Source organism: Abramis brama (assembly GCF_963993115.1).
Source record: "Abramis brama genome assembly, chromosome: 1".
In the NCBI taxonomy this organism is placed as follows: domain Eukaryota; kingdom Metazoa; phylum Chordata; class Actinopteri; order Cypriniformes; family Leuciscidae; genus Abramis; species Abramis brama.
This window is the reverse complement of record NC_139963.1, coordinates 43,962,637-44,034,725: the sequence shown is the minus strand read 5'-3', so window position 1 is coordinate 44,034,725 and position 72,089 is coordinate 43,962,637. Positions and strand designations below refer to the sequence as shown.

Sequence of the window (72,089 nt, the reverse complement as noted above, 5' to 3'; positions counted from 1 at the left end):
ATATAAAGGCTGTGCTGCACAGTCCTACTTGCTGTTATTCCAAACTCATTTCCCTTGCTGTGAAGATGATGATTTAGCATATACGTGTATATTGGGACTCGACTGAAGTACGAAGCCTTCTTTACATTACTAGTTAGCATCCAAATGTTACATTGCAAATATGGAAACCTTGGACCGAATGAGAGATGCGCGAAACCAATGTCCGTACAGTTTCAGTTTCAATAAAGGACATAATAGGCTATTATTATAAGTTATTAGGTTAGGCTATATTTTTATTATACGGGCTACTTATTTTTCATTCTTGTTGTTTTCTGAATACCATTCATTTAAGGATTTGACAGGCTACAGAAAGGGGAAGTACACTGTTAACCCTTGCTGTAAAAAAAGGCCAAATTCTGACAATATTATACCATTTTCCATTAAAACAGTAATATACCGTAGAAAATAAAAGTAGCCTACAGGAATATACTGTGAATTAACAGTGCTCAAAGTCGACACTCAGAGGCTGTTTTCCCAATCACACCCTATACCCTCATTCACTATTCCCTACATTAGTTCACTAATATAGTCCACTTGAATGAAAAGAAGAGAGTGAATTGAGACACTGATGAACACCGGATAAGCAGAATCACTGAAGGACAGAGAAACAAGAACAGAAAAAAGAGAAACACAAAAACTACAACTGACTTCCAGCCACACTGAGTGTGAAACCAGTTTACAAACCAGTTTACGATTATTTCTTTCATACATGTACAAAAGTTCTTGTTGAGAATTAACAGAGATTTAGTTATTAATAAAATTTGTTGTCACCATGATGGAGATCAGTATTTGCTTTAGTTGGTCTCTTGTCCCTTGACTTCTTACCATTCATCTCTCTCTTTGGTTGCTGTAACAGTGAGTTTATAAAACACTTTTGTTATGGCAAGAAAGAGCCAAGAGAAAGATGATCAGGTGTTTTTGGCTTTTGTGATGATGTCACAATCATCCTGGACATGTCTGATTCTCTGATCTTTTCTGTATTTATTCTTTGAATTTATGGGTATTTCATATTTAGCATATATCTGTGAATCTACAAAATGAAATCAATATTTCTGTAATCAGGTCTTCTAAAGAATATTGTAATCATATAGTGCATTCAATTTTATTTTACTCCTGCTTGACTGAGACCCACACAGATATCAACAATCAGCACATGAATCTCAACAATGGTGAAAAGTTTCATGTCGCAATGCATGCTGGGTTCCAGGATAATATAAAACTCCCAGCATGCACTGCGGCATGAATAATAATAATAATAATAATAATAAAGAAATATTGCCACCATTGTTGAGATTCATGTGCTAAATTGTGATATCTCGTGTTTCTAAAACACAGTGTAGCTCTGTTTCTCTGGTTATGCATCATGTGTTAAAAAAAAAGAGTCATTGTATCTTATTGCTGCGTTTTCACAGTGGTGCTAATGTAACACTTTTGATTGAGGATTAAACTCTGAATAAGTGAGAATGAATTTCTTAGTGAATGAACAGGCAATATGATGATTTTGTCATCATAATCATTATAACTGCAGTCATTCATAAACTGTGTGTGCACAAGTGACTTGCAAAAACACAGCTCAAGCAGCAAAAGAAAAACTAATGTTTTAGCATCAGCATCCCAACTAAAGCAAGCACTGATCTCTATAATGGTAACTTCAAACCAAACATTTTCAATTAAACATCTCAATAACAACTTCTGTATGACAGAAATGAAGTCATACTGGTTAATAATAAGTGTAATAAAGTGTAATGGCTGGAAGTCAGTCATAGTTATTGTGTTTCTCTATTTTCTGTTCTTGTGTTTCTCTTTTCTTCAGTGATTCTGCTTACAGTCACTTACATATTCCCTTAATTATCTCACTGCATTGTTACTTTTTACTCGTAGTGTGGATTTCCCTGAGGGGTTGAAAGGGTTAACTGTGTAAGATAAAAAAGACACACCCACAAAATGTATTTTAACAGTAATAAACTGTAAGTTATAAAACAGGTTTATACTGGCAACACTGTTGCCAGTAGTTTACTGTAAAATTAATTTTTTGGGTCACCATTGTGCTGAAGAGTAGAGCCTGTGCTTCAGTCCAGGAGAAGATCTACAAACATTGATGATACGCTGCATGTTGCTTTATTTAACAGACGGTGACTGTGTAGTTGCTGATCCAGTGAAAATCTTTTTATGTTCAATAGTTTTTTAGTGGTCTCAAATGAAAGAAGTTCACAGTAATACTTTGCTCACATTATTAATGCATTATAAATTTTAGTTAATACATTTAAATGACAGTTGGTCAATTTAAGGCAGTCGGTTTCTGCAAGTGTAATTAGTTAACTATAATTTAGTGCATTTTTACAGAAACAAACTAGATTACAGTAAAGAACTGTACAATTAACAGTATTTTACTGGCAACAGTGTTGCCAGTATTTTACTGTAAAAAAACCCGGTAAGGTCTAACAGTGTATAATACGCATAGACCTATGTTATTAATAGTGTTTATAATGTTAATGTTGTATTTTATTTACGGTCTTTTACACTATTTCTGAATAGGCTAATAATACAATGCGTTTGTTTCCCTCTCAACATGACCGGTCGCTGCGACGGGGCTTATTCAGATACAGCACTAGCCTAGAGTACCTTATTGCTTTTTATAAAACTCAAAGCACATCTTTGAGATATAAATTAATACATTTCAGAAGAGTATGTATTTTAATATCTCTGTTGTTCTCTGTTCTCCGGATGTTAGATAGTCAGTCTGAATGACAGTTCATGCGTTTACGTTAAAATAGGCCTATTATATAGTCAATGCATTATTCTTTTCTTTGTGTATTAGTGTTAAAAATATTTAATTTACAACTAATTATATTGATTTATATCTTCATTTATTATTAAAAAAATAAAATAATTACTGGGTGAGGCGACCATGGTAGCCGTCACAGCCGTCATTTACCCTGCATACCCAGCTGATGCAAAGCGTAGGTGAATTTATATCTACACAGAAGAAAGCCCTGTCTAGTCTATTCCCCAGTACGGGTTGTGTCGAACCATTCGTTAGTCTGGTTGTTTGATGAAAAAAAGATTAAATGTAGCCTAGTTGCAATAAACGCGTTAAGAATCTGCACAACGGAGGACTCTTATTCTGCAGTGCAGAACTGAGGAAAATCTTCGGCTGACAAATCAGAGGAAAGGGGCGTTTCATTCCCGCCCATGTGTAGAAATCGAATATTCAAGCTGTTTATTATTTTTTCTACCTCAGAACGAAAAACGAAAAATCAAGCTGAATTCTTGTTTTTCGTTTTTTGGAAAAAATGAAAAATCGAAAAAGGAACTGTTTTCTCATTTTTCTACTTTCAATATTAAATAAAAAACGACTGAACGAATGATACACGGATTCATTTCTCGTTTCTGCTTATTTCATTTCAAATAGGAAATGAAATGGACGGAAGATACCCTGATTTGCTGTATACTGTAAAAAAAATCCCGTAGTTTTTACGGAAAAAAACTGGCAGCTGGGGTTACCAGAACAATTCCGTAAAATATACAACAAAACAGTAATTGCTTTTACCGAATAACATGTACATTTTACAGTTTAAACCAGCATATAACACACTGGAGTTCTGTTATATTTACTGGTTTAAACTGTAAAATGTACGTGCTATTCTGAACAACATGTCAATTTTACAGTATAATCCAGTAAATATAACAGTAAATTTCAGTAATATGATATAAAGTTAATTTACCGTCCTATTGAAATATTAATATCTGTTTTGTACACTGATAACCACCAATCACAGCAGTGATGAGAGTCACATGATCAATCAAAGCTCAACACAAGCAGTTCTTCCACAAGAAAGTTAATACTAATATATAGAAGCTGCACAGTGTCATTCACACAAACATTAAACACCATCATGGTAACACATGAAATTTTAAAAATGCAATAAACATTAATTTAACAACATTAAATGTAACATAAACCCCTAATGTACATAACTGATTAGAAAAAACGAAGAAAACTATGAAGAAACAAACATAGTTATTTCAACAAAAATACATCAAATGTGAAGTGTCACAGGGAATTGTGGGAATGTCAATTTACGGTTTTTCACTGTAAATTATACACTGAGTTGTTTTTTCACTTTCAAAAACTGTAAATTTAACGGTATGTTACAGTAAAATTACATTAAATGTACCGTTAGATCTATCACAGTTATTTACCGTATATAGTACGGAAACTTTCTGTTAACCAATTAACAGTTTTTCACTGTAGCATTTTTACAGTCTTTTACCGTTAAAATTACGATCATTTTTTACAGTGATAGTGAGTTTATAAAGCACATCTGTTATGGCAAGAAAAAGTCAAGAGGAAGATGTTTAGTTGTTTTTGGCATTTATGATGATTTAACATTAATTCTGGACATTTCTGATTTTTAGATCTTTCCTTTATATATCCTTTTAATTTATGGGTATTTCATGTTTAGCATAATTATCTGTGAATCTACAACATGAAATCAACATTTCTGTAATCAGGTCTTCTGAAGAATATTCTAACTCTAGTGCTTTAAAACATTTTTAACTCCTGCTTGACTCAGACACACACAGACATCAACAATCATCACATGAATCTCAACAATGGTGACAATCAAAAGTTTCATGTCGCAATGCATGCTGGGTTCCAGGATAACATAAAACTCCCAGCATTCACTGCTGCATGAATAATAAAAAAATATTGCCACCATTGTTGAGATTCATATGCAAAATTTTTATATCTCTGTGTTTCTACAAGACAGTGTAGCTCTGTTATCTTTTGGTTTATGCATGATGTGTTAAAAAAATAAGTCATTGTAATTAGGGCTGAACGATATTCTGTTTTAACATCGACATCGCGATGTGCGAATGAACGATAGTCACATCGCCGGAACATGCGATGTGAAGGGTAATGTTAGTAGCACACAGTACACACGAGATTGTTGTATGGCTTTTTGCTGGGGTGACATACGCGTTCCGCATGCCTGCACAGTGATTGGTTCACTGTGCCGCGCTCACAGCCAACATTCACTGGCAATCCTATAGCTAAAAATGCGCTACGAAGAGGATCCGCCTCAAAAAAGTCAAAATCAGCTATTTGGGACTAGCCTATTTCGTCTACAAAAAGGAGGATGTTGACCAAAAAGAGGTAGGCTACTTTGCTGGAGTGTTATAAAGTTGTGGATGGTTGTCTTTTTTAAAAAAAAAGTCGTTTATTTTTCGTGTTCGCATTTATGAGGAAAAAACAATGTTATGTGACATTATGGACGAGACCGTTATGAAAGCGGCAGTAAGAGACTGCTTTAAAACTTTCACAGAGACCTCAAACAGAAAGCACAAAGCCTTTCTTTAAAACGAATTTCGTTTCGTATTAATTGTATCTTAATTTTAATCAGTATTTCATTATCCAATTTCCTGGATTTAATAAATAAATATTAAATAGCCTATAGCAGCCAGCGCCTGAACTCAACTGGAGATTAAGCTATCACCCATGAATCGAAACTCAGCATAAAAGGTAGCCTACTCGCCTCACACACCTAATAATAATAATAATAATAATAATAATAATAATAATAAAATAGAAATATAACTATTATCTACAGAAATCTCTACTTTTAAACAGACCCATTAAAAAAATAATAATAATAATAATCTGTATGAAAAGTGCATTTCTCCCGATCACTGCTGCGAAGATCGCGAGTCAGTATTGTCAACTTAATCTTTACAGAAAACACTTGTTTATTAATAAACAATTAAAATGTCACATTGCAATATTTTACATATTATTAATCATTACTTTTGCTGGTTATAGGTGCCGTTTACATGAACGCGTCACTGAATCAGCACAGAAAACATAATTTTTCGGGTCCTAGAACCTGAAGAACGTTAGGTCCTGTGTAGAACGTTCATCGAATTCTGAGAGAAATATGTTTCTGGAATAAAATATTAAGTGGCCTTTTTTTTACTTATAATGAAGCTTGCTTATTAGTGAAATTATTAATAACATGGAATGGTAATTATTGACTTTAGCCTGGATTGATGGCTCGCAATATCGCGATATATATCCTTGGGAAAAAAATATCGCAATGTAATTTTTTTCCAATAGGCCTATCGTGCAGCCCTAATTGTAATTTATTGCTGTGGTTTCACAGTGGTGCTAATGTAACTCTTTTGATATACAGGATTAAACTCTGAATGAGCGAGAATGAATTCCTTAGTGAATGAACAGGCTATATGATGATTTTATCACCATAATCAACATAACCACAATCATTCATAAACTGTGTGTGTGCACAAGTGTGATTTGCAAAAGAAACACTAATGTTTTAGCATCAGCAACCTAACTAAAGCAAGCACTGATCTCTGTAATGGTAACTTCAAACCAAACATTTTCAATTAACATCTCAACAACAACTTCTGTAGATGTATGACAGAAATAAAGTCATACTGGTTAATAATAAGTGTAATAATGTGTAATGGCTGGAAGTCAGTTGTAGTTCTTGTGTTTCTCTATTTTCTGTTCTAACAGCAGGTGTTCATCACTAATGCTCAACAATCACTTAAATATTACCTTAATTATCTCACTGCAACACTGCGTCAATGTTACTTTTTACTCTTTGTAGTGTGGATTTCCCTGTGGGGTTGAAAGGGTTAACAGAGTAAGATAAAAAGACACACCCACAAAATGTATTTTAACAGTAATAAACTGTAAGTTATAAAACAGGTATATACTGACAACACTGTTGCCAGTATTTTACTGTAAAATCTTGTTTTTTGGGTCACCATTGTGCAGAAGAGTAGAGCCTGTGCTTCAGTCCACACTGTAAAAAAGAATACATTGATTTTATTGATATCTAATTAATAAAAATGAGGCAACAGATTACAAGCAATATTATTAATTAAATTTAACAAATTAGAATTGAGTAATAATTAATCAAATGAATTCCTTAAAAGTTAACCATTTAAAATGAGTAAAATGTACAAAATATATTTTATTGCCAACATTGAAGACACCTGATGTTAACAAGCAGAATCACTGAAGGAGAAAACCATAATTAAAGTCACCATTGTGGAGATAAGTGTGTGTTTTAGTTGGGCTCTTGACCCTTAACTTATTAACTTTAAGTTTTGTTTGGCTGCTGTACATGAGCTATAACAGCCAGATGAACAAAGAGAAAAGGTGATCTGATGGTGTTGGTTGTGTTTTAACATAATCATTATTTCACAATCATTAGACCTGAATCACTGAACCTCATATAGAGTACAATTTATGAATTAAGTTAACTTTATTAATTACAGCAGTATAATATTTTTAGCCTTTTCAATGAAATCCAAATGATCAAATCAATAATAAAAAATAAATAAATATGTATTTATGGTGGTTTTTTTTTTTTTTTTTTAGGCACAAACACACATCAAGATTTTGCGTATGAATCTCAGCAATGGTGACGAACAGATCACCTCTGAACATAAGCTCATTATTTATTCATGCAGCAATGCATGATGGGAGCCATGAATGAGTTTTGATTGGTGGAACCCAGAATGCACTGCAACATGCTTTATAAATGTCACCATTGTTGAGATTCACAGGCTGATTATTGATGTCTGTGTGTCTCCTTATTATGTAAGAGAAACTTTTCAGAAATTATTTGCATTACATTGTAAAAGTTAAAAATATTATGCCGTACAAGGCCAGTGCTGCTATAATTAAGAAAGTAAACCTAACTCATAAATTGGACTCTATGAGTTCAGTGATTCAGGTCAAATGATTGTGAAATAATGATTATGTTAAAACACAACCAACACCTTCAGATCACCTTTTCTCTTTGTTCATCTGGCTGTTATAATTCATGTACAGCAGCCAAACAAAACTTAAAGTTAATAATTTAAGGTCAAGAGCCCAACTAAAACACACACTGATCTCCACAATGGTGACTTTAATTATGGTTTTCTCCTTCAGTGATTCTGCTTGTTAACACCAGGTGTCTTCAATGTTGGCAATAAAAGATATTTTGTAAATTTTACTCATTTTAAATGGTTACCTTTTAAGGAATTAATTTGATTAATTATTACTCAATTCTAATTTGTTAAATTTAATTAATAATATTGCTTGTAATCTGTTGCCTCATTTTTATTAATTAGATATCAATAAAATCAATGTATTCTTTTTTACAGTGCAGGAGAAGATCGAGAGACATTGATGATATGCTGCATGTTGCTTTATTTAAAAGGCAGTGACTGTGTAGTTGCTGGTCCAGTATAGAAATCTCTTTATTTACCAAAAATGTTTTGTGGTTTCAAATGAAATAAGTTCACAGTAATACTTTGCTCACTTTATTAATGCATTATAAATTTTAGTTAATACATTTAAAGGACAGTTGGTTAATTTAAGACAGTCGGTTTCTGCAAGTGAAATGAGTTATTTCGAGTTTTAGTGCATTTTTACAGTAACATACTGTAGATTACAGTAAATTACTGGCAACAGTGTTGCCAGTATTTTACTGTAAAAAACCCGGTAAGGTCTAACAGTGTGAGCAAAACATCCACTGTAACATAATGCAGTTGACAGCAGATTGGAAAAAGCATATATTTTTCTTGGATATGCAAACTTTAAGGAAACATTTCATTTCATCATTCTTCAAACATTAATGGAATGTTACTTTTGAATGTTCTTTGAACAATGTTCATTAAAAAAAAAAACATTCTATTAACGTTCCTGGAAGAACATTTGCTCATAACTTTGAGAGAACCTTGCCAGAACGTCAGCTAAAGTTCTGAGAATGTTTTCTGTTAGATAGGTGGGTTTAAATGTTAAAAGCTTGCATCTTTCTAACTGTAATCACGTGTATATATGATGATTATATTGGCAATGTGCTGAAAAAAAACATACAACAAACACACACATCCAAAAGCGGAGGCGTTGTACAGTAGGCCTAGTAGCCTGTAGGCCTAGTTTTGCTGCACCCACCATTAGAAATAAATCCCCATTTGTGTTCATAATTCTACTGAGAGGCTGATGGGTACTGAAATATTAATGATCTTAAATGTTTTAACTAAAAAGGCTTACAGCCGAATAACTACCATGTAACCAACAAACATAATAAAGGAAAAACAGTCATGGAGAAAGAAAACAACAAAAACAAAATCAAATGTGACTTAAAAACGTGTGATATTCTGATCTTTAATAAAAATCAGTAGTGCACACTAACCGTGCATACAGACAGCAAGTAGCATCATAATATAAATAAATAATAAATAAATTCTAATATTTATAATACTATTTTTTCCATACGTCTACAGAAATCCTATTAAGAATTAACAGAGGTTTAGATGTTGTTTTGTTTCATTTGAAGTTGCCATTATGGAGATCAGTGTTTGCTGATTACTGTCAAAATTTGGCCGCTTTTTTAATGCAATTTTTTACAGTGCATTATTAAAGACAAGTAAGCACTCAGTAATTAAAAAATACAAATAAGCAATTGCACAAATAAATACAACTGCAAATATATACGATTGAAATAAACAGTGTTATAAGATTTTCAGGTATTCAGGTACAGAAACTGTCATCCAATGCAAAATAACACTGCACATTATAAATAAAATATACATTACAAATATAATTACAAAAGTTATTCCAGCAAGTACAGCAAATTAATTTTCTCTTTGTCTTTTGTTGTTTGAGAACCGTTATTATAGAGATGGCAGCAGGAATGTTCGGCTGCTGTCACTTTAAGAGCTACACGGATCCATTATACGAGCGGTTCCCAAACTTTTTGAAAGCATGGCACCCCTTTGTAGCATTTTTTTTTTCCACGGCACCACAAACTAAACGTATATGTGTACATATGTTTAACATTATTATGAAAATAGCATATAAATGATCAAATTGACTTGTTTTTATCAAAAAACAAGAAGTAAACACAAAAAGGATGCACATTTGAAGCGGTTCTGAGCAAAGGGCTTCATTTAGGCTGATTTAGTTCTTAATCGTACAGAAGCAGAAGGTTTCGGTACCAAACCAAACCAAAACTTGTTGTCAAAACAAGAAGAGATCAGAAAAATGTCTGCTATGGCACTGTGTTCATGTGGGAAAGAAGTGACCTGAACTGTGCAGGTCATTAAAATACTTTAACATGTATGTTGAAATCTTCCAGGTGACAAAATGCACTTCTTTTTTGCCTATCATCAGCACTCATCTGTTTTCAAAGATAACAATGTTGAAATTTAAGTCTTTAGTTGCTATACGTGACTTTTGATCAAGCCTGCCACCAATGTTCCTGCTCATGTTTAATCTTGCTGAGCAAAACCTTTCTCTGTCGGGTGAACATTTCTTCCACCTGAGCAAAAACATCCACTGTAACATCATGCAGTTGACAGCAGATTGGAAAAAGCATATATTTTTCTTGGATATGCAAACTTTAAGGAAACATTTCATTTCATCATTCTTTAAACATTAAGGGAATGTTACTTTTGAATGTTCTTTGAACAATGTTCATTGACAAAAAAAAAAAAAAAAAAACATTCTATTAACGTTCCTGGAAGAACATTTGCTCATAACTTTGAGAGAACCTTGCCAGAACGTCAGCTAAAGTTCTGAGAATGTTTCCTGTTAGATAGGCAGGTTTGTATGTTAATTAAAATTACACTGTATCTTTTCAACAAAGCTTGCATCTTTCTAACTGTAATCACGTGTATATATGATGATTATATTGGCAGTGCGCTGAAAAAAACATACAACAAACACACACATCCAAAAGCGGAGGCATTGTACAGTAGGCCTAGTAGCCAGTGTCACTGCACTGAGTTTTGCAGCACCCTCTGTTAGAAATAAATCCCTGTTTGTGTTCATAATTCTACTGAGAGGTTGATGGGTACTGAAATATTAATGATCTTAAATGTTTTAACTAAAAAGGCCAACAGCCGAATAACTACCATGTAACCAACAAACATAAAGGGAAAAATAGTCATGGAGAAAGAAAACAACAACAAAAACAAATGTGACTTAAAAACAGTGTGATATTCTGATCTTTAAAAAAAATCAGTAGTGCACACTAACTGTGCTTTCAGACAGCAAGTAGCATCATAATTATAAATAAATAATAAAACTTAGTGTTGCAGGTCATCTCTTGTATGAATTGTAATTCTCGTTTATTAAATGTGTTTGTAAACATATGAGAATCCATCTATATTTACTGTGACACTAAAAATATGGTTAAATTTGATAACATGGCTGATAGGTCCATAACGAATTTTTTTAGCGATCATATTGTTATCTTCATAGCGCAGCTAATTGGTTGCTGTGGCATTCGCGGCTAATGAACTTGCTGCTCAGCATATAAACCAGGCGGGAAGGAAGTCGACCGGAAGTTGAAGCCGGCCGCATGCCACCATCTTGTAGCAGAACTTCACCTGCAGTTAGCATCCCATTGACTCCCATTCATTTTGGCTTCACTTTGACAGCGAATAACTTTACATCTGAGGCGTTTGAAGACTCCATTTGTCTATTATTTATTTCTAAAGAAACACGACAATGTATAAAATGCTCCATTACCTTGTAGCTTATGTTATGGCCCCGTAGAAGCAGTTTTTGTAAAAGTAGGCTAACGATTGCGTCATAACCACACGACTCTCTGTCGCACAGTAGAGAGATTACCGTATGGACGGGAGGAGACGCACGCTCGCGGGCAATCGGGGGGACGTGGAGGCAAAATGACAATATAATTAATCAGAATACCTAGCAAAAGTTGCTCCTGCTCCAAGCTCATGGACAATTCCTACTCACACTCTCCGTCTCTGCAAGATTCGAAAGGGAATGATTCAGATTTCTCTTGGCACAGCTACTAGAAGACAGACGGGTTGCTCACGTGGTCCGTGTAACGCTTTGCTCGGTTTGAGTCTGCGCGTCAGGAAAGGAAGTGCTAAGAAATCGCTAAAAATGGGCTTCACTTGTCTCAATTGAGTTCCAATGGGGTCGCTGTGTCCATTTCTTTTACTGTCTATGATATAAACACTTGCCATTGTTTGTTGTTGTGGTCTGCAGCGCGCTTTCAGAAACCCTCCACCTTCCCCAGCTCCGCCTGTATAGATCTGCTACAGGGATTATTTCATGTTGTTATACGTACAGCAGCAGTAGTGTTGGGTATCGGTTGAATTTTAATGATTCCGATTCTGCTTATCGATTCCGATTCTTATTGATCTAAGTCTTATTGCAAAACATTTAATTGAAGCTGAATACCATGAACAATAATCAACAGGCTAAAGAACACTTAAATAAGGAACTTTTTCCTACGGTTTAAAAAATACCATAGCAAAAACAACCACTGTAAAACATCGCGCTGTAAAGTAACGATAATCTGGCAGCTGGTTGCTAGCAATGTACAGCCAATTAGCATACAGTTTGGATTGGCGGTATGGTTCTGTTCTGGGCGAGAACTCTGCGCATCCATGCAGCCTAGCATGATGGATAAGCAGCAAGGGGGGTTCCCTTAAGGTAAACAGAACAGAACCAACATGAATATATGCAGATATTATAAATTCAAGATTTTAAAGTACAACATAATTGATTCAAGGGGAATCAGAATGCCAAATTCTGACTGACGAGAGGAGGAGATGGGGATGGAGGAGGGTAAATCGCTCTTGAGAAACGCGATAGCTGCTGATAATACTGAAGGAGCTTATATATGTATACAGTGATAGGCATTGTATTCCTATAGGTAGACGTGGATCAGCTGAGAGTCAGCTAATGCGTGTTTGACTAACGTGACCTGCCAGAACTGACACTACGCTTGATGTTAATTTACAGCTCTCCTTTTTTACAGTATGTTACCGTAAAAATACCATGGAAAGATCATTTGGGAAACCGATTGCTTCAAACAGTATTTATACTGATAGTACTGTGAACTTACTTCATTTGAGTCCACTGAAAATGAACATCTCTTAGTGTAAAACTGCAAATACCTAATGTGTAACAGTGAATTAATTAAAAACATGACTTTATCTATAAAATATTTGCAGTTCATATTTAGCGAACAATAACACACATTAATGTGCTATTGTACTTAGCAAGCAGATTGTCACTGCATCTGAGTTACTGCTTTTAAATAAAGCAACCGGCAGCATAACATCAGTATTTCTCTGACTTTCTCTGAAGCTCATCTTTGACTGGAGCACAGGCTCTACTCTCCAGCACAATGGTGACCCACAAAACGAATTAATCAAACTAACAGATGTCTCCTGCACTGTAAAAAATACACGTGTGCAGAGGTAGCTACAGATTTAAATGGTGGTAAATAATTAAACATGCAGTAACTTTAGGTGCACACGCCGTCACTCTTCAACATGCATGAGGATTTATTCGTAAAAGTACACAAATAAACATCCAACTCGGTTCACAAAGACAAAGAGGCAAATAAAAGGAAGAGAACAAAAGTTGGTAGAGCGGTTATCTCTTCTCCTGCTAACCGCATCTCATACAGACATACCCTCTACGCATATGAGCAGTTGTAATACCTCAAATTGCCGTAAATCATCCAAGTGCCCATTACAATGTGTATGCATTAAACATATCATGCAACAGTAGTTAAAATATGTCTCAAACTATTTTTAAACTGGTATTACACTAAAACAAGACAAAAAATGGTATATTTAATTTACCCCTACAGTTTTTCCCATATAGTTATTTCTTTTTTATTCTCTATTTTTACAGACCTAAAACCATGATGCTTAAAAGTATGGATTAGAAGTAGTGTTGTCACGATACCAAAATTATTGTTTCGATACCGATACCAAGTCAAGTATTGCGATTTCGATACTTTTTCGATACTTTTCCTGAAAAGGGAGAAACACTCTCAAATATCATTGCTGTGCTTTATTTTACAACATTCTAATCATATAACACACTAATAAATGAACATATGAACAGCAGATATATTAAACATTTGAACAAAATATGAAATATCAAAATATAAAAAATAAATTAGAGCAATGACATTAAAGGTAAAAATTTTTATAAATTTAGCAGCATTATCTCATTTATCATAAGAAACATAAGAGCTTTATCTTGATTCTGAACTTTGAATAAAAATATGAACAGCGATTATATTAAACAATGTTTAATATTGGTAACATATGATAAGCCTCATTGGTGATATATTTGGCATGTGGGGAGAGAGTTGTGGAAGGCCTATACTTAAACATAAATATATAGCAGCAAAGACAACGTCGGCAGTGTTGACGGCAAAATAGGCTACAGAATAATTCGTTCTGTATTGAGAGGTGCAATATTTGAAAATCGATAATATTTTTTTTAATTACATTTATATTGTATTTATGTCAAAACTTTCAAACATCAAAATGTCATTTATTAATATGTATTCGTGTCAAAATCATCTTTTCCTATTCTATTTTGCCTGGAAACGCTTCCAACACGCTTGCGTGTCGCGTGAAAAATAGGCGTCGGTTCTATTTCTAGCATGCACGCGTTTTCCGCGCGTCTCGAGCTGCGCCCAGACGCGTGTGTCACGCAGGCAGTTAACATGGGAGCCGAAATAAAAACGGACACGACACGCAGCCAGTGTGTCGCCGGCCTTACAAATCTGGAACGCGGTCATTCTTAGAAGTATCGATACTAATAAATTAAGGAATCGTGACGTTTTTAATTTCCGATTTACTTTTGAAGTATCGGTGCACCGTGCAACAGAGCAAGGGAGGCAACGTACTTCCATATGTCACTCCTCGCGTCATCTTTTTCTACGAGTCGTGGACCACTTGTGCTCACACATGCAGCCATCTCGCTGTAGTGTTTTGTCACATGACACTGACAGCGGCAGGTTCTTTGCTGCGTGCGTCAGGAAAAAAACACAGATGTCCATAGGGAGGCGTTTTTTTTATTTTTATTTTTAAGTATCGATACTGATAAATTTAGGTATCGTGACGTTTTTAATTTCCGAGTATCGCGATACTTTTGAAGTATCGGTACACCGTGCAACACTAATTAGAAGTCATCAAATGACCAAAGACAAAAACGATTTTGAACATTAATACATTTGTGTGTTGCAAAAGCAGAAGTATATCTTCCTTAAATAAAGATTCACCTTTATTTATCCTTCCATTTCTTTAAAGTCCACATGAAATCAAAATTGACCATATTTACTTTGTTTGCCTAAATTGATCGTTTAGTGGTGAACAATTCATCCATGCAAGTCAATCCACACAAAAAAAATTTTTGGCTTCGTAATCTTTAATCAAAATCTGAAAATGCCCCTCCCCTCTGCATTGGAGGACCTTCCCTGATGACATACGTTTGATGGCTTGGTTTGGGAAACGCTTAACCACTCCCCTCAAACCGTTAGTCTGTTATGAGCAGAGATGGAGAGGAGGAGCGCTAGAGTAAAACCCTGCCCTCTGTTCAATATTCCGTTTCACTGGGAAATACGTCACAACACTGGAGAAAAGTCGTTTGCAACTTCCGGTTCACGCAGACTTTAAAACAGGTCTAATGACCTGCATTATGTGATTAATTGATTAATGTTGCGAGAGGTTTCCTCACACAAGTAAAAACGCTTTAGATGTGTTTGTGACAAACACATAGTATTCACTCTTTTCAGTCTTTTGAAATGTATGACCGATCCTTTTTTCTTCTGACCAACTTACATTTTATATGAATTACCTGAGGTGTTTAACAACCACAGGAAATTAATGTTGATTACCAAGTTTCAGGCATAGTGCAAACATGCAATGTTTGAGAAAACTAATATTGGTGCAATCTTTACGAGGTCTTACCCACAAACGCAAAACTTTGTGTTGGGATGATCCAGACATAGCTTTACTAAAAGAAAATATCATGGAAATCATTTTCAAACTGTGAGTATGTTTCAACATGCAATTATACCATATTTTATATATTAATATTATGGTTCCATGTTGCTTTAAAGTTTTTGTTTGTTTGTTATTAACTAATACCTTTTTTAACTAACACTTCAACATCCTGCACAAATTAAAGAAACGTATGAGCTAAGGATGTTCTCTGACCCCAAATAAACTGAGAATGGAATGTTCACAATCTACAATATGTTAGATATTCTCCTACTTAGTATGTGTGTAAATAGTTGTGCTTAAATCTTTGGGTGTATTTTTACATGGCAAAATATTTTGTCACACCGTAGCGATGCAAAGTACCACACTCTTGTAAAACCTATGGACTAACTTTAAAACATCATCTTTATACGGGAATCACACGTGTTCCAAAACATCCATGTAAGATTCAAAAGACCAAATCAATAAGAAAAGACTTATTGACTTAAGACTTACTTTGTTTAGTGCAACTTTCACTCTATGATGTGGAATCACACAGAAAAGTACGAAAGGTAATCAACATGAAAAGTAAGTGCATGTTATTTTACACTTAAACTATTACAACAGAATCACATCTGACTAATGCACTGAGAGATGTATATACATTAAATGTTGAGACTGTTACAGTTCCACACTCCTATAAAACCTGTGGATAAAATTGCACAAAAATAAATTCTAGAGGTCAACTTGCTAAAAAGTAAATGCATCATGAGCCATTTAAAACAAATACAGAATATCCACGTGTGATCAGTTTTGAATGTTTGTAATATACTAGTCGATTATGCATGCTGTTTACATCTTGTTTCTTTTTTGTTTTTGCACAGTTTGCAAAAACTATAGTCTCCGAGCGTGGTCAAACATGTTCATATAGGAATTTATGAAAAACATGAACAAATATAGCATAAAGAGAATTAAAGGGCACCTATTATGCCCCTTTTTACAAGATGTAATATTGGTCTTGGGTGTCCCCAGAATGTATTTGTGAAGTTTCAGCACAAAATTCCCCACAGTTAATTTATTATAACCATTTGAAAATGTCATTTTGGGACCTGTTTTAAAAAGAGCTGTTTTGGTGTGTACCACTTTAAATGTAAATGAGCTGCATATCCCCGCCCTGCTGGACCCAGATGATGAAGAGAGTCCGGCACAGAATAAATACGAATGAGAACAGACTAAACGTCTCGGAATGGATACATTTATGTACTTACAAAGTTTTAATCGCGTCCCCTTTGCAATTATGGATGTGCAACACACACACACACACACACACACACACGAATTGTGATAACGTTCGCGCAATTTTTTTAAACTACACACACACAAATACTATGATAACGTTTGCTAAGTACAAATGATTTTTTTTTTCTTAAGTACAAACAAAATTATATTTATGCCAGGGGTGCTGTTGCGTCATGTTCACATTACTTGTCGTACAGGTGCTTATGTGGCAAATGTGAGAAGATGGCTACAGAACCAGAAAACATATGCTGCAGGGAGATAGACGTTTATATAGGCTACTGTCTATGGAGATAGAGCAGACCTTAATTTATTTACATTTGTAATTGCTGCAAAAAATGTTACGTGACATAAAACTGTCTGACGTTGTTTTGGTTGTTTTGTGAGACATCCTATGATGACGACAATAGCTTTAGACGCATTTGTTGTTGAACTGGCTGACATCGATTGAAATGACTATTTGCTCAAAAATCATAAAATACACTTCTTCTGGAGGTGACGTTGGATCGCGAACAGTAGGCAACGATCCACACTTGAGGATTAACTTTAACCCTCGTTCACTAAACAGTCAGTCAGAAAATGATTCGCGCAAACATAAACGTATTTAGGAAGTTTAAGTGGCGCCTTTTCTTCATAAATAAAATCCATCCGCTGCGTTTTCAGTGGCTCTGATGTCAGTGAAGACTACTATGTCCATTCTTACATCCCACAACAGAACACCTACACTTCTTAGGAGACATTACCGGCTGTCGTTGAAACAATGGAGGATGGTGTACAGATCACCGAGGGCGGGGTCTATGCCAAAACCGGATTGTCAATCAGATCACGTCGGTGGGGCTTAGCGCAATTCTACGTCACAGTGAGAGCAATCTTAGAACAGCTCATTCTGAGACAGTGCTTGTGATTTAATGAGATAGTAAAAAAACTACTGGGTGGATTTTTATCATTCTAGGGTGGTTTTGCTCACACAATGCCAACACACATTTATGTTCAAACACCATGTAAAAGTGAATTTTGCATAATAGGTGCCCTTTAAATGACAGTCCTTCTACATGAGAGTGTTTAAAACTAAACAAATCATATTTGTTTTAGAACATCTTTCTGGCATGTCTTGATACTTTTTCTTTTATAAAATGTACTTTTCTTATTTCTACAAAAGTTCAATTTTAATTCATTTAGCAAGTATAAAGTAAAAAATATGATAAATATGTCTGATACAATGTTTTTAAGAAATAGGTGCTGCAATACTCCAAAAAGTTCAACACAAAATGGCAGCATTAAGGATGGTTGACTGTCAATTGGTGAAAACTCAGCGTATTTTCCAAATTTTCCCCAAAAGCAAATACTGTATGTTTTGTATTACAATTTTCAAAGGATAATCTAGCTTTAAAGTTAGAATAAAAAGTTAAAACCAAACATATCTTCATACCTGTTGTGTTCTGACACATTTCCAGACACAATGTTCTAACAATTCTTTTTGTTTTATAAATACACTTTTCTTATTTCTACAAATATCAGTCTGATAAATATGGAAATTCAAGCATAATCCATATGCAACAATCATGCGTGTACAAAAGTGTGCTCTGTGTATAAGGAAAGAGACATTTAGTATTTGAGCACTGTGCATTTGTACTAGAAGATAGGTGGTAATTTTGCATTCATTTGTAAAGGACAAACAAAAATGGATCATTTTTAAATCCATAAAATAACTTATTTTACATTCTGGCACATATGTGCTGTTGACTTCCTCCTTGTTCACATTCTTGCATATAGGGATTCAAAAGAGATTGTTTTTCCCCTTTTAAATTTAGGTATGATATCTGTCACGGCTTCAGGGAGGATGAAGTAGGAGATGAACATGAAGAAGATTAATTCCAAGGTTTTAATTCTCAGTTTAAGCAGATACAAACAAAAAGGGAGCGTGTGCTCAAATCACAGATAAACCTAACATTAAACATGACACAAACAAACATTGACCGACAACTGAAGATGAAAGACAGGAACTTAAATACACAGATGATAACGAATGATGACAGGTGACGTTGATGAAGAACAATGACTAATAAACTAAACACAGGTGACAGTGATGATGATGATGATGATGATGATGGTGATGAGGATCAGGTGCAGGTGATGATGACTGGGGACTCTGGGAAGTGTAGTGCACACAGGACGAAGACAGACGGTGAATGTGACATTACTCCCCCCTCCCGTAAGGCGCATCCCGCGCCGAAGGCAGCATACGGGAGGTGGGGTGGGCATCCTGGAGTCCGTGACGGGAAGGTGGAACAGGTTCAGGAGCACGGACTCCAGGATGGTGGCAGGACAGACAGAGGAGGAGGTGATCAAGACAGTGCAGACAGACCAGGGGACCAAGGAGGTGCAGGCAGATCAGGTGACCATGGCGGTGCGGACCCTACGGGTGGCCATGGTGGTGCGGACCCTTCGGGTGGCCATGGCGGAGAAGCCCCTTCGGGTGGCCATGGTGGAGAAGCCCCTTCGGGTGGCCATGGCGGAGAAGCCCCTTCGGGTGGCCATGGCGGAGAAGCCCCTTCGGGTGGCCATGGCCCCTCGAGTGGCCAGGACGGAGCCCTTTGGCCCCCCCCAAAAAAATACTTGGGGAAAGTCCCGGGTACCAGAGAGGGCTCGCTGCTAGGCAGCGATGAGGGCTCGGTGCTGGGCAGCGATGAGGGCTCGGTGCTGGGCAGATCCAGCGATGAGGGCTCGGTGCTGGGCAGATCCAGCGATGAGGGCTTTGTGCTGGGCAGATCCATCGATGAGGGCTTTGAGCTGGGCAGATCCAGCGATGAAGGCTCTGGGCTGGACGGGACCAGCGGTGAAGAAGGCTCTGTGCTGGACGGGACCAGCGGTGAAGAAGGCTCTGGGCTGGACGGGACCAGCGGTGAAGAAGGCTCGGTGCTGGACGGGACCAGCGGTGAAGAAGGCTCGGTGCTGGACGGGACCAGCGGTGAAGAAGGCTCGGTGCTGAACGGGACCAGCGGTGAAGAAGGCGGCTCGGTGCTGGACGGGACCAGCGGTGAAGGCTCGGTGCTGGACGGGACCAGCGGAGAAGGCTCGGTGCTGGACGGGACCAGCGGAGAAGGCTCGGTGCTGGACGGGACCAGCGGAGAAGACTCTGGGCTGGACGGGACCAGCGGTGAAGAGGACTTTGCGGGTATGACACTGTTAGACTCCAGCTCGGCGGGCAAGACGCTCACTGTCTCAGGCGCGGCGGGCACGACGCATACTGCCTTGTCTTGGCAGCTCTGACGTGAAGTGCGGGTTACTGACGTGAAATGATATGAGTTACTTTCCATGGCATTTTTACGGTAACATACTGTAAAAAAGGAGAGCTGTAAATTACCAGTATATTGCCACAGCTGCCAGTAGATTAACGTTATTTTACAGCACAATTTTTTTACAGTGATCAGATGGCAAGGCGTGAATGTTAAAGTTCTTATTATTAAATGTGGTCAGCAATCCTCCACCTCATCCAGTGAGCCGAGGGATATTGACAGTAATTCGTTTTGAAGGCTGAGGAGCAGGCGATCATGGTTGAAATGCCTTGAATTAAAAAGTATAAAAAAAGGACTAAGGCAACTAAGTCCGGTTGCTTTAGTCCTATATTGAAAATATTGAATATTGAAATATCGCTACATTGCACTTAGAAAGTCATTCAGTCAATATCGCTGACAGATAGAAAGCACTATGTTCAGTAATGTGATGCAAATGATGCAAGTATAAATAAAGAAATGAATTAGAGACACAAAATCACTTTTGAGGCCACTGAATTGGGTCACTTAAAATTAACTTTATTTAATTTTGTTGAAATCAAACAAATTGTGTTTTCAGACAAATAATTATTGAACTAAACCAAGAGAGACAAATGTTGGGGATTATGTACATAATTATATCATGTAAATTCAAAGCATGTTGTTCAGCGCATACGACTTTGTTTTGGTCTTGGATGGTTTCCTGAATAGACCACAGTTCAGGTCACTTCTTGTTCCAGAGCTTTTCAAAGTGAACACAGTCTCACACCAGAGATCTTTCTGCTCACCTCTTGTCATGACAGCAGTGACTTTAAACTTCTCATATGGAGGAATCAGCACCTCTTTCTCATGACGAAGCTTAGAATATTCTGTCACATCAGCACCTTCACAAGTGTAGATTACAAAACAAGATACCTTTCCAAAACCTTGTGCTACTTTACGATCAAGAGAGGAGGATGCAAAGGAGCCGAATCGAACCTCTGTGTTCCAAACATACTTAAACTCAACTTTAGTGCCACGATAAGTTGTATAACATTGATTTTGTTTGTTTGTTTGTTTGTTTAAATTGTTTAGAATCTGAATTGCATCTGTTAACAGAAAGTGAAGTGAATACCATTCGTATGTCTTGTGTTTGTTCTGGTTTTTATCATGACGAGTGGCAGACGTGAATTTATCAAATACAAGAGCATCACTGTACACATAAATGGCGATTTCATGATTCTCTTTCAAACCTTTATTTTGGATCTTGACAGTCTTTTCCGCTTTTTCCCAAGCCGTTTTAAAAATATTTAAGTTATTGAGGTCATTCTTTAGAAGTTCTGTCTCCACCCATTTTGCCATTGCATCTCTACAGCCCATATACTGGTCATCAACAGAATCCAGTGCCATATCCAATGGATATATCTGTCCTTCAACAGCAGCAGCAGCAGCAGCTCTGTGATCCTGCAGCAACAGGAATCATAATGATCACATCATCAGTATTAATTTCTGTAATATTCATACTAGAACACAAGCTTACCTGTCCTAGAGCAGCTAAAATGAGAAGAAGAGCTTCAATGATCAGCAGCATCTTGATTCAGTCAAATCCCTCAGATGATCTAGTAGATCTAGTAAAGAACAGATGATGAAAGACAACAGCGTTTCACTAAATCTATTACTCCAATGGCAAAATGTCCCGTAAAATTACCTGAGAATATTGTGGTTTATTCTTCTTCTCTTTTTTAGGAGCTCAATGAGGAGAGGAGAAGATCAGAAAAGTCAGTCCCTCCCAGCCAGACGACAACGACTCTTCAAACCAAGAGATGAGGAAGGTGGCTTTTTTATATCGCTGAAAATGTCTGTGCTTGAGTACTGGAACATATAGCAACTGTGCAACAGTTCATCTGAATAGTTTAACTCTCCATAATGCAACACCTGTGAAAGTCTGGTGTATTTGTGGTTTACAAAGGACAAACTCGTTCCTGTCATGACACCAGATTATGATCATGGAAATGTGCATCATTCAGGTCATTCATAATAAGCACAAAACTAAATGTATTTTAAGATACACCTACTGATGTACAAATTAAGATCTGAAGAGTAAGTACAGCTGCTTGCAGCAATTACAGAGACAAACACTTGACATGCACCCCTGTTGTGAATCATTTAGAATAATAATAGTTTTGAATGTTCATAATAGTGCTGAATAATAACAGAAACAGGGTAAACTGCCTTGATATTAGGCTGGTCAGCTCTAAAAATGCACTTCCCATAATGCTTTGGAGAGAGTAAGAGCTGTGAGGAACAGGGCAGAGAACTAAGAATGTGATTCACTATGTGCGCTGCAGAAACAATTGAATCCCTGTTTATTATTGCTCAAAACTTCAGCAAACAGTTTTATTTTAATTAAAGTTGTCAGTCGTCATAATTGCATGCTAAGAAGAAAAGACACGACACCTCCAGTAGGTTTTGATAGTGTGATAACCAAACTTTTGTGGGGTTTTTCTCTTTTCACTTTGGCAATGACTCTTACAATGGGGTTTCCGTGAGAACGGTGTTGAAGATTTGTCAGAGTAAAAGTGATTCAGTTTAAATATGCAGAAAGGTGTGTTTCTTAATGTGTTATCTGTAAGGAATGAATAATGACTTTTGCATTATTAATCAATAGTTAATTTTTTTGTCTATAGTTGATGGTACTAGTCAGAAGTGCACTTAAAGCTAAATAGCAACACATTTTGTATTAATGGAAAGTGTTCTACATACACTTTATCAATTTAAGCATGTTTTGGAGAGATTTAAAGGGGTCATGAAATGATAATTTAAATTTGCCTCAATCCTTTGACATATAAGAGGTCAAAGACCATTAAAACATGCTGCAAGTTTTATCGCTTAAAACATCCTCCTCATTATAAACAAAGCATTTATTTAATCAAGCTCCAAAAATGTCTTGTTTGTCTATTGTAGGATCTGTGATGTCACACGGGCAAATACATTTGCATAAGACTGCCTCCAAGACTTCGACGAAATCATTGCATCACAGGCCCCGCCCACTGGAGTTCAGATGCTTAATGGCTGACATTTGCCTACACTGGATGTGAGCGTCGCGTCTAAAGCAAATAAACTCATTAAAATCACTGACGCTGTCTACACTGGATACAGTATACAGATGTGTGTTCAGTTTGAGCTTCTGCAAGAACCAATGAGGTTCATTCTCGTGTTACCCAGCACGTTTGAGCTTCAGCAAGAACCAATGAGGTTCATTCTCGTGTTACCCAGCACGTTTGAGCTTCAGCAAGAACCAATGAGGTTCATTCTCGTGTTACCCAGCACGTTTGAGCTTCAGCAAGAACCAATGAGGTTAATTCTCGTGTTACCCAGCACGTTTGAGCTTTTGCAAGAACCAATGAGGTTCATTCTCGTTCCCTCCTTCAGGGAACAGGGGTTATAGTAACCTAGACGTTTATTATATAAAGCGATCATGTCTCTTCAGAAAATTTGGACTAAAGCGCTCAATTCATATAGATTATATTTACGATCTCTTTATGAACTTTTTAATGCCTCAATGTGTCAGTTGCATTGCTGTCAGTGGAGGGACAGAAAGCTCTCAGGTTTCCTCAAAAAGATCTTCATTTGTGTTCCGAAGATGAATGAAGGTCTTATCAGGTTTGGATTGACATGTGGGTGAGAAAACAGAATTTTCTTTTTTTGGGTGAACTATCCCTTTAAGATCTATTCAGGCCAGTTTTCACAGACAGCGCTTAGATGAAGCCAGGATAAGGGTTTAGTTCAATTAGGATATTTAAGTTGCTTTTATAAACGTGCCTTTGAAAAATAATTAATAGTGTGCATCTTGAGACAAAACAATGGCACTGACATGTATGCCAGTGCAAGTTGCTTTCAGATAAAACAGCTGAAACCAACAGATTATTAAGTCGACCACAGGGGGATTTAGCATATTCGAGGTTCATTGGCATCAAACGTTTATAAACCTGTGCTCTATATGTTGAGCAGTGAAAAAGACAAAAGGCATATGTTCAAAACATCCTTATCGAAATTGGAATGTGTTACGATGGAGAAAATATTCATTATCAGATATTTAGCTTGCTGTGAGGAATATAGGCCTATGTAGCTGTAGTGTGATGGTGATGCTTCCAGTTCATGTTTAGCTGTATGAAAGTGTTCAGCTCATCTGAAAATGCAACACCTCTGAAGCCCTGGTGTGTTTGTGGTTTCAGAAACACAAGCACAAATTCTTCCTGTCTATCAATACAGTCTATCAGTCAACAATGAAAGTTTGTGTAACGAGACAAGTATGTTAAAAAATTTTTAGTGAATTGCTATCCTGTATTAGTGTATGTTAGCATGCTAAAAAAAAAAAAAATAACAGAATTTTAATGTATGAGATGAAAGTATACACCAGCAGTCAGAAAGAACTGAGTTAGCAGTTCTGACTCTGCGAAAGTTACAGTTAAAAAAAGTCTGTTAACTTGATTCAGTGAAATCCCTCAGATGCTCTAGATCTAGTGAAGAACAGATGCTGAAAGACAACTAGAAACAGTATCTCACAAATACTAAATAAATGACTCCACCCAGCGAGCAAAAAGTCGTCCAGAAGACGTCTAAAAGACGTCATTCTTAGACATCCAGAAGACGTCCTCACAGGAGCCAGAATGAAAGTTTTTTTGACGTCTTTTCTGGACATTGTATAGACGTCAATTAAAGACGTGCTAAAGACGTCATTCTTAGACATCCAGAAGACGTCCTCACAGAAGCCAGAATGAAAGTTTTTTTGACGTCTTTTCTGGACATTGTATAGACGTCAATTAAAGACGTGCTAAAGACGTCATTATTAGACATCCAGAAGACGTCCTCACAGAAGCCAGAATGAAAGTTTTTTTTACGTCTTTTCTGGACATTGTATAGACGTCAATTAAAGACGTGCTAAAGACGTCATTCTTAGACATCCAGAAGACGTCCTCACAGAAGCCAGAATTAAAGTTTTTTTGACGTCTTTTCTGGACATTGTATAGATGTAAATTAAAGACGTGCTACAGACGTCATTCTTAGACATCCAGAAGACGTCCTCACAGAAGCCAGAATGAACGTTTTTTTTGCGTCTTTTCTGGACATTGTATAGACGTCAATTAAAGACGTGCTAAAGACGTCATTCTTAGACATCCAGAAGACGTCCTCACAGAAGCCAGAATTAAAGTTTTTTTGACGTCTTTTCTGGACATTGTATAGATGTAAATTAAAGACGTGCTACAGACGTCATTCTTAGACATCCAGAAGACATCCTCACAGAAGCCAGAATGAACGTTTTTTTTGCGTCTTTTCTGGACATTGTATAGACGTCAATTAAAGACGTGCTACAGACGTCATTCTTAGACATCCAGAAGACGTCCTCACAGGAGCCAGAATGAAAGTTTTTTTTACGTCTTTTCTGGACATTGTATAGATGTCAAGTAAAGACGTGCTACAGACGTAATTGTTAGACATCTAAAGGCAGCCAGAATAAAAGTTGTATTAGACGTGTTTTCTGTAGTAGAAATGTCAAAGACTGTTAAAGACCCATACTGACATGGAAATCCCATATGTGCATTTTGCAAGGATCCAACTTTAAAAAATATTTACTTACAAATATTTATAAAACAGTGGTTGAACTTGTGAGTGAGCTAGTTCTCACTGAGAAAAACCCAGTTACTCCTTGTTAATGGTTGTCGTGTCATGAAACTGCAGACACACAGACCATAGACCTAAATAAGATTTTAAAGAATATTGATAATATTGTATATTCAATTGAATAACTGTGGTGTATATACTTGCATTTGTATATCTTAACAATATAACTGTAATAAACTGCTTACCATTTTCCTGTAAACCAAACTAATCACTCCAAGAAATCAACTATTTAAATCTCAAGATATATTTTTATTACTATTTTAAATCTTAACAGCCGAAAGAGTAAAGTATAAATTAACACAATAAAACTTAAAAGACAGAACAGTAAAGTTGTAAATTAACACAATTTCCCTTTAAATAATCTATAAAATGTTGTTAAAAAAATATAACATAACAGTTAACAAAATATGGCTGCTATAAGGTTCACAAGCTTCATTTATAGCAGCAAGCAGTTCCAGATGATCGGCTACAGACTTTCTTTGGGCCTCTGTTGCAGCTGGGTCCCATTTCATGACAGCAGCTACAATCAAAGCAAAAAAATCCACATGTAAAATAAATAAATACAAATGCCACTGTTGTGGTTTAGCTTATAGCAGAGATGCATAGTTGAACATTTGAGTACTCGAATCAATTAAATGAAATAAATCACAAATCAAGTAAAATTACATCAAGCCTGATATAAGGCATTCCACACACACACACACACACACACACACACACACACACACAGGGGCCATTTACAACTTCATGCGATTTTAGTGATCGGATTGCTATATGATCTTGAAAAGACCAGGTGTAAATGCCCTCCGAAACGCATTCGTGACGCATTTGAATCTGAATGCTCAAACCACTTCAGGAGGTGGTCTGGGTCGCATTCCAGAAGAAACTGGACATGCATCTGGTTGTTGAAACCACATATGTAAATTTTACTCCTCCCAAAAACGCTCTAAAATAAAGGTGTGAGAGCGTGTTATAGGCTATATGTCATGTTATAGCCAGTTATGACGACGCTACTGCCGCATCGCCGCTGACCATCTAACGTTATTCATCAAGCCAACGTGCAAACTATCGCAAATCAAAGTGAAAGTAAGTCCCAGATTCTTAACACACAGTCATCATCATTAAAAGTAAAGAAACGAAATGATCTTACCAGGGCTGTTGCGCTCTCTCCTATTGCGGTCTTTGATTTAGAAATTTTAACGGATGATCAATAAAATGCAGCTCATATCTGTTGCTTTCGGTGACGTGAACGCCATTAAATTTGCATAGCGAGGGAATCGAGGGAATTATGTGACCAGGTGTAAATGGAATTGTTGTGATAAAACAGATAGCTATCCGATCTGAGAAAACGCATCAAGTGGCCAGGTTTAAACAGCCCCATATACACACACACACACGCACATATTAGGGGTGTAAGTTAACGGTTCACAAAATCCATGGTTCGGTTCAGTTCAATACGATACACTTGTGTCACGGTTCGGTACGTTTTCGATACAGGAAAAAGAAAGAAATACCAGAGAAATTTCCTTGTTTTAATATTTTTAACTTTTTTTTTGTATTAAACCTAACATCATAAAGTATGATTTTTTTTTTTTACTTTGAGGAATGATGAAGCTATAATTGACTCTTAGAAGCATGTAAAACAGCTCCTTGAAAAAAATGAAATGTAATATTGTAGTTATAAACAAAGGTTTATTTTAGTTCAGATTAACATTTGAGGGCAGTAATTTTATTTATGTCAAAAAAATAAAACCAACGTAATGTAACTTGAAAGCATTATAGCCTACTATTCCTGCCAAACTTCCATGGTTACAGTTAGTGTTACTACAGTAAATCCATGGTGAATGTTGCTGATCTGTGGACACTGGATTGTTCATTCATGGCACAATGTTTCTACGTCAGCGCTGTTTGATCCGTTAATAACAGAGAAATATGAATGCTTCTCACTAGATCTCGCAGCGATGTTATTACTTCAGTGGGGATCTATTAGCGCCGTGTAGTAACAGTGTCGCTTGATCAAGATCGGCTCGCGCTGCACTGGTCCAAACTGATAAACGGCCCGTGAAACACATAATAACAGCACCTGCTTTCTGGTCAGTTAGCCTACAGTACCTGCTTTTTTTGTGGAAACCAAAACTTTTGATTGTGAGAGAGCCATGTGTTAAAAGTCAGATGGCACTTAAGCTACTTTATGATTTGCCCTATGTCTGAACAAAAGAAATAAAAGTTAACTATCTATACCATATTGAATTGCATAGCATCATATTTTTGCAATACGTTGAATCGAAATCGAATCGCACCGGATCGTAATAATAGTGAATCGTATTGCATTGCATTGGTAGCTGGCAGCTGCTTATATGTATCATTAATGTATTGTATCGTTGGCTATGCATCGAGATGCGCATCGTATCAGCCTCAGTTATGGAGATGCACATCCCTAATACCTACATAGGAAAAGTAACTACATTTACATACTGTGAATCGTTTTTTTATTTATCGAGAATCGTTTTTGAATCGAAAATCGCAATTGTATCGAATTATGACATTTTCTTAATCTTACACCCCTAATATAAACATACATATAGTACTTTGGAGACCAATTGTGTTGAAATAACATTGAGACAAAGGAGGTAGAGGACGAATACTCACTTCTCTTGGTAGCTGTTCCGATGAATGACGGATCCTGGCCACAGAAAGATAAAAGAGAGAGGTAAAAGGGGGGAATAAATTAGCATGGGTCACATTTCATCTGTTTTGTCTGGTATCTAAAACTTATGTCTGATAGAAAAATGTGCATCACCAAAAGAAGGAACATGTAGATTAACACAGTGGATCTGTCCAAATGGTAATCGTTTTAATAACGTTGTCATCTGAACAAAGAAAGAACTCTTCCGTTTTTAGTACATTGTTGTTGAGTAAAAGTTCCTTAAGTTTGTGTGTTCTTGACGTCTTTTCTTTTAACCCTGCAGGTAGTTACATTAACGCATCTATTAATAAAAGTTTTACCTATGGAACTTCGGTATGATGAAAATGTGTGTAATATAGCAAACCCAAACAAATGTTAAATGGAACTCTTCCACCATATCTAGTTTTAAAATGAATCACAGGAACTTGCCATCCTAGGTCACATTACCATAAATATAATATAAAATTACTATAAGATAAAATTACTTCAGTTAATTTACCATCGCATGCATGTCCCCCTTTGCTAACCCTTTTGTGGAAGGGCTCTTTGTGAAGGGATTTAGATGTTTGCTTGGAACACCCCTTTAATTGTACATTTATTAAATCACATGTAAGGTTTATAAATAATACTAGGTAAAGGAGAGCAAACTGATTCCCCCTTCATTTTATCTACCTTATGCCGACCGAAAGGTATATGATTTTCTTTCTTCAGATGAAAACACATATTTTAGAAAAAATAAACTAGACTTTTAGAAATATTATCCATCTCTTGTGTTTGTGTGTCAAATAATGCAAGTGAATAGACACCAAAATGCTGAAGGTCGAAAAAGTCCAAGAGCATTGTAAAGCTCACATGATAAGTGCAGAAAACATCTTGTGTGAACAACACAGCAAGCTGTGAGTAGGCTGTATGAAGTTTCTGGCATATGCACTTGCATTATATTGGCTTAGAATAATGGATAATTAAAAAATATATATTTGTGGAAAGAAAGTCAGATATACATCTGGAATGGCACGAGTGAAGAAAAAAAAGAGATCATTTTTTTAATTTCGGAGTGCATTGTGCCTTTAAAATTGACTGCGGATTTAGATACTGGGTAACACTTTATTTCGATAGTCCACTTTAGACATTCTACTAACTATAAGTAACTTTGCAACTACGTGTCAACTATCTGTCATTAGAGTATTAGTAGACTGTCTGCTTAATATTTGCTAACACTCTGTTTTGTTGGTCCCCTAACAGACATTCTACTGACTATAAGTTACTTGGCAACTACAAGTCAACTTATTCTCCTAACCCATTTCCTAACATCTAAACTTAACCTACCAGTCTATTGACTGTCTGCTACAGCCTACTAATACTCTAATGAGAGTTAGTTGACATGTAGTTGAAAAGTTATAGTTAGTAAAATTTCTAAAGTGGACTATCGAAATAAAGTGTAACCAGACACTGCAGTGGATACTTACTAGTGATGGACTTGTTTCTCTGTTGGTGCCTATTCTGCTCCGTAAGTCCAATGCTTGATCTAAAAAATTTTTTTTTTTTTAAAAGAGTGTTAATAGGATTATTGATCGGGTAACATAGGACCATTTTTTTAATGTTCCATAAGTGTTATATAAATCTGGAGAACCCTTACTAAAAATTAACACTGTTTTGCGACACTAACCAAATGGTAATAAATTATTGTAATACGTAAAATAGGAAAGAGGCCGCACTATGCATAAACTTTTATTTGCAAAAACACGTTTCGGCGTGTGCCTTCATCAGTTTGCACGCGCCGAAACGCATTTTTGCAAATATAAGTTTATGCATAGTGTGGCCTCTTTCCTATTTTACGTATTACAATTATCCAGGCCAGCACTCTAAAACTTTATTAATATATGCAGTGAAGCCTGCTCCTATACTTACTTAATAAATTGTTGTATTAAATCCACCATAAAAACATGGTTTCTACACTATAATAAATAAAACATGGTTAATTTAGCAAATGTCCTTAAATGATTAGTTCACCTCAAAGTTGAAAATTGTGTCATCATTTACTCACCCAAGTTGATTTAAACCTGTATGAATTTCTTTCTTCTGCTGTACACAAAGAAAGATATTTTGAAGAATGTCGGTAAACAGACAGACTTGGGTCCCATTGACTTCCATAGTAGGAAAAAAAAATACTATGGAAGTCAATGGGACCCAAGTTACAGACATTCTTCAAAATATCTTTCTTTGTGTTCAGCAGAAGAAAGAAAGAAAGAAATTCATACAGATTTGAAACAACTTGAGGGTGAGTAAATGATGACACAATTTTTAACTTTGAGGTAAACTAATCCTTTAAAAGAACAGCTCATCCAAAAAAAAAAAAAAAAAAAATAGAGTTTAAAAATAGAACACTCACCCTGGTGTTGAAATTTTATGAGTTTAATTTTTAACATTTTAAATTTGATCAATTTCTTGTGTAGAACCATAATTAAGATATCTTGAAAAATGCCTTTTATTTTTGTCATACAATGAATATAGGCCTAGTTGTTTTATTCCCAAAATTCTTGTGTTTCACAAAAGTAAGTAATAGAGGTTTGAAAAAAATACTTTCATTTTGAAAGACATTTATTTTTGGGTCAGCTAGGCCTGTAAACTCAAGAAGATAAAGCTTGTCTGGAGGGTTTGAACCAGTGCATTTGAGCAGAGTTTACATGTTCTGCCTCTATTTCACGTGTATTTTATGACAATACTCACCGCATTTGAACATCGTGTGGCTGGATAATATTTATTCCCAAAATGCCTGGATCATGAAGGAAACACACACATACACATCAATATTAGTTATTTGTTTTACTTACTAACGGAGACATTTGCAAAAGCTTGCAAAATTGACTCACCAGCTCCAAAACATATTATTACGACTCGTTAATTTAACTGATCGGTTAGCCATCCCGCGATCAACAATATAAAAGCCTAGTTTGCAGATTCTTATAGTAAGACTGTGACAGTTCCTTTCTGTCTAAAGATACAATATTCTCAGTTCACTCGTTGTAAAGCATTTATTTTTTATCATAAAGTTAGACAAGTTAACGTTACACATCCTAGCAGCACATAACATTAATACATTGGGAATACCGTATGCACTAATAATATTGCTCTAATCGCGTTTAGATTCTCAATTTAATACACTATATCTTGATGTAGCAGAATTTGTATAAAATAAAGTTATTTACCTTCCGTAGATTGCAATATGTCCGTTGTTAAAATTCTTTGTCCATTTCCTTGTTTGTTCTTCATTTACACCCAGCAACACCCAGCAACTCGCTCAAAATAAACATTTAGCAGTCCGATGTAAAATAATCCATGTTTTAAACGATGTAAAACCCACAGAATAGGCTAATATTGAAGATCCCGCGCAGCAGCAAAGCAAACACCGACTCGCTCAACTGACGTTTATTCAAACTTGACTCATAAAGGCGCGCTTAGTTGTCATTGGCTAGATTCCTGGATGACAGTCAGAATAAACAGAGAATAACCAATCATGCTCAAAACAGCTAGGAGAGACAGCCAATAGTGTGGCAACATTGCAATTACAGGAAAATATGAATATATATATATATATATATATATATATATATATATATATATATATATATATATATATATATATATATATATATATATGTTTTTTCATTGCAGTGCATGATTAAAAATTAAAGATTAAAAATTAAAGATTAAAAATACTGTAAGAACTTACAGTAACTGACCATATATAATATGTATTTACCACTGTTCTTATAAAGCGCAATTTAATAGAGCAAACAGTATATTAAACAGAGCAAACACTGCATATATTCATATACAATTCTGTATAGATCTATATGAAAATCTAATGAATTGGTATCATGGTGGTGACAGTTACATTCATGTGACCCATAATGACCCTTTTACACTTTCACAAATTCTTGACCTTTCCTTTAGAAACACTCTTATGCCTAATAATGTCAACATCCTTTTTCACCCTGTGTGGCACTGGTACACAACCTGTTGGTTTAGAGTTAATCCTCTGTCCAACGCAACACTTTGGTAACATTGGCATAATTATATACAAGTTACAACATAATACCCCGGGTTTCACACTTTCACAGGCAAGACTTAAGCCTGTAGTCCCAGACTAAAATGCATGTTTGAGCTGTATTACCTGAAAGCAACTTGTACTGACATATCTTATGGCAGTGCCATTGTTTTGTCTCAAGATGCACACCAGTAATGTTTTTTTTTTTCTAAGGCACATTTTTAAAAGCTATAATTAAATACCCAAATTGAACTAAGGACAAATCCTGGCTTTATCTAAACCATGTCTGTGAAACTGGGTCTGGGTTAGAAATTAAGGGTTAAGGTTAACCCTAACCCTAACCTTAAGACTTGCCTACAGACTTTTATTTAACAGCTTGGTGTTAACTGCAGTGGTTAGGCCTTTAGCATTGATAAAGGACAAAAATCTTCTCACTGTGACAGTCTGTTTAGTAAAGATTGTTTGTATGGATTGTCCCTAAACTAGAGCTATTGATGCATTCAAAACATACCTGTATCATAAAGATCGTATTTACAAATTGAACATACATGAACGCCGCCACAATGATGAAAATATGAGTAGGAAGCTTGGGATTTTCTTTTAGCCCGATCTTGAAGAGTTATGAGTGTGTCAGTGAGAAACATGTAATACCACAATACTTTGGTATTTAGCAGTTACATTGTCAGGCTTTTCTATTTACGATGAAGTAAGCTAATGCCTGCACAAAATATGACAGTAGTATTACAATATAACATGTAATGATACATTTTACAGTGGCTTCATAAATTAATTTCAACATAAATAGTAAAATAGTAAAACCTCATGAATACAAACTTCCCAGGAGGACTTAAAAGCATCATGTGTGCATCATGAACCCTGTTGGTGTCTGATCAGCAAGATCAATTTAACAGTTAATGATATAGTCTGTAAATTAACAGTCAGTTAATTAATTTACAGATATTGTTTGTCATTTTGTTCTGAACTAGTTCTGGCTGTCAGTGGACGTTTAGATTATGGCTGGATTGGACATCATTATTCACGTCATTTATGGACTGTTTCTGGATGTCAACGGACGTCCAGATTATAGCCAGTATGAACGTCTTTTCTGAACTAGTTCTGGCTGTCAGTGGACGTTTAGATTATGGCCGGATTGAACATCTTTATTCACGTCATTTATGGACTGTTTCTGGATGTCAAAGGACGTCCAGATTATAGTCTGTATGAACGTCTTTTCTGAACTAGTTCTGGCTGTCAGTGGACGTTTAGATTATGGCTGGATTGGACATCTTTATTCACGTCATTTATGGACTGTTTCTGGATGTCAAAGGACGTCCAGATTATAGCCAGTATGAACGTCTTTTCTGAACTAGTTCTGGCTGTCAGTGGACGTTTAGATTATGGCCGGATTGAACATCTTTATTCACGTCATTTATGGACTGTTTCTGGATGTCAAAGGACGTCCAGATTATAGTCTGTATGAACGTCTTTTCTGAACTAGTTCTGGCTGTCAGTGGACGTTTAGATTATGGCTGGATTGGACATCTTTATTCACGTCATTTATGGACTGTTTCTGGATGTCAAAGGACGTCCAGATTATAGTCTGTATGAACGTCTTTTCTGAACTAGTTCTGGCTGTCAGTGGACGTTTAGATTATGGCTGGATTGGACATCTTTATTCACGTCATTTATGGACTGTTTCTGGATGTCAAAGGACGTCCAGATTATAGTCTGTATGAACGTCTTTTCTGAACTAGTTCTGGCTGTCAGTGGACGTTTAGATTATGGCTGGATTGGACATCTTTATTCACGTCATTTATGGACTGTTTCTGGATGTCAACGGACGTCCAGATTATAGCCAGTATGAACGTCTTTTCTGAACTAGTTCTGGCTGTCAGTGGACGTTTAGATTATGGCTGGATTGGACATCTTTATTCACGTCATTTATGGACTGTTTCTGGATGTCAACGGACGTTCAGATTATAGCCAGTATGAACGTCTTTTCTGAACTAGTTCTGGCTGTCAGTGGACGTTTAGATTATGGCTGGATTGGACATCTTTATTCACGTCATTTATGGACTGTTTCTGGATGTCAACGGACGTCCAGATTATAGTCAGTATGAACGTCTTTTCTGAACTAGTTCTGGCTGTCAGTGGACGTTTAGATTATGGCCGGATTGGACATCTTTATTCACGTAATTTATGGACTGTTTCTGGATGTCAACGGACGTCCAGATTATAGTCAGTATGAACGTCTTTTCTTAACTAGTTCTGGCTGTCAGTGGACGTTTAGATTATGGCCGGATTGAACATCTTTATTCACGTCATTTATGGACTGTTTCTGGATGTCAACGGACGTCCAGATTATAGTCAGTATGAACGTCTTTTCTGAACTAGTTCTGGCTGTCAGTGGACGTTTAGATTATGGCTGGATTGGACATCTTTATTCACGTCATTTATGGACTGTTTCTGGATGTCAACGGACGTCCAGATTATAGTCAGTATGAACGTCTTTTCTGAACTAGTTCTGGCTGTCAGTGGACGTTTAGATTATGGCTGGATTGGACATCTTTATTCACGTCATTTATGGACTGTTTCTGGATGTCAACGGACGTCCAGATTATAGCCAGTATGAACGTCTTTTCTGAACTAGTTCTGGCTGTCAGTAGACGTTTAGATTATGGCCAGATTGGACAAAATTACTCCGTGTCATTAATCGACTAATTCTGGCTGTCAATGGACGTTCAGATCATGGCCTGGACGGGCGGACTTGATATCAACCTGTTTTGTACGTCCACAGACGTCGCTTGCTCAGTGGGCAGTAGCAATGTGTATAGAGGGGCGGCACGGTGACTCAGTGGGTAGCACTGTCGACTTATTTCTGACTTAGATTTATGTTGTTGATTACAGCATAACTGTGATTCTGCATAAATATCCAGAATTTTAGATATAATACAAAGGATTTCTTAAAAGTTGTTATGAAAACGGACAAAAAAAATCATTCTTTTAGGCACACACAAACGTCAAGATTCAGTCTATGCATCTCAACAATGGTGACGAGCAGAATATTAAATTAGGAAAATTACATAGACAATTTAGATCATAATTCATAATTTATTCATACCGCATGATGGGAGCATAATGAGTTGTGATTGGTGGCAGCCATTGCAACATGCTTAATTATTGTCACCATTGTTGAGATTCACAGGCTGATTATTGATGTATGTGTTTCTAAATAAATTCATTTGAAAGACTTTTGATCAGAACAATGTTTATTAAATATTTTGGATTATATGAAAAATACTGAAAATCATATGCTGTAGAATAACAGAGCTGCTGTAATTAACAAGTTAAACCAAACTATCTCAATAAGTTTCATTTTTCGATCACAACATGATTATGTCAAAACATAACCAACACCATCAGATCACATTGTCTCTTTGTTCATCTGGCTGTTATAAATCAATAACAGCAGACAAGCAAAATTGAAAGTAAACATATAAGAGTCAAGAGCCCAACTAAAGCAAACACTGATCACCATAATGGTGACTTGTAATTTGTGGGGGTTTTTCTCCGTCAGTGATTCTGCTTGTTAATATCAGGTGTCTTCAATATTGCTCAATAATGCTCAATCATCAGTAAATTAATCACTTAATTATCTCATTAACTTTAACACAGCAATTCAATGAAACGCTACAGTTCCCTTGTTGTCATATGTACCAAACAGATCTCGGTCCCCATTGACTACCATAGTATATTTTTTTCCTACTATGGAAGTCAGTGGGGACCGAGATCTGTTTGATTACAAACATTCTTCCAAATATCTTCCTTTGTGTTCAGCAGAACAAAGAAACTCATACAGGTTTGGAACAACTTGAGGGTGAGTAAATGATGACAGAATTTTCATTTTTGGGTGAACTATCCCTTTAACCAAAGAACAAAGGGAACAGAGAAAAACACTCAATGCTCTTGACTAAAGAACACTTGCAGCTTTAATAAGGTTTAATCTATATTTAATTTATAATTTATGCAGTGCAGACTGTTTTATAACCTTATTCAATTTCTGACCTGTTAGACAGGGCACAGGTAAATTTGACATTTATTTTTGGGTTTATGTGAGGATTGTTTTAAGTTCACTCACATTAAAAGTTGTTATAATTTTCAAAAGTAAAAAAATATTTTCACTGAGACATCAGTAGCTATATTAATATCAGTGATACTGGCCTTCATTCATAAAAAGATGCCATTAAATAATTATTTTAAATATACTGGCTTTATGTTGTTTCTACATTACAGTGGAAATTGAGTCTCACGTTATTTAAATTTTATTTACACACAAAACATTAATGGTGAACATTTTTGACTTTATAAAATGATTATCTCAAGTCTTGGGAAATGACGCTTATTAAACAATAAAGAAAGTGAGACATTTTTCTTATACATAGTTTAGTAGCCTACTATATTCTTTTTGGCAGAATCTATCATTATAATCAACTTAATTATTTCCTGGATTTTGTATCACCATAGTCCATAAAGGTATGTAAATGCAGGAAATGGGATTCATTTTTTCCCCGCTTTTTTTTTAAAGTGCGAAAATTTTCCCCCCATTTTGGAATATTTGGAGTCTAAAGCCAAAACACCACTTCCTCCTTCTCTACCCAGACCATATAATTAAATGTGGCTCCCTCATTAATCTCTGAACCCTCCACTTCGAAAGTAAACACACATATTTTAGGCAGTGTGTGCGGAAGCTCCATAATTTCAAAAACCTATGTAGCATTTTTGCAGAAAGGCACCACTTACTACTCCTATTTACACTCAGGGAACTTTCCCCCAGGTATTCTTCAAGTAGTCCATCCCTTACGGAACAAAAATAAATTAAAAATATATTTCAGCATGTCATATGAATATAATTTTATGGGTTTTATTTTTAGCGCAATTTTCCAACGGACAAAATTGCGATTGTTAACTCATGATTTCTGTTCTGTCTGTGCGCACCAATCTTGCACTTCTATCTCCTCCTCAACCAGACCACCTAGAGACTTCGGGTTTTCGGCATTATGTTAAGGAAGGTCTAATCTCAGGAACGCACAAAAAAAAAAAACCATAAAAAGATTTACTATCTCTTAGTGTTGTGATCCCATGACGTCAGAAAATTGCGCTAAAACACTCACTGAGTTTTTATTACTTGTTTTCAAATGCCAAAAGATCACGTAGTTCACGTTTACAAGCCAGCGTCATTAAAGTAGCCTATTGGCTACTGTTTTACAGAATGGATATGCTAATTCAATTCAATGTTTGTGTGGTAGGTAATGGCCATGTATTGTCAATATTATAATATCAAGCTACCATAGCATTACTTGATTCATGAAGATAAATGGAGGACCAGATAGCTTCCGTAACAAAAACCTAGAGATAGTATGCAAGCAATATACTTACAAGTCCAACAGCATGACGGCCAAGTCAGCATCGGTCGGGCACCCCTCCTCCTCCTTTAGCTCACGCCAGCGATTGAACGCTGGACCAGTATTGATCCTAGTCCGGCCTTTGATTTTGTCACTCTCCCTTTTTCTCTTCCTAGTCTCCTCCGACAAAACCTTTGCGTTCTTCGGTTTCGTTGTTGCTTCGGCCATGACAACAACATACACACGCTATACCAGCCAGCAAACAAACGCTAGTTGGGCTCTCACATCCGAATTTGAGGAAATGGGGGGTGGGGGGTGATGGAGGAAGTGAGGTATGCCATAAAGCTGTCGAATTTTGTAGTTCTTTTTGTGCTCTGTTTACTACCCGAACCCTGAAGTTCCGTAGTGCCAGTAAGCGATACAGATCCAAGTCGATGTATCATCACAAGGGTCTTGGAAATATATTATGAAGGTTGAAAAACTACATGGTGTTGCTTTAATACATATAAAATATGTATAAAAGAAGACAAAAATAGCATTAGATGCAATATTCACAAAGTTTTATGCTTTATTGTGTACATATATTGCACATACAATTTCCCATATAAATAAGATTGTATGTTCACACATATTCTTAATTCTACGTGGCATTGATTCAACAAGGTGCTGAGAGCATTCTTTAGAAATGTTGGCCCATATTGATAGGATAGCATCTTGCAGTTGATGGAGATTTGTGGGATGCACATCCAGGGCACGAAGCTCCCGTTCCACCACATCCCAAAGATGCTCTATTGGGTTGAGATCTGGTGACTGTGGGGGCCATTTTAGTACAGTGAACTCATTGTCATGTTCAAGAAACCAATTTGAAATGATTTGAGCTTTGTGACATGGTGCATTATCCTGCTGGAAGTAGCCATCAGAAGATGGGCACATGGTGGTCATAAAGGGATGGACATGGTCAGAAACAATGCTCAGGTAGGTCATTTAAACGATGCCCAATTGGCACTAAGGGGCCTAAAGTGTGCCAAGAAAACATCCCCCGCACCATTACACCACCACCACTAGCCTGCACAGTGGTAACAAGGCATGATGGATCCATGTTCTCATTCGGTTTACGCCAAATTCTGACTCTACCATCTGAATGTCTCAACAGAAATCGAGACTCATCAGACCAGGCAAGGTTGTGCGTGTTGTGGCTTCACAAATGCTTTGCTGCATACCTTGGTTGTAACGAGTGGTTATTTCAGTCAAAGTTGCTCTTCTATCAGCTTGAATCAGTCGGCCCATTCTCCTCTGACCTCTAGCATCAACAAGGCATTTTCGCCCACATGACTGCCGCATACTGGATGTTTTTCCCTTTTTACACCATTCTTTGTAAACCCTAGAAATGGTTGTGCGTGAAAATCCCAGTAACTGAGCAGATTGTGAAATACTCAGACCGGCCCGTCTGGCACCAACAACCATGCCACGCTCAAAATTGCTTAAATCACCTTTCTTTCCCATTCTGACATTCAGTTTGGAGTTCAGGAGATTGTCTTGACCAGGACCACACCCCTAAAGGCATTGAAGCAACTGCCATGTGATTGGTTGATTAGATAATTGCATTAATGAGAAATTGAACAGGTGTTCCTAATAATCCTTTAGGTGAGTGTATATAATATTAGCCTACATGTTTTGCCCTTTTGGAAATGACAACAGCTTGAGTTGACAGTATCTTTAAAAAAAAAGTGTGGACACCTCTGTTTTAAGTGAGAGTTGTGGTTTATAGAGAAGTGGACATTGTATTACATGTCGACTGGATCGTTTGATTTAGCCAATCAAACTTTTATATACAGTATATTGTCATCAACCCATCTGTCTTGCTTAAAAACTTTTACATTAATATTTAATTTTAATGAACAATACAGTTCTGGGAGAAAAACAACGATTGTTTCCTGAATCTCTGTAAAAATGTTTACAGTATTTTTAAAGTTACTGCGATTAAATTTATAGTAAGCATACTGTGAAATGAACTACAGCAACTTACTTGCTATTTGCTGCCAGGCAGCAAGTTACTGTACATTTCACAGTTTTCTGTTTACAGTGCAGCAACAAGTATTTCATGATCACAGCAGAGAGAGACGAGATGAAGAGTTACAAGAACACAGCTGAAGAGTTTGATCAAACTAAATACTGCAAACGTGGTTTCTCCACTGTATGGATCTTCATGTGTATCTTCAGGTGACTTTTAAAAGAGAAACTCTTTCCACACTGATCACACGTGTGCGGTTTCTCTCCGGTGTGGATCCTCTCATGTGTTTTCAGATGTGCTGACTGACTGAATCTCTTGTCACAGTGTGAACACTTGAAAGGTTTTTCTCCCGTGTGGATCCTCTCATGTCTTTTCAGATGTTGTGACAGACTAAATCTCTTGTCACAGTGTGAGCACTTGTAAGGTTTTTCTCCAGTGTGGATCCTCTCATGTCTTTTCAGATGTCCTGACTGATTGAATCTCTTGTCACAGTGTGAACACTTGTTAAGTTTTTCTCCAGTGTGAATTATCTGGTGCAGTTTTAAACAGTTCACTGAAATAAAAGTCTTCTCACACTCAAAGCACACGAACTCTCTTACATCAGTGTGTATTTTCTGATGTCTTTGTAAAGATTTCCGCACTGAAAAACTCTTTCCACATACAGAACATGAATGTGGCTTCTCCTTTGTATGAACTGTCAGGTGTGTCTTCAGGTTTGATGCCAAAAGAAATGTTTTGCCACATTGATCACATGTGAACAGCTTCTCTCCGGTGTGGATCCTCATGTGAATCTCAAGACTTTGTTTGTATGGGAAACTCTTCCCACATTGATCACATGTGAACAGCTTCTCTCCGGTGTGGATCCTCATGTGAACCTCAAGACTTTGTTTGTATGAGAAACTCTTCCCACACTGATCACATGTAAATGGCTTTTCTCCAGTGTGAACTCTCATGTGAATCTCCCGATTTTGTTTGCATGTGAAACTCTTTCCACATTGATTACATGAGAACGATTTCTCTCCAGTGTGAACTCTCATGTGAATCTCAAGATTTTGTTTGCATGTGAAACTCTTTCCACATTGATCACATGAGAACGATTTCTCTCCAGTGTGAACTCTCATGTGACGCTCAAGATTTTGTTTGTTTGATAAACTTTTTCCACATTGATCACATGTGAACGGCTTCTGTCCAGTGTGGATCCTCATGTGAACATTAAGGGATGATGATTGCTTGAAACTCCTCCCACATTGATCACATGTGAACGGCTTCTCTCCAGTGAGAACTCTCATGTGAGTCTCATGATTATGTTTGTTTGTGAAACTCTTTCCACTCTGAGTGCAGGTTTTAGATTTCTTGGCTCTTTTTTTCTTTAAAAATGTGCTTTTAGTCTTTGAGTGACTCAAAGGTTTTTCTCCAGGTTTGACATGATGTTTCTCCTCCTTCACTTCACTCATTTCTCCACTCTCCTCCTTCACTTCACTCAGTTCTTCACTCTCCTCCTTCACTTCACTCAGTTCTTCACTCTCCTCCTTCACTTCACTCAGTTCTCCACTCTCCTCCTTCACTTCACTCAGTTCTTCACGCTCCTCCTTCACTTCCATCAGGTCTGAAATGAAAGAAAAAAGTTTGATTCCATTTTCAGCAAATCAAAAAATTCAAAACGAGAAATATGAAGTAAAAGGCCATGAGCCCTGATGTAATCACTTTCCAAATTTTGTATTTTTGCCTTTTTGTAAATGAATTATACGTCCCTGAAACTTTTCATGAATGAGGTACATTGATATTCCAATTATTATTTTTAAAACATTATAGGCACAATCCTATCTCTCTGTAGTGAAAACTATTAAATAAAATGTGATCAATAACAAGATAATATAACGTGATATTTGTTATATCTTTGTCTTTTATATAACACAATGATACGCGGAGATGATTACCGTGTTAACTCATTTCTGTTTACTGGGAACTCAGTCTTCTTTTACATTCAACACAACATACAAGGGGGTGAACTAGAGCGCCCTCTAGTGCACAGACATTTTAAGTGCATATATCACATATTCCTCCCCACATAGTAACATTGTTACATAAACTTAATAAGTACATGAACAGTGTATATTTTTCTCTCTCTCTTTTTTTTTACATCTCTCTCTCTCTCTATATATATATATTTACATAGCATGCTTGACACAATTATACTCCTGTCTAATACAGTACTTATAGTAATGCCAAAAATATAGAACATCTGTGATTAAACACTATAATCATTCAGTGAACTGTGTTGTGCTTATTCTTTTAAACTAACCTCAGTGCCATGACTGTCAAAATGTATACAAAAGAAAATAACTTTTGATACCACCAAGGTAAACCTTAAGGGCTAAACCGTATTGGGGGCTTAATGGCACGTTCCGGGTATCTCTTAGACTCTTTGTGTGGAGTGCGTAACACCTCCCCTGTTTCACTTGGGAATGAATCCACAGGTTGTGCTGACCCAGTCCGGATTGGATTGAGACTAGGCGGTGATGTTTCTTCTGACCTGGAATATTCACAAAGATCTGTCAGATTCCCCTCAGGAACCTCAATGACCTCTGGTCCAATCTCATATCCATTGTTACAATTAGTTAGACATGCCAACATCTGATCAACGTGATGTCTCCAGTGAACTGAAAGTCCCACATAGACAGTGTATGATACAGGGCCTGTCTTTGCTGAAACAACACCAGGCGTCCACTTCTTTCCCCTCCGATAATCACGAACCAATACTTTGTCACCCACAGAAAATGCGTCTTTAGCACGCACTTGACTTTGCTGGCACAGTTTGATTTGTGCTTTTTCCACCACAGAGGCAACATTAGGCTTTAACATATCCAAGCGAGATCGCAACCTGCGGTGCAGAAACAACATGGCAGGCGATTCCTTTGTGGTGGCGTGCGGGGTGTTTCGATACGCCAGTAGAAAGGTGTCCAGCCTTTGTTGAATTGGAGTTGGCCCCTTAGAACAACGTAGTGCCTGCTTCAATGTCTGAACCAAGCATTCAGCCAAGCCGTTCGTAGCTGGGTGAAAAGGTGCAGAATGTGTGTGTGTCACTCCATTAGTCTTGAGAAATGTCAGGAACTCCTCCGAGGTGAACTGAGGCCCGTTATCACTAACCAGCGCTTCTGGGAGTCCATAACGGCTAAATAATCCCCTCAGCACCTGAATGGTCTTGGTAGACGTAGTTGACTCCATTACACACACCTCTGGCCACTTGGAGTGAGCATCCACCTGCAAAGTCCACATGTATCCGTTGCCAAGGTGATTCTGGCCACTTCCAAGGGTGTAATGGTGATGGACCAGGAGCTTTTTGCGTCTGCTTGCATGAGTGACAGATTTTTGACAATTGTTCAATTTGAACATCAATACCAGGCCACCAGACATAGCTACGAGCAACTGCCCTCATCCTTACGACACCCGGATGTCCAGTGTGCAGCTCTGCCAGTACCCTGGATCTCAGCTTAGGAGGGATGACCACCTCCAACCCCACGAGGCAACCCTGTTGCGTAGTCAACTCATCTTTCCTCTTCACGTACGGGGTGAGCACATTATTTGCATCTGTGACTTGTGAAAAACGTCCCGTTGCCACCATCTCCATTATTTGTGACATAGTGGAGTCAGACCTTGTTTCTTTACAAACATCTGAACACAGCACTGGCAAATAATCAAGATGCTTTACTTGAAGCAACTCCACTGTGTCCCGCTTCACTTGAGGTGCGGTTGGCAGAGGTAGACGTGATAACCCATCCGCATTACAGTGGTGTGCACCGACTCTATACTGGATATCAGTATTTTTGATCAAATAAATGCAGGCTTGATGAGCAGAAGAAACTTCTTTCAAAAACATTAAAAATAGTAATGTTTCCAAACTTTTGGCCTGTACTGTATTCCCCCCAAAACTGCACAACTGTAGGGTAAAACATTAATAAAAAAGTGATAATAAAAAATGCGTCTTAAAACTGACATGATTGTAACAAAATCACACAGTCTGGAGAACTCAGAACAACTGCTAACATTAAGTTTAAGGTAAAAATAACTGCCATGAAATTATAGTATCTTACTCCTATGCAATTAGATAAACTGTTCATTCACTACATCACTTTACCTCTGTCTTTATCCTCTTTTATCCTCTTCTCTTCTTTTTGGCACTGTATCTATCGCAGACTATAATGCTCATTTATAATGTGTCATGTAAATTCGGCCATCCGTCACAATCAGGAAACTTTCACCGCGTCTAGAACTGGCGCGAGCTGCCAGGCCCGTTTCTACGAGCCTGTGTGTTAAGCGCCCTCAAAAAAAAGCAATGCTGTCATTATGGATGCGGCGTCGCGCACGCTACACAACAAATTACCAACAACTGATCGCGCGCGCGCTCTGTTTCTGACGCACTTCAAGCACTCGCTGGGCGGGGAAAGATTGCATCTCTCTGCCATCTGTAACCATGTTGACGTGCCGCCCGGTGTGGCCGCGATTACATCTCCAGATCTGCATGATTCACGTAAGTCACATTTTCAGGTCGTAAAATCCGGAAAAATCACTTCCCTGCTAATTCCATTTCCAAGATTTCTCCCTCTACATTTGGCTTTAGACAGACTCTTTAGACAAATTCCTCCTTTCTAGACATCACATGCAGTGCCAGTTCAGTATCAGTAGTGTCATGTCACATTCATCTGATGCACTCTCCTTTTCTGTTGGGCACTTTTCATCCTCACTGACTTTAACTTTTTATATTCAGTCATGTGTTTTGCTTTAATTCTACAAACTCTGGAAATGTGGCCTTTTTTACCACATTTGTGGCACTGCTGCTCTTTGAAACAACAATCTTTCTCATTGTGGTTCGTTTTTCCTCAACGGTAGCACTTGCTGACCCCTTGCTCTTGCAAGGACAGTGCATTCACTTTCAAAGAGCCACTTAACTGTTGAGATTCCCTCGTGGCCGTTTCCATAGACACTGCAATCTCCACCGCCTTTTGAAATGTGAGAGCTGCTTCCGTCAGTAGCCGTTTCTGTATAGACTCCGTTTTCAGCCCGCACACAAAGCGATCTCTTAATGCATCTTGCAAATGTGTCCCAAATTCGCAGTGTTCACTCATCTTTTTCAAAACTGCGACATACTGTGCTACTGTTTCTGTCTCCTGTTGACTGCGGTTATGAAACCTAAATCTTTCTGCGATCACGATCGGTTTCGGCGAGAAATGTTCTTTCAAAACACGCACAATGTCTTCATATGACTTCACACCCGGTTTATCCGGAGCAATTAAACTTCGCAGCAGTCCGTATGTAGATGCACCCATTACAATCAGTAACACCGCGACTTGTTACTCATCTGCAATGTCATTTGCAGCAATAAATTGTTCAAACCTTTCTATGTAGGTAGCCCACTGTTCGGCTGACTCATCAAAGGCATCCATATGACCAATAAACACAGCCATTTCGTCGGGTGTTGTTCTACGAGTCCACTACATTCATCAGATCTGCAGTATTCAGTAGCCAGCTCTCCCCGTCGCACTAAACATGGGTTCAACAAAGATTATCCTCATCGCCAATATGTTATATCTTTGTCTTTTATATAACACAATCAGGGCCGGCGCTAGCCATTTGGGTGCCCTAAGCACAAATGCTTGGCGATGCCCCCCCCCCTCCCCCCCTCCCCCCCTCCCCCCCTCCCCTCCCATCCCATCCCATCCCATCCCATCCCATCCCATCCCAAACCACCTCCACCCCCACCCACCCACCAACCAAAGGAATAACAACCATTCCGAATTTCTTAGTTAGGTTCTCTTTACTTCCAAAATAACTGCTGCAAATAAATAATTTTACATTAACAATGGCACCAAACATGAAAAGAAATAAACAATATAAAGGTTAAAATTATAAATACCAAATACCACCACAATTACTAAAAACACAGATTTGGAACTGAACAATGTAAACACAGAAAGTTAAAAGTGCAAAGGTCTGATGAGGCACAATATAATAATTCTGTACATAATTTGACAACTCTGTGAATATGAAAATATACAAACACTGAAAAAAGACTCAACATGCAGGGCTAAAGCCCCGGATCTTTTGCACTACTAGCGACGCCCCTGGACATGCATACACGCATAGGCGTAATTTGCGGGTAGGACATGTCCCCACCACTATTTTCTAAGGTCAATATATCTCGCGGCACGAATGTACCAATACAAACAAACAAAACATCTCCAGTTAACCAGCAGATCATTCATTTCATTCGTTTTTTAAATAAGAGGCGATCTAGCGCTGAAATGTGTTGTTTTTTTAAATCAACTGATCAAAGTGCTCGTTGCCGCTGCGATCAGTGGCGCGGATACTATGTTTGTTTCTGGCTCGCGCACAGCCTTCACTCAGACGCGTGCTTCAATCCGTTGTGGAGAGACTCTCTATTCGTTCCGGTGCCATTAGAAAACAAAAAGCACAAAAAAGTGTCCCTGCCTGATATACAACCACTGAAAAACATAATCGGTTTTGAAAAAAAAAAAAAAAAAAAAAACTATATGAGTGCGGATTAGAACTCAGAACCTCTGACACGCTTGGCAAAAATTCTACCCCTGGACCACTTAAATACACGCTTAACTTCGTCGGATCAACATATAATAGGTCTCATTGAACGACCACTTAAACCCAATCAATGTACTATTTAAATCGATGGTAGTGTTATATCTGTTTTATCATCCCGCTGTCTTTTCTTTTTTCTTTTTTCCGTTCCGCCCCCGACTCTTGGTGCCTTTTCGACGCCATGTCTGAGGTCGGTGTCTGCCAAATTTTGACATTGATTGAGGCATAATCGAACAGACCACTGGGAGGTTGGGAGGTGGGGAGGTGGGGAGGTGGGGAGGTGGGGAGGTGGGGAGGGGGGGCACCAGAGGGAGACTGGCACAGGAGATTCACCTTTTTCTCGACTAATTTGGTCTAGGCCTATATTACTTTTGTATTGCTTTTGTATATTAACATGCTTTAGACATATTTTATTTGTTATTTATAGTAGCCTATTGTGATGATTTTTCACGACCCAGATTTTTTGGTGCCCCCCCAAGCACTTGGTGCCCTACGCGCAGTGCGTGATGTGTGTGTGCGGAGCGCCGGCCCTGAACACAATGATACGCTTAGACGATTGCCGTGTTAACTCATTTCTGTTTACTAGGTACTCAGTCTTCTTTTACGTTCAGCACAACATACAAGGGGGTGAACTAGGTGATCACAATATTATCATTAAAATATACAATACTGCCATATTTTGACACCAACTTGTACACTGATATTTAATTTGTTACTAAACTTATTAGTTAAGGGCCAAACATTAGTTATGTTTATTAGTTAAACATATTAAGGGCCGGCCACGCTAGACTTCTCCTTCCATTGAGTTCCCACAGCAAAAAAATGCTGTAAAATTTACAGAAACTTACTGGCAATTTTGGTAGCCAGTAAACCTGTAAATTTATAAGAGTAGGCTACCGTAAACCATAAACTACAATTATACTGTAGAACCAGCAAACCAAGAGCAGCTATTTACTGTAATCTTCACAGTATGTTGATAATACCATGCACTGAAACCCGTTTTAACTCATTTCATTTGAGGAAACTGATTATCTAAAAATTGGTTAATTGCCATAAAATATTTATACTGAGAAACTTCACATGCGAAAAGTCTTGACTGACCGCGGCTTTAACTTGTTCTAATTTAACAATTTTGTATTAGTAGCCTATATTATCTGTGTCCTACATGTTTCTCTCATCCCTGTTACTTCTGACATAATTTTCCTCCTTTCAAAAACAGAGTATTTCTTAAAATTGTGGCACCCAGGAAGTGACATCATCTGGGCTCTTTCTACACATGATGGGAGGACAAGAAAATAATCTCAATCCATTGTCTGTACAAACTGTACAGTGTTGACCGGATACCAAAGTTATTATAAGAAGAAGAATCTCAATACATATGAATAACTTCTATAATTTATGAGAAATACAAAATTAGTAACTATTAATCCGAGTTTGCTCAAGTTATGATTACAACCATGTCAGCCATTCTGGAAAGTTCATAATACTTGATACAGTTTGGTGTTAACTGTTTATTGCTAAAATAATTATAATAATAACTATATTTAAAAATGTCTAAAATATTGGCAACATTGTTGCAAAAAATTGTTGAACCATATATAAATATAACAAAAAAAGTGCTAAATTGATATTTATGACTTTTACTGACCATTTGTTGAAAACAAACAAGAACATTTTGTACCATTTCATAGTGTAACTGTCTAAATGTGATGAAGTGCTTGAATGTTTCTAACATGAATGTTCTTCAGCATCATGAATGAATGAAGAATAAACACCAACCTCTTTGTTCTTCAGTCTCTTCAGTGTGTTTCATTCTGCAGAGTTCTGGATCACTCATGTCCTCACATTCCTCTTTAATAAACTCAGTCTTTACAGATATCAGCTCTTCCTGATGCATTGCTGCTCGTCTTCACTTGTAGCTGATGGCGATGGGAATATTCCAGCATTTATTGGTGAATCTATGTGGGAGGAGCTTCACTGATGATGTGATTGTTGTGGGAGGAGCTTCACTGATGATGTGACTGCAGTGGGAGGTGCTGATCTGCAAAAATCAAAAATATATCAGTTACTGAATTTGTTTTTGTACTAAATATCACATCTAAGCATTTTCCTTCTCGAAGACCGGTCTGATGATTTCCTGGTTATAAGAAGCCTCTCCCTTAGAAATACACGTTGGGCTCTGATTGGTCAGCTTGGCCCAGTGTGTGTGATTCGCTAACCGCCTAGTTCACGCTGTCCGGAAACGTCACGCCCGTTACCATAACCATAACAGTTGCGTGTGTTCCGCTGTATTGTAAACACAGGCGTCAATATTGCCTTATCAATTTCAACCAGCATCAGACTTAGAGAATATTAGTGGAGAGGAATCGAGCAGAACTTGTACACGAACAGCGGTTACAGGACGTTTCTGAACGGTATGTTTTTTGTAGATGTCTCATTATTTTGATATAGCTTACGCTGTTATTTGTAAATGCTACTGCTTATGCTAATATGCTACTGCTACTGTTTCTGTTTATGTTAATATGCTACTGCTACTGTTTATGTTAAAACACGAAGGGATCCTCGAAGGGATTATTTGATCGTCTCTCTCTCTCTCTCTCTCTCTCTCTCTCTCTCTCTCTCTCTCTCTCTCTCTCTCTCTCTCACACACACACACACACACACCACACACACACACACACACACACACTCTACAAAACAAATGTAGCCAAATATCTGTGTCGTCAGAACTATGAGCACATTACGAGACTAACCACCATGGTTTAAAAGCAATAAAGATGTTTACACAGAACCATCAATGTAACGTTACCTGTCGCCATGATATAATTATTTTATGCCGTGTTTTCAGACTTATCCCTTGATAAAACATGAACAAATACATACAGTGAACTAGAGTGTTTGTATTATCTGACATACATTTGACAGTAATAAATTATTTAGCCACAGCCACAAATCTAACACTAAACTGAAAATGGTATTTTAGTTTTGCAATATAACTGTATAAGAAACAGTGCAACAAATAAATCTAGGAATATAAAACAATTATATAAAATAATCTCTTTAAAACTTAAAGGGATAGTTCGCCCAAAAATGAAAATTCTGTCATCATTTACTCACCCTCAAGTTGTTTCAAACATGTATGAATTTCTTTTTTTCTGCTGAACACAAAAGAAGATATTTTGAAAAGTGTCGGTAACCAAACAGTTGATGGACCCCATTGACTTCCATGGTATTTTTTTCTTCTACTATGGAAGTCAATGGGGTCCATCAACTGTTTGGTTACCGACACTTTTCAAAATATCTTCTTTTGTGTTCAGCAGAAAAAAGAAATTCATTCAGGTTTGAAACAACTTGAGGGTGAGTAAATGATGACAGAATTTTCATTTTTGGCTGAACTATATCCCTTTAATGTCCAGAAACAATTTTGTTAGATAAAAGGCATACAGTTTTTAAATAAGTGCAACAGTAACTTGTAACAGTAACTAATTGAAACTTGCCGGCCCAGAAAGTTAGTAAAGACAAAGTTTAAAATAGTCCAAGTGACTACAGTGGCTCAACCATAAGTTTATCAAGCGGCGAGAATAGTTTTTGTGCGAAGAAAAAAAAAATTGTATTCAACTATTGATTTTCTTCTGTTTAGGCCTCTGAGTGAGTTCACGTAGTGTAACAGCGCAGCGATTCTGGGTTGTACGTCAGAGCGTAGGCTCACTATTGGCCGACGCTGGTCGTGTGTGATGCGTGTGACGTACAAGAAGCGCTGCTTATTTTTGGGTATAAAAAGTATTCTCGTCGCTTGATAAATCATGATGATTGTCAGTTTCTGCACATAAAAACTGGTATGTGTTAGAGATCTAATTACTTTAATACAACGTATTTAACATAAAATCAAACCATGTTTCAGTTCATAGTTATGTTGCTGTAGTGGTTGAAGATGAGTGCCATTAGTGTTTGTCTTTGTATTATTGATGTGTCATATTGAGAGAAATAACAGTATCATCTTTCAATAGAGCAGTTTAATAGTCTTTTGTCATATATCCTGACTCAAATAATGTGTTTTTAATAGCAAACACTCAGAATAAAGTGAGATGATCTGCTGATGATCCTGAATGGCTTGTTGAATGAGTGTTGATAGTCTGAGGCTCATCAATATTAACAGATCTGCTGAAAACACTCTTTATTTCATGACAGTAGTTCCTGTTTTCACCTCATTTTTGATTTTTGATCCGAAGTCGGACACTTTCTGGTTCCCGTAGTGACTGCTCATGTGGTGTTTGCATACTTAACCACAGCTGAAGTGAAATAAATGCAATATTTGCCAAATAATACACAGATGTTTCAGAGACATTTTCATTCAATACTTTATGAAGGCTACTGCTTCATACAGCGTCTGTTTGAACAAGAATAAAGTTCAACATAAGCTACTATCAATGAAGTGGAGTCTACGTTTCTTAATCAGTTTTTTTTTATTTGATAAACATGACACAATATAACATCGCAACTACATGAAAAGAGTGTTTACTGTTATAAAAAAAAACTGATTTGTGAGCTTTAGACGAACTAAAGATGTTGGTATAAACACAAAACACATGTGACAATTGTCATGCGGTGAAACTGGCCAATCGTGGAACAGCTGTGTCATCATCACAGCTCGTGCAGCCGCTCTTGAGAAGCTGCGCTGGCTGAGTTCTCCGGCTACTCTCGAATCACTCTTGCGGTACTTTGATGGTATATGTCACAGTCACGTTGCGTTGGCACTGTATCAAGTTGGACAAAATTTCTAACCGGCATGCACTGCTTCAAGTCAGCCGCCGATCGGTCTGCGCAGAGCTGCATGAAGTCGAACAAGCCTATAAACTTCGATGTGTCATATAATTTTAAAACAAACTCAGTAAACTTTGATTTTTGCAGATCAGCTCCTCCCACATCAGTCACATCATCAGTGAAGCTCCTCCCACATCAGTCACATCATCAGTGAAGCTCCTCTCACTGTAATTCTCCATTAAATGCTGAGATATTCCCATCAGCTACAAGTGAAGACGAGCAGCAATGCATCAGGAAGAGCTGATATCTGTAAAGACTGAGTTTATTAAAGAGGAATGTGAGGACATGAGTGATCCAGAACCCTGCAGAATGAAACACACTGAAGAGACTGAAGAACAAAGAGGTTGGTGTTTATTCTTCATTCATTCATGATGCTGAAGAACATTCATGTTAGAAACATTCAAGCACTTCATCACATTTAGACAAACAGTTGAACTATAAAATGGTACAAAATGTTCTTGTTTGTTTACAACAATTAATTGTTATATTGATTGTCAACATCAGGTCCAACTAAATATTTAGCTGTTTTATTTTACATTTATAACTGGCTCACATTTTTTTTGCAACCATGTTACCAAACATTTTGACATTTCTCAATATAGTTTGCTGGGTATTGGCACAATTTTCGATTAGATTTCTATTCACAAGCTTGTGATTCGATATCGATTGTTTTTGATATACTGTATATATCAGATTAAGTACATGGCACATGTTCTTAAAGTCCCTGTAAAAGCAATTCTAAAAAAAAATTCTAAACACATTATAAATGTTAGAAATGTATTGCTTAATCATATTACAAACACTGTGAACTGTGAAGTACTGAATTGTGGAGTTAGACCGTTAAACAGGTTTTCACCATTGCTGTGTTCCGGATTTTTTGGGCGGGGCTAAAACGGGGGCTCGATGACGCACTGGAGCCCCTGAGCTCCTGGACACACCCCTACTTGATGACGCACTGGAGCCCATTCACATCAGTTTGCAGAGAGAGAGAGAGAGAACATTTTTCACCGATGTCTAGGGGCTGTTTACACCAGGCCACTTCATGCGTTTTCTCAGATCGGATTGCAATCTGATTTATCAAAACGATTCCATTTACACCTGGTTACATAGGCTAAATGTGTGTTTTTTTTGCTGATATAAATCCGATCTTCAATTCCCGCTATATGCAGATTTAGGAGTGCACGTCACCGAAAGCAACAGTTATGAGACGCATTATTTTATTGATCATCAGCTAAAATTTCTGAATCAAAGCCCGCAATAAGAGAAAGCGGAAACAGCCCTGGTAAGATCATTTTGTTTCTTTACATTTGATGAAGATGATTGTGTGTTAAGCGTCTGCGACTTACTTTCACTTTGATTTGCGATAGCACGTTGATGCTCAGCTTCTCATCTGCGGCGATGCGTGTTGCAGTAGTGTCGTCATATCTGACTATAACATGACATATAGCCTATAACACGCTCTCACATGTTTATTTTTTAATAAACCATATTCAACAACATATAAAAATGAAATAATCTTTAGAGTAAAGCCGCAGCCATCATTACCAAGCGCGAACCATTGACAGTGAATGAAACGAAGCGAACTTAGCCTGCAGGCCATAGTGTGACATGCGTTAACCAATGGTGTAAACATAATCATAGATGACACGCCACGGGTTTTTATTTAAAAGAAAGAACGTAGCTTATGTTTGTATGTAGGTCTAGGCAATTTATATTCACAATACTTAATAACTATTATTTTATTGCATTTGTATTAGTTGTTTGAAGAGTTAAAAAAAAATCGGTCGGTCTTAACGCAAGTTTACAACCGGCAAGTCGGTCGGACTAAAAGGGAAAAAATAATAATAATTGGGTCGGTGCTAAATTGACAGGGTCGGTCGGGTTACGGCAAACAAGAATATTTTTAAGGATGGCCTCATTTTACAAGGGATAGTTTTATAAACTTTCGTCGGAGACAACTGGGATTCATTCACTGATAATCCGCTGTTACTGGTGAATGTGGCCGAACCGACTATCTCCCGCCTCGGCCTTCATCCTCCCGTCGCGCCGAAAACTGGTGCCATCATCGGCAGTGCGTGCCCACCAATGAGTGTAAGTTGCCTTGTGTGCTTATGTTATAATTATAGTAGGTAGTCCAGGCTCGAACATGTATGGCTTTGTAAAACAAATTAAGCTGCTAGGAGCATCCATTCCGGCTGTAGCGGTGACAGTTGAGTGTGGCGAGTCGACGGCAGCGAGCTTTCCCACGAGTGGGCGTGGTTTCAGCACAGCCAGCGGACACGCCCCCAGCGTTTGAGAGCAGAGACTCCTGCTCATTTTTTCAAGATTTTGATAGCTTATTTTATGTACTTGCTGGCTTTTTTTATCATTCAAATTTGGCTGGGTGGCTAATAACACATTTTTCTGTGGTGTGACAAACTCAGAACTAGGGATGGGGCCGATCCGATCCAGTATCCAGAAGATGAGTGCCATTAGTGTTTGTCTTTGTATTATTGATGTCATATTGAGAGAAATAACAGTATCATCTTTCAATAGAGCAGTTTAATAGTCTTTTGTCATATATCCTGACTCAAATAATGTGTTTTTAATAGCAAACACTCAGAATAAAGTGAGATGATCTGCTGATGATCCTGAATGGCTTGTTGAATGAGTGTTGATAGTCTGAGGCTCATCAATATTAACAGATCTGCTGAAAACACTCTTTATTTCATGACAGTAGTTCCTGTTTTCACCTCATTTTTGATTTTTGATCCGAAGTCGGACATTTTCTGGTTCCCGTAGTGACTGCTCATGTGGTGTTTGCATACTTAACCACAGCTGAAGTGAAATAAATGCAATATTTGCCAAATAATACACAGATGTTTCAGAGACATTTTCATTCAATACTTTATGAAGGCTACTGCTTCATACAGCGTCTGTTTGAACAAGAATAAAGTTCAACATAAGCTACTATCAATGAAGTGGAGTCTACGTTTCTTAATCAGTTTTTTTTTATTTGATAAACATGACACAATATAACATCGCAACTACATGAAAAGAGTGTTTACTGTTATAAAAAAAAACTGATTTGTGAGCTTTAGACAAACTAAAGGTGTTGGTATAAACACAAAACACATGTGACAATTGTCATGCGGTGAAACTGGCCAATCGTGGAACAGCTGTGTCATCATCACAGCTCGTGCAGCCGCTCTTGAGAAGCTGCGCTGGCTGAGTTCTCCGGCTACTCTCGAATCACTCTTGCGGTACTTTGATGGTATATGTCACAGTCACGTGGCGTTGGCACTGTATCAAGTTGGACAAAATTTCTAACCGGCATGCACTGCTTCAAGTCAGCCGCCGATCGGCGGCTGTAAATACTTCACACTGGAAACACCGCAGAGCAAGACAGCAAAATGCAATGTTTGCAAAGCCGTAATTCAGAGCTCTTTAAAGCTCCCTCGTGTCGTACAACACAACGAACGCAATCAAACGTTTAAAAAAGCACCACGTTACTGTGCGTTCACACCAAACGCGAATAGCGCGTCAAATTCGCGTCTATCGCGTCTAGTTGGACGCTTGAATATTTTGAATACATTCGCGCGTCTGAGGTGAAATCCTGTTCGCAGTCTGTTTGCAAGATGCTGATGCTGATCGAGCATTCATCGAGAGAGTTACTGCATCGGAGCGAGGATCACCCTTCAGATAGTGTGTATGTAAGATGTTTACACTTGCACTTTTCTTATATTTCAAGACTCAAGTATTTGACATTTTGGGAATGTAATAAATATTGACATGACAATCAATTTGAAACCCTTAAAGTTGCATATTTGTTTTCAGAATGGGATTTTTCCTGTTAACAGGATTTCCCGTTTTTTTTTTTACTTCCTTTTCTGACCTTATACTTACCTCAAGTTGCCTTTTGGGACATACATGCATACGTACATATCATACTTGCCTGTTGAGAGAAGTTTATTTCAGCATCATATAAAATAAACATTAATGATAACAAAAATATTAAAGCAAACACAGCTCTGGTATCGGAATAGTATCGGTATCGGCCGATATCCAAATTCAGGTATCGGGATCGGATTGGAAGTGAAAAAATGTGGATCGGTGCAAAATCTCTCAAATAATGCTTTAAAATACACATGGGAATCAGTTGGTAATACACTACTATAATAGTGAAGGCTAAAATTTACTGATTTGTATACAAACACTTAAATTACATTCAATGATGTTTTTTATAATAATAAAGTCATACTAACTTTAAAATTACATTAATATTTTTACACATTTAAAAATGGCTGTCATAAAAACTTTACAGATTTATTCAAACATGCATTAAATATTGAACATTAAAAATTATAATGCATATGTTTATCAACATATGCTCCTCTCTAGAATTGATTTTTCTAGCTGACTAACGAGTTATGGTCACTGAATATGGTTTTCTTTTTTGTGTGATTTATTTATTATTTTTATGATACATACAGGGTGTAAAGAAAATTAGTAAACAACCAAACAAATAAATAAACAGGTATAAATAAGTAATAATAATAACAAAAAAGGTAAAGGACAAAAAGTGGAAAAAAAGGAAGTAGTAAAATAAATATAAATACATTCTAATCAGCAGATAACAATTGAAAACGGAGAAATACAAAGACAGACCAACAAAGTATTACTACTACTACTATGGCCGAGTGCGACGAACTGCTTCTCGTTTTGAGCGTCTCTCTTCCAGAAATGACTTGTAGGCCCCCTGAGAGTCACTGCGGCCATTGTTAATTGCTGCGCGCCAGTTAGGTCTGTCATTTACAAGTGCCTCCCAGTTGTCCAGGTTGATGGAGAAGGCCTGAAGATCCCTCTTAATGACGTCTTTAAAACGTAGATGGGGGCGACCATGTTTGCGGGGGGCATTTGCCAGCTCGCCATATAGCAAGATTTTTGGGAGGCGAGTGTCATTGGATAAATATGCACAATCTAACGGAGGTGGCGTTCACAAAGGATGGTGTACAGGTCACTGGAACCAGTTCTCTCACAGAGTTTGGCACATGATCCTTCCAGCATACCCCCAGTATGGAACGAAGGCAGCGAAAATGGAAGCCGTTGAGACGATGTTCGTGCCTCCTGTATGTTGTCCATGCCTCACTTGCATATAAAAAGGTGCTAAGTACACATGCATGGTATACACAGACTTTGAGGAGCAATGAGAGGTTCTTGTTGTATCCAGACACACTTGCTCAATTTTCCAAACATTGATGATGCCTTCCCAATGCGCATGTCTCTGCATCAAGGTTATTGTTGTTTGATACTGTGGAACCCAGGTAGGTGAATTTGTCTACCACAGATAGACATACGTTGTTAATGTATACTGTAGGGTTTAGGGTTGCAGGTTGGGCAAGGATAACTGTCTTTTTAAGACTAACCTGCAAACCAAACTCTAGACATGCAGCGGCAAAATATGAGCAGAGTAGTTGTAGATCTGCCTCTGAGTGGGCAACAAAGGCAGCATCATCAGCATAAAGCAGCTCAGCCTACTTTAGTCTTCGCCCGCAGTCTGGCCAAATTGAACAGTGCCTGAGCTGCGGGTGTGTAGAAGGATACCCGAGTCATCAGGGAAGGCATGGCATAGTAGGGCAGAGAAGAAAATTCCGAAGAGGGTAGGAGCAAGGACACATCCCTGCTTTACCCCACACCTTATCTGGAACTTATCAGAGCGAATGTCTTCAGACTGTACAGTTGCCTTCATGCCCTCATGAAACTCAGTGATCACCTTTAGTAACTTTGGAGGGCAGCCAAGTCTTTGTAGGATGAGGAAAAGTCCACATCAACTAACGTAGTCAAAGGTCTTGGTCAAGTCTACAAATGCCAAGAACAGACGTTTATGCCGTTCAATACACTTTTCCTGTAGTTGACGGACACAAGAAAATTTCAGTTCAGTTATATTCAAATGGATCATGCATAAGAAATGGATCCTATACATGTAAATACAAACATATTATATTTATAAATAAGCCAACACAGGGAACGAGTATCTTGTTAATTCAAATTGTATTCTAAAATAAAACTATATACACGTTTACAGATTGTGAGCCCTACAACCTACTGCCACCGGAATGCTGCTGTGCCAATTCTGATTTACGAGGTGAGACGCAGTCCATGTCAGATCTAATGCCAAGTGAATGCACATTCCAGCATGCGATGGAGGTGTATGCGACAGTTGCAGGATGACGACCAGGTCGCGTCTGCCGTACACGCGAACCTTGCCGAGCAACAACAGCACTCTTAAGGACAGAGTGCTCCCGAGTTGCCAGTCGTGGAGGCTGAATGCTAGACGTCATAATGGAGAGATGAGATGAGTAGAGAGCGCCCGGGCAAAAAAATTAAGTAAAAGGATGTGTGCCCTGGTCAAACTTCCACCTCTGCACTCAATGCTACAGATTCCAACGGAACACAGGTGTGTGATGGTTGGTGTAGTTATGAGTTGCCCCACAGTGACCAGCTGACTAGGTGTATTGCCCTGTGACCATTGGCGAGGTGCTCTTCTGCTCATCTGGCGGCTGAGACAGACTGACTCAGGTGCCGTGACACAAAGCGCGCTCTGATACTCAGCATACCAGACCCTGCTGCCGGGCTAGCAGGGTGGACTGGGTTTCGTCTGGTCTCTCGCCTTTGACCTGGCTGGCTTGCTTGAAGCTACCAGGGGTACAAGGTCCCGCCAGCTTAGCTCTCAGGGTCATTGGGACTCAAGCTGTTTCGCCACGACAAGGCACCAGTCCATGGAACAGAACGAAGTATTAAGTGCACTTAAAACTGAATTCTAAACATCAATGTAAAATTACAAAGTACTAGCTGGAATGGGAAATGTTAATCAGACATATTAAAGATTGCAGAGTCTGTATGTATGCTAAAAAGTAGAGAATCATGTAATCATGTTCGGTGAAGAGAAAGTTTTTTTTTTTTTTTTTTTTTTTCAAGTTTGATGAAATACAAGGTGTCTTCAATCCACCTAGAGTGTGATGGGGGATGGAATGTGTTTTTTCTGAGGTAAATGTGATATTACATGACATATTGCTTACAAGACGTCTTTCTGTGGTTGAAACACTAATTAAGCGATTACATCAGACATGTTACGTGTTTAGATGAGTTTTACTGTATGTTTTAACATACCTTCAGATGTCCATTCATGTTTATTTTGTGCTGTCACTGATATTAAAGAGGAGATGATCAGTTCGGCTGTGTGCTTCTGTCACACCACATTAAACAGCACCAAAACAGTATTTATTTTTTGAATTTCGTAATAAAATGGACGTAATTGCAAACCTTAGACTTTGTTTCATATCAAAAGTAACAAAGCATAAAGATCATTGCGATTTATTGGATGGATCTGCGCTACAATCATTCATCAACTGAAAACAGGATAGACTAATCGATTCTTGGGATTTAAGAATCGATATCGGTTCGTAAAAATGAGAATTGATTAAAATCGAAAATCAATATTTTTTACCTAGCCCTAAAAAAAACTGTAAACTGTATTAAGTAAATAAGCTTTCCAGAATCCCAAAATGGCTGACAGGGATGTAAACCTAACCTATTTATCAGTTTTCCTGTAACCAAAGAACACTAACCAGAAGAGTCTCCGTTACCTAAACTTAAACGCTAAAAAACGACCTTACTTACTATTAATAAGCAGTAAATTAGGAGTTTGAGGCAAAAGTTGTAGTTAATAGTGAATGTGTTCCCCATACTGAGGTGTTACCCATATTTCATCAAATTAAAAAATTGTATTTATGAGCATTTTTCATAACAATACACACATTTTTTAACAACTTTTTTCATTCACTTTTTTTTTGTATATAGAGTACAAAACATTATTCAGTTCAAAATAATTATTTTGTATGCGGCCTATTAAATCTCCTGCTGTTTATGATGTCATCTGTTATAATAAACAACAGTTAAGCTAAAAAAGAAAAACAGTTCTTAAATTGAAAACGTCTTGGCACTGTGGGCCCTATCTTGCACCCAGCGCAATTGATTTTGTACACCGACGCATGTATCATTCCTATTTTGCACCCGCGCACAGCAGACTTTTCCCTCCACAGACGCACGTCAGTTAACTAAGAAATACACTTGCGCTCCCCGGGGCAGTTCAGCGCAAAGAGGAGGCGTGTTCCGGCGCAAACGTTCCCTCATGCTATTTTACAGGTTTAGAAAACAATTCCGCCACTGACCAGGAAAAACCTAGTTTAAAGTCAGTGGCGTGTTGCGCATGTTATTCATATGCTAATTTAAGGGCGCATGCTTGGCCATAATCAATGTAGCGTGTGCACAACGTGCATACACTTTGATTCTCTCATCTACACAGCCGTTTTCATTTTTGCAAATCATACATTGCGATAGATTTACGATAGACACTTTATGTCCTTTCACTTTATAATCATATTTCTCTTTGAATTTTGATGTACTGAAAATGCAATTAAACTTTTTTTTTTATTTCAGAGCTGATGGAAGTGAAGGAGGAGAGTGAAGAACTGAGTGAAGTGAAGGAGGAGAGTGGAGAACTGAGTGAAGTGAAGGAGGAGAGTGAAGAACTGAGTGAAGTGAAGGAGGAGAAACATCATGTCAAACCTGGAGAAAAACCTTTTTTAAAGAAAAGAAGAGCCAAGAAATCATTCACCTGCACTCAGTGTGGAAAGAATTTCCCAACCAAACAAAAACTTGAGCGTCATATTAGAGTTCACACTGGAGAGAAGCCGTTCACATGTGATCAATGTGGAAAAAGTTTATCAAACAAACTAAATCTTGAGCGTCACATGAGAGTTCACACTGGAGAGAAGTCGTTCTCGTGTGATCAATGTGGAAAGAGTTTCACATGGAAACAAAATCTTGAGATTCACATGAGAGTTCACACTGGAGAGAAGTCGTTCTCATGTAATCAATGTGGAAAGAGTTTCACATGCAAACAAAATCGTGAGATTCACATGAGAGTTCACACTGGAGAGAAGCCATTTACATGTGATCAATGTGGGAAGAGTTTCCCATACAAACAAAGTCTTGAGGTTCACATGAGGATCCACACCGGAGAGAAGCTGTTCACATGTGATCAATGTGACAAAACATTTCTTTTGGCATCAAACCTGAAGACACACCTGACAGTTCATACAAAGGAGAAGCCACATTCATGTTCTGTATGTGGAAAGAGTTTTTCAGTGCTGAAATCTTTACAAAGACATGAGAAAACTCATTCTGATGTAAGAGAGTATGTGTGCTTTGAGTGTGAGAAGACTTTTACTATAGCGATATGTTTAAAACGGCACCAGAGAATTCACACTGGAGAAAAACCTTTTAAGTGTTTACTCTGTAACAAGAGATTCAATCGGTCAGAACATCTGAAAAGACATGAGAGGATCCACACTGGAGAAAAACCTTACAAGTGTTCACACTGTGACAAGAGATTCAGTCTGTCACAACATCTGAAAACACATGAGAGGATCCACACTGGAGAGAAGCCGCACACGTGTGATTAGTGTGGAACGAGTTTCACTATTAAAAGTCACCTGAAGATACACATGAAGTTTCATTGGGCATCAGTCCTGTAGAAACACCTGAAGATTCACACAAAGGAGAAGATTCATTCGTAATATTACAGCAGAAAAGACACGGCGATGTGTGTTTCAGTGCAGGAAGTCCTTTACTACAGACGATGAACTGAAAGACCACCAGAAAATCCACACTGGAAAAAAACAACACCGCATCAAGAGATTCAGTCTTTCTGAAACACATGGAAGGATTCACTGGAGAGAAACACATCAGAGTTTTATTGTTGATGAATTTGTATCACATCAGTTCTCTTTTATGAAGGAAAGCAGTAGTTTTTTCTACTCTTCCATGCAAATGAAAGATATACTTTCTTGTATCTTTGAAACTGGACCTTTTTTTCTTCTCTTCTTCTCTTGAGATGCTTATAGTAAAAAAAAATAGTGAACGCTTGAAGAAATCATACCAATCATAAAGGTTATCACAGTCATGTTTTTATTTTATCTGTCAGTAGCCTACGTCTCGTCTCTTTATACCGGACTATCATAAAATAAAGCAACATTTTTTTCGGGAGCTTCCTCTGTTTCTCTGACTGAAAATATCTGTATGGGAGTCGAGAGAGTGCTAAAGCTCTTCAGGTCGTATTTTTGGTGGCATATATTTGTAGAAATTAGCATTCTTTCTAAATGTGATGTAAATATGTCCTTTACCAGATAAACAGAAACAGACGCGACTGAAGAAGTAAGTGTGTCGTCTTTCTTTTGTGAAATAGACCTAACGGTAATTTATTTCTGAGTGACTAATGTGCAATTTTGACATAAATTTCATTATGATCAATGTATCACCTTTTATTGTAAACCTGTGGTAAAACATTGATGCTTGGGTTTTAAATATTTAAGTAAACAACAAAAATGCCAGCAAACGGACGCATTTCATCATGTTATTTTCAACGCTGTTTCCAGTGATTTCTGATTAGTTTTCTGATAAAACTTCCATTTGTTGGTGAAATGATGGGTTAGTGTGACGTTCCAGAAAGGCGTGTTGCGGGCGTGTTTTAGTGAAGCGCTGTGGAGCTTCTGGCCCGACAGTGGAAACGCAGGCCCGGTGCTATTAGCCCGGCACGGCCCGTTTAAAGCCCTGGCTCGCACCCGACAGTGGAAACGCGGCTATTGTGTTAGATTACACCAAGAGGTAAACACTCTCCTTTTCAGGGCGTATAGCTTCCTTGTGGATGAAGCTCTGGAGTTGAGTATGGTCTCTACAACCTCAGTTTAGAGCCCCTAGGAGGCCAGATCCACAGGTTGAGTGTTTCTGGACAGGTATGGAGGATTGCTACCCCCGCCTAAGATAGAAGGTCCCTCCTGACCGGCAGCTCCAATGGAGAGCCGTCGAGAAGTGATACTAGGTTTGAAGCAGAGCAATCGGGGGAAATGCATACAGATGTAGCCTCGGCCACGTCTGCACCATTGCGTCCAGTCCCAGTGGGGCTAGATGTGTGAGAGAGAACCAAAGTGGACAGTGCGTCATATCTTGAGACGCGAGATCCACCTGTACCATAAACTCCCCAAATGTGCTCCAGGCTCCCAAATTCAGCAGGCTGGACGTTACCCAGACAGCATTTACATCTGTGCCAGATCCATTTTTGAATCAGCAGATTCAGTAGTCAGCAGTATGTTATATGAGTAGTCACTCACTATGCAGATCTGCACCAACTTTGCGCCAGACTTGCCTGTAGCTTCCACAGTGACAATCCGTCCGGCGCCGATCCGGGGCAGCTGCGCAGACCAGACGTGCTATAACTGAATCGAGTACACCCAGCGGGTGTGGGCCGGATACCCAACCGGACGCGCCACAACTAACGGAACGCTTTTTTCCCGCATAAACCCGCAACTCTTATCTGACAGGCATAAGAGTGGAAGACTGCAGGCTGCACCATCTTTGTGATTATTGTTAATTGCATTATACAAGTAAAATTTAGTAAGTGCATTATAAAAGTAAAAAGTAAAGCTGGGTAGTATAGCCTAGGCTACAGCTAGCTGGTAGTATAGGTTATTTTAAATATCCACAACTAATGTGAACAAAGGCTTTAAGGCTCAATCGGTGATCTTTGCTTAATATTCACTAAAATTGCTGAATATCGTGTGTTAGCTGCAAAATCGTAGCCATGTTAGCGCTACCCACCACCTACCAGCGGTGACCGCTGCTAGCTACTGCTAGCGCCTTGCAACAATAACAAATTAATTACTTCCCACATCCAAATACATTAACTAGTTCGACATCAGTACCATATCAAGTCTCACTGTATTATACCGGCTGTACAGTGCGACACGTGCTATGAAAAAATTGGTCTGTGCGATGAATAAATATATCACTGTAGCACACGTGCGATACAGTTTTGTAATTAACTCCATTACTTGTGTTTGTTTTCAAGCATGATAACAGTCGTGTTGTACTTGTGCTCAGGAGTATGCGATATCACGATTTTTGATTGTGGATTAAAATGTCTCCACGATCTGCTTTTGAAGAAATATGGTATCGCGCTACAGTGCATTACATCAGCTGCATTCCTGGCGCCTCCGTCCAAATACTGTACAACTCATCGTACATTCACATGTTAACGTAGCGGTAGAGTTACACTCACAGGACACTGCACTTATTGCGCAATCACAAAAGTTCATTGTTTCGTTATTTCATGCATTTTACTATAATGTCATGTAATAAAGCACCTTTGAATATCGAATCTAATATTTACTCTTTGTTTCTTTACTTTGTGTGCTTTTTGTACGTCTTACAGGAGCAGTGAGGAAGAATCGCATGTCTGACAAAGCCACCGACTCAGAGATAAATCAATACGCCATCAGATGGTTTAAAGGATAACTGTCGCCAAATTGCAACCTAGGGTCTTTTTGTTAATCTACCTGAGGCAAACTTTCTTTAAAAGAATAATAAAAATGTAAACGTCACTTTTAAGTTTGACCGTATTTTAGTTTTCGGTCAAATTGCCTTTTAAATGGGAGAGCTAGGGGCACTACTATGATAGCATCAAAAATCGCTATTTTTAAAACACTAAGAAGGCTCGACACAACATGAAACTTTGCTTTAAGTATCACCAGGGGCTCTACACATGAACTCGAGCATTGAGAACATTACAGAGTTTACTAAAAAGAAAGATTTTGAACAACTCACTGTTGCTGTGTCCGCAGGCATTTTGACAGTCAAAAATAGTCGATCCCGTGAAGGCGGCGATGCATTTGAAAAAATGCTGCGCATCAAAAAGCTGGCCCATGCCCATCTTTATGCAAATGAATCCTATCCAATAGAGGTAGAGAGCACATGGAGACTGGGGGAAGTCTCTCGCGGGTCACACGCACAACATTCCCCGCTGGCTCAAAACCAAGCCCATAGCGGTAAACTTGAGGAACGCCCATCAACGTACAAATGTGGAGGCGTCGTGGCACCACGCTTCAGTCGCAAAAGTGGATCCGTACCGTAACCTGTTAACATGGAGCCGAAATAAAAACGGACATGTCACGCAGCCAGTGTGTAGCCGGCCTTAGATCTCTTTGAATGGCTCTCAGACGCTGTTTTGAAAACATATAGTGGTTAAAGTGTGTAAAAAATGTTTTAACTTGGCAAAGATGACCACGAGCTGTAATGTGTGTGCACTGTAGCTTAAGCCTGGTATATCTGCCAGTCTGAGGCCTTTCATCATGTTTGCACCACTCTGCCTTGGTTGACATCCCAATCATTCAGCATGCTAAGGAAAATCTCCCTGACATCTCCCAAACTCTGAATCAAAATGCACCAATGCTATATTTTCTAAATGTCATAATCATTTAAATTATTACATTCTTTACATTAATACATTTTTAGCTAACTGTGACTTTGTATATGTACATTTCTGAAATACTTAGACAGTTAGCTCTGATAACAGAACTCTCTAAATTGTGATATGGGACATTTAGGACTACCTGTTTCCTTTGCCAGTAGCCTACTGTCTATAAAATGACATGTTAGGCTCATTAGTGATTCAGTTTCTCCAGACCAACAGTCTGTGGGGAAGGACAAACAGGGGCCAGCATTCTCTGTCTTAATTCGCTGTTCAACCTTTTTGTACATGTAATATAGTGAGTACAAGCTCTTTATGTTTGTACAATTTCTTCAATTCCTTTATAAATTAGTAAAATGTTATTTTTCTAATACTTTAAATACTGTTCAATTTCTTATTTGTGCTTTATGTTTAATAAAGTGTTATGTGCATTTATTAAATTAATTATTTTCGCTTGGCATACCAGCGTGATTACGTCATCGCACACTTCAGTGGGTGGTGCGCGCCCGTGATGCGCTTCATTCTGAGTAAATACACCAACAAAGAAGCCATCACTGCAGCGCTCTCTTTTATTTAATTTTTCTTTAATCCTTATACTCCTTTTCAGGTAACTAAAACACAGTTCGGTTTTGAGTATAAACATTGTTAATGCAATACTGATGAGTTGTGTGTGTTTAAAGTGGTTGTTTTTTTTACTATATTAACAGTGTGTCATGAGTTTAGTATGCCTGAGCACATGGTTAGCATGAGTGTTTCGCGATTAGCGCGATAGCCCGCTATTCATTATAAATGGTCATTATGGCAATGTTATTTTGAGTGTATGAGAGTACATGATGTTGTTTCAGTCTTATTTTGTTTGTAAAAAAAGCATGAGATTATAGTGTTAAAACCATGCAGCTGTAAATGCCACACGTCATTTTGGGGCTAGAGCATGAGATGTTAAATAGCTTGTTGATCATATTTTAATAGGCGTTTACCATATCTGACTCAAATAATGTGTTTCTATCTGCAAACACTCAGAATAAAGTGAGATGATCTGCTGATGATCCTGAATGGCTTGTTGAATGAGTGTTGATAGTCTGAGGCTCATCAATATTAACAGACCTGCTGAAAACACTCTTTATTTCATGACAATGGTTCCTGTTTTCACCTCATTTATTATGCTGATGTCTTCAGATCTCCTGTAAATTGACACTTTAAGCTCATTTCATTGGTGTCAACAGACTGAGGGAATTTATTGCTTACAAATATGTACATTTATTTCTTTGTGTTTATACTTTAAATTTTTTTCTTATACAGTTCTTTACTACTTTTCTAGGTATAACAAAATAATGTTAGAACTAAAAATAAAAATGTGTGAAAAATAAAAATGTAAAAATGAAAATTAAAAATAAAAATGAAAAATAAAAATGTCGTTCATCTTCGGAACACAAATTAAGATATTTTTGATGAAATCTGAGTGCTGGATCACTTCTCCATAGGCTGCTAGGTGACCGAAACTTGCTGGCCCAGAAAAGTTATTAAAGAGATCGTTAATATAGTCCAAGTGACTACAGTGGCTCAATCTTAAGTATATCAAGCGACGAAAATACTTTTTGTGCACAAAAATAACGACTTTATTCCACTATTCATTTCCTTCTCTCTGGGCCTCGAGTTGGTTCACGTAGTGTTTTTGCGCTGCGCGTCTGTGTTGCACGTCAACACGCATCACACACTAAATATCTTAATTTGTGTTCCGAAGATGAACGAAGGTCTTACGCGGTTGGAACAACATGAGGGTGAGTAATTACTGACAGAATTTTCATTTTTGGGTGAACTAACCCTTTAAATAAATCCAGAATGGCTTACAGGATTGTAATCATAATTTAAGCAAACTCTGAATTATAGTTACTGATAAAGTTGTATTTCTCATAAATTAAAGCAAAGTTCTGCAATGGTCATGAATGGACGTCACAAAAAAAACACTGCATCTTTTTTAACTTTTTAAAACAACTAGAAAAGCAACTATATAAACTATATAAAAAAGATAGATAGATAGATAGATAGATAGATAGATAGATAGATAGATAGGTATTGGTCTCAGAAAAAGAAGTTTAAATGACATTTCAGTAAGTTGGTTTTCTCAACCAGACTTAAAAAGCTTATAGTAGATCAATAAGTGAAAGGAATATCAATCTAAAAGTTGTTGTCAGTATATTGGCCCTGTTGTATATATATTTTTTATGTTAATATTATCCTAGTTAAGTGTCATTCATCCATTTTCATAAATTCATAATTTATAAATATTAATCTAAATAATTACAATATTTTATGGCTCACTTTTATGTCATTTTACTTCATGTTTCTCTCTTTGAATTTTGATGTACTAAAAATTAAATTAATTATTTTTTCTTTCATTTCAGACCCGATGGAAGTGAAGGAGGAGAGTGAAGAACTGAGTGAAGTGGAGGAGAAACATCATGTCAAACCTGGAGAAAAACCTTTGAGTCGCTCAAAGACTAAAAAGACATTTTTTAAAGAAAAGAAGAGCCAAGAAATGTTTCACCTGCACTCAGTGTGGAAAGAGTTTCACAAACAAACCAAATCTTGATGTTCACATGAGAGTTCACACTGGAGAGAAGCCGTTCACATGTGATCAATGTGGGAAGATATTCGGCCGATCATGTCACCTTAATGTTCACATGAGGATCCACACTGGAGAGAAGCCGTTCACATGCAATCATTGGGAAGATATTCGGCAGATCACATCACCTTAAAAGTCACATGAAGATCCACACTGGAGAGAAGCCGTTCACATGTGATCAATGTGGCAAAACATTTCTTTTGGCATTAAACCTGAAAAAAAACACTTGACAGTTCACACAAAGTAGAAGCCACATTCATGTTCTGTATGTGGAAAGAGTTTTTCAGTGCTACAAACTTTACATAGACATCAGAAAATACACACTGGTATAAGAGAGTGCATGTGCTTTGAGTGTGAGAAGACTTTTATTTCAGTGAACTGTTTAAAACTGCACCAGAGAATTCACACTGGAGAAAAACCTAACAAGTGTTCACACTGTGACAAGAGATTCAATCAGTCAGGACATCTGAAAAGACATGAGAGGATCCACACTGGAGAAAAACCTTACAAGTGTTCACACTGTGACAAGAGATTCAGTCACTCATCAACTCTGAAAACACATGAGAGGATCCACACTGGAGAAACCCCTTACAAGTGTTCACACTGTGACAAGAGATTCAGTCAGTCAGCACATCTGAAAAGACATGAGAGGATCCACACTGGAGAGAAGCAGCACATGTGTGATTAGTGTGGAAAGAGTTTATCTTTTAAAAGTCACCTGAAGATACACATGAAGATCCATACAGTGGAGAAACCACGTTTGCCGTATTTAGTTTGATCAAACTCTTGTGTTCTTGCTGTGAAAAACACTGTGATCTTGTAAAGCTGTGTTCTTGTAACTCTTCATCTCGTCTCTCTCTGCTGTGATCATGAAATACTCGTTGCTGCACTGTAAACAGAAAACTGTGAAATATACAGTAAGTTGCTGTAGTTCATTTCACAGTATGCTTACTGTAAATTTAATCGCAACTTAATCATAACTTTGAAAATACTGTAAACATTTTTACAGTAATAATAACAGTACTGTTTCATCACCACAAATATTTTATTATTTACTGTAATATGGATTACTGAATTAATTCTGTGCACTGCAAAATGAAGACACTGTTTTTGACACAAAAATGCCATTTATTGAATACTTTTCACACTAAATTTCAAAATGATTTCTTTTTTCAATAGGTAAACATTTTTCTGCGAATATTTTTTGTTTTGTTTTGTATACAACAACACTTTCCTGAACATACAAATCAATCCTGTTAAAGCTTTATTAAAATGTTCGGTTAAAATTAGAAATGTATAAAATACTACTTAAATTATTTAAAAACAGCAGGATTTCAAACTAGAATTTGGTTCCAGAGCGTTGTTTTTCTCCAGAATTGTATTTTTCTTCTAAGACTGGACCTGAATTAGTCAACTTCCTGGGTTGGAGTCTTCTACCCTGCAGTGGAAGAAATTAAATATGAATGTTAAAGGTTATAAGCAAGACAAATGGGTTGATGACAATATACTGTATATAAAAGTGTGATTGGCTAAATCAAACGATCCAGTCGACATGTAATATAATGATGTAATATAATGTCCACTTCTCTATAAACCACAACTCTCACTTAAAACAGAGGTGTCCACACTTTTTTTTAAAGGGGGGCAGATTTGATGTTGTGGACACGCCTGGGGGTCAGATGCTGTCAACTGTCAAAGCTGTTGTCATTTCCAAAAGGGCAAAACATGTAGGCTAATATTATATATAAATATATATACAGGGTGTGATTTGTGAAAAAAAAATGAAAAAAACGGGAATTGAAAAGCATTTTTTTTTTTTCTTGAAAATAAATCACAAACCACAGTGGAGTAATATAGACTTTTTTTGGCAGCTGTTACAGAAACATTTCTACAATAAATATTCTGATTAAACTTTGAGCTTTTTCAAGTATTAGAAAGATTAGATAGCTTTGATATTTGACCACTATTTACCATGTCACTAATAATTCTTCATTTCTGATAGGAATAAAGAATCAATTGTTAGTCACTGATATTTTGAACAGAATAACGAGACACAAACCTGTATATATTCAGTCGCGTTTACTCCCATTTATTTTTGATCACAGTGCTTCGGTAGCCTACACAACATAGGCTACGAACTTTTAGTCCAAAAGTGCGCATATTTGTAAATATGTATTCACACGTTTACCTCATATTTCTTAAGATATAACAGATCGTCTCAGTTAGGTATGTAACCCTCGTTACAGTAGGGAACGGAGACGTTACGTCAGTGATGACGAATGGGGTATCACTTAGAAAGACTCTCACCTTCGAGTATACAAAACGAGCCAATGGCAAGAAAATGCCATGGGTCTGCGGAATTTGCATAGCGTAAGTCCGCCCCACGTCGTGGGTATATAAGGACGTTCCAGTGGTACAGCAGAAGTGGCAGGTAGACGTAACGTCTCCGTTCCCTACTCAGGGAGTTACGTCAGTGACAACGAATGGGGTTCCCAGTCTAATCACGCCACCTCGGCTGTCTTCCTGTGCCCTGCGTAAGTCTGAGCTCCCTGTCGTGAGACTGGCACGGTACACTGGGAAGCATATCTCAGTGGAAATATGCAATCATGCCCAGCCCAAAGGGGGGGGACTTGGAATACACATATGACCCGGAGGGGCTGCATATGGATTATCACTTAGAGGCTTACAGTGGAAATACACATGTGGGGGTCGCCATGCACATGGAGGCACCTAGCCAAGCACAAAAGCTGCCGGTGGCATAACTGTGCTGGAGGAACTTAGAGCTTATTAGGCTCACTTGAGGAAATATTGAACATATCCCATCCATGGAGAGGAATGGAGAGTAAGCGAAGACACCTGAGCAGAATCTAGTACCGGCTGGTTGAAGCGAGTACATGAGAAGAAACTGGCTCCACTCGGAGATTGTAGAATATCGCGAATGTGTTAGGTGTCGCCCAGCCTGCAGCTCTGCAGATGTCTGTTAGCGAGGCGCCATGCGCTAGAGCCCAAGAGGAGGCCACACTCCGAATGGAGTGGGCCGTCACACCAAGGGGGCATGGTCGACCTTGCTGCTGGTATGCCAAAGCAATGGCGTCCACTATCCAGTGAGACAACCTTTGCTTGGAGAAAGCCTTTCCCTTCAGCTTCCCACCATAACAGACAAAGAGCTGGTCTGAGGTCCTGAAACACTGCGTTCTGTCTACGTAAGCACGGAGGGCGCGTACTGGACAGAGCAGTGCCAAGGCTGGGTCTGCTTCCTCCGAGGGCAGTGCTTGCAGGTTCACCACCTGGTCTCGAAAGGGTGTGGTAGGAACCACATATCCAGGCCGGGGTCTTAGAATCATGTGAGAGTTAGCCGGCCCGAATTCCAGGCACGCTTCGTCAACCGAAAATGCCTGCAGGTCCCCTACCCTCTTGATGGAGGCCAATGCAACCAGGAGCACTGTCTTAATTGACAGGAACTTAAGCTCCACTGATTGCAGAGGCTCAAAGGGAGCACTCTGCAGGGCAGTTAGTACCACTGAGAGGTCCCAAGAGGGAACGAGAGGAGGGCGAGGAGGATTCAGTCTCCTCGCTCCTCTCGGGAACCTGATGATCAGGTCTGCTTTCCCAGAGACTTACCTTGAGGGGAATTGGCCAGGGAGGTGCTGTTGCGAGGAGTAAGTTCTGACAGCTTGAGACAGCTCGTCGGCCGCACGGTTCAGGTCTCCCGGGATATAAATGGCTCGAAGCAACCTCAGATGCTTCTGACTCCATATGAGTAGGTGGCGGGTGAGTTGCGACATACGGCGGGAGTGCAGACCACCTTGTCGGTTGATGTACGCTACTGTTGCGGTATTGTCTGATCGGACTAGCACGTGCTGACCCCTGAGCAATGCACGGAAGCGGTGCAGGGCGAGACGTACAGCCAGCAATTCGAGGCAATTGACATGCCAAAGGCGCTGGGGTCCTGTCCAGGAGCCTGCGGTAGCATGTCCATTGCACATGGCGCCCCAGTCCGTGGTGGAGGCATCTGTTGATACAACATGCCTGGAAACTCGTTCTAAGGGCACTCCGGCCCGTAGAAAGCTGGGGAAGGTCTGATGGCAGGTCGGATTCACTGGAACTCGGAGTGTGCCGTGTTGTCATGCCCACCTCGGGACTCGATCGCAAAGCCAAAGCTGAAGCGGTCTCATATGAAGCAATCTGAGCGGCATTACTGCGGCTGCCATATGCCCCATGAGCCTCTGAAATAATTTCAGTGGAACCGCACTCTTGCCCTCGAATTGACGGAGGCAAGTCAGCAGTGACTGCGCGCGCTCGCTCGTAAGCTGCGCGCACATGGCGGCCGAGTCGATTTCCATACCGAGAAAAGAGATCTTCTGCACGAAGATCTGGCGTGACCGGCCGGGCGTGGGTGGCATAGCGGCCTGGTGCGGGGGCACGGTCATTAGCCGCGTCCTGCCAGAGGAGGCCAGGGAAGGACCAGCGTT

At 38.1% G+C, this 72,089-nt stretch overlaps 3 protein-coding genes across 5 annotated transcripts; 1 reads left to right on the top strand and 2 right to left on the bottom strand.

Moving 5' to 3' along the window:
- Nucleotides 1-21,062: 21,062 nt before the first annotated feature.
- On the bottom strand, nucleotides 21,063-21,981 carry LOC311081302 (T-cell ecto-ADP-ribosyltransferase 2-like; the record flags this gene model as incomplete). The annotated part of the gene is made up of 2 exons (XM_084111796.1): nucleotides 21,063-21,854; nucleotides 21,931-21,981. 2 exons carry the CDS (start codon nucleotides 21,979-21,981, stop codon nucleotides 21,063-21,065), a joined length of 843 nt encoding a protein of 280 aa, XP_083967922.1.
- A 16,772-nt stretch (nucleotides 21,982-38,753) lies between these two features.
- LOC311080259 (uncharacterized protein) lies at nucleotides 38,754-49,013 on the bottom strand. The gene is made up of 2 exons (XM_084110075.1): nucleotides 48,608-49,013; nucleotides 38,754-41,825 (listed from the first exon to the last, which is right to left on the bottom strand). Exons 1-2 carry the CDS (start codon nucleotides 48,723-48,725, stop codon nucleotides 40,369-40,371), a joined length of 1,575 nt encoding a protein of 524 aa, XP_083966201.1. The 5' UTR covers nucleotides 48,726-49,013; the 3' UTR covers nucleotides 38,754-40,368.
- A 56-nt stretch (nucleotides 49,014-49,069) lies between these two features.
- Nucleotides 49,070-68,461, top strand: LOC311080262 (uncharacterized protein). 3 transcript variants are annotated; one of them, XM_084110122.1, is made up of 3 exons: nucleotides 49,070-49,242; nucleotides 51,737-51,992; nucleotides 60,128-61,738. In XM_084110122.1, exons 2-3 carry the CDS (start codon nucleotides 51,875-51,877, stop codon nucleotides 61,153-61,155), a joined length of 1,146 nt encoding a protein of 381 aa, XP_083966248.1. In that variant the 5' UTR covers nucleotides 49,070-49,242; nucleotides 51,737-51,874; the 3' UTR covers nucleotides 61,156-61,738. The 3 variants fall into 3 exon arrangements, 2 of the variants coding, with proteins under 2 accessions (XP_083966248.1, XP_083966249.1); XR_014605547.1 differs by lacking the exon at nucleotides 60,128-61,738 and adding an exon at nucleotides 67,397-68,461 and having other exon boundaries at nucleotides 49,083-49,242; XM_084110123.1 differs by having other exon boundaries at nucleotides 49,100-49,242; nucleotides 51,742-51,992.
- The last annotated feature ends 3,628 nt before the right edge of the window (nucleotides 68,462-72,089 follow it).

What these genes read in the sequence shown, in the direction of transcription:
- LOC311080259 (XM_084110075.1), bottom strand. Translation starts at nt 48,725, where the DNA reads ATGCATCAGGAAGAGCTGATATCTGTAAAGACTGAGTTTATTAAAGAG. An exon ending in AGAGACTGAAGAACAAAGAG is followed by an intron (nt 41,826 to 48,607) that starts GTTGGTGTTTAT and finishes CTTTCATTTCAG; the next exon opens with ACCTGATGGAAGTGAAGGAG.
- LOC311080262 (XM_084110122.1), top strand. Translation starts at nt 51,875, where the DNA reads ATGCATCAGGAAGAGCTGATATCTGTAAAGACTGAGTTTATTAAAGAG. An exon ending in AGAGACTGAAGAACAAAGAG is followed by an intron (nt 51,993 to 60,127) that starts GTTGGTGTTTAT and finishes TTTTTATTTCAG; the next exon opens with AGCTGATGGAAGTGAAGGAG.